Source organism: Lactuca virosa, chromosome 2 (assembly GCF_052849685.1).
Source record: "Lactuca virosa cultivar CGN04683 chromosome 2, Lactuca_virosa_CGN04683_v6, whole genome shotgun sequence".
Lineage (NCBI taxonomy): Eukaryota > Viridiplantae > Streptophyta > Magnoliopsida > Asterales > Asteraceae > Lactuca > Lactuca virosa.
In genome coordinates, this window is record NC_136427.1 from 277460157 (window position 1) to 277532245 (window position 72089).

Consider the following 72089-nt stretch of genomic DNA (forward strand, 5'->3'; position numbering starts at 1 on the left):
GTTGTGAAAGGAAAATGATTCCTTTATCGGTCCAAATTGATCCAGCTCCGGTTCAACTTAATATACCCAACTACATAAATTTTTTTCTAACTGAAACACGGTTTAAACCTGAAAAAATTCGGTTTAAAACCATTTTTGGAATTCTAAAAGTTAACTGGACACTTGCTAATATAGACAATCTCACCAAATAATACCTTCAAAATCCTACAAAGGTAGGCATGAGGAAGTTCTCATGGTTTGATCCCTTTGAAACATTTCACAACCTTTCCTATTTATAGAAGAGGAAACATTCTCTTGTTTACTCTCACCATCGATGTGGGATGAAGACATTGTAATAAAACACCCTTTCTTGTTTATAGAACATTATTTAACTTATTTATAATATTATTATAAAGAAATTGAAAAGTCATGGGAGTTTCAAATGAATGTGGTGAAAGGAAGTTAAAAAAGGGGGTTTCAAATGCATGAGATTCAAGAAAAAATGCTAGCTTTATAAGTATGTATGATTCGACTTAACTTTCCATGCACATAATGGCAACGATTAATGCTACAATGACACTTTTGAACAACAATTTGAATGGGATTTCTTATAAGTGGGAATTCATGACTTATTTGTTGAACATACAATAGATACATGCAGGATTGAGCCAAGGTACCAAGAGATGGCGAGTAGGAATATTGCAGAAGCTACTGAAGATGGGGTTATAGTAAGAATTATAGCAGGGGGAACTTGGGGATGAATATACACATGAATTTTAGGGAACACCCACCATGTTTCTTGATATTAATATATTATATTAATTCACATGAATTTTAGGAAACAATGATGTTTTCCTCATTCTGATTTCTGCAGCTTTATTTTCCTTTTTTTTAAACCTTCGGTCCATTATTTTTCTTCTTTTAAAAACTTTGATCCCTGTCCCTCACCAACTCAAATATTTTGACCCGGTCAACTTTTGTCTCTCCACCAACTCCCTCGCCCAAAGTCCTCCAATAAGATCCTCCATCGCTATTGACCGTCTTCCTTTTCCCAATTTACATGGATCACAGGGATGAAAAAACTTTTTATCATTAGGAGAAAGTAGCGTGCCATGTATGTCACTAAAAGTATGATTACCAACAATGTTTTTTTAGTATATAATTTTGTTTTGATGTCACTTATTTTGGTTTGATGTGTAAAAATGTTTTGGTTGCAAGAGGTTGCTCTTTACTTTCTGGAAGCTGTGTATTTGACAGGTGACTTTAGTTTAGTTGTGTACGTACAATATTGTTTATTAGAAGAAGTTTGTTACGTTTAAAACTTTTCATTATATTTAGATATAACAGGTTTTTGTTTTTACAGACTTTTATCATCTTTTAAGGAAGATGAGACAGAACAGATAACTATTGTGGATTGAGATGTAAGATTTTGTTGGGTGTTACTCATTTTTTTGGTTTCTAGATGTAACAAAATTACAAATAATTATCAGTTGCTAAATTTGGTGGTGGTTTCTCAACATCAGAATCTGGAGATAATAATATTAATAATGTCAATTAAAAAATATGGACAAAACTTAATGGTCTCATAAGATCACAATCACAAGTAGCTACTTCAGCAACTATTCCAGCTGATGAGCTCTACACTTTTGTATTTGCTTCTGTTGAGGAAGAGATCATTTCATTTGCAGATGCTTCTTATTTGTTTTCCATTCTTCTTGACTTTATAAGGAGGTAATTCTATTTAAATTGATTGCAATTATAGGTTGGAGATATCGATGAGGTAAAAGTATTGAAGCATGACCTCATCATGAATGATGTTCTCAAGTATGTTGTTTGCTCTCCTTTATCTCTTTCTATGTCTCTCTATTCCGATAATGGAGTTCTAAAAACCCAGTTTCAATGGTCAATTTGGTGATTGTCAGTGAATGATAGTAAATAAAGTTCACTATATCTGATTATGCGTAATTAGTATCGCTAATTTGAGGTACATCATATTTTATTTTGTCACGTTCGTGTGTTTTAGAGATTTTTTAACTACATGTTTTATTGATTGTCAACTGTATTCTTCACCTTTTTCTTAGAATAATTGAATTGGGATTTTTTATTACTATTTGATTGTTTATTTTTATATTCAATTAGGTGGTCTTGTACATACAAAAAATTCGAAGATTAATCACAATTTGCATGCATTCTTAAATAGCCAACAAATGCCAAATTATGTTTTCAAAACCTGACTATGTTCTTCTTCTATGTATAACTAATTGTTTCAGGATGAGTAATTTGGATATTGTTCTACAAGAAAAAGATGTCTGCTTTGGTAATGTCAAGGGTAAATACAGATGGAAAAATGGAACGGTTTATGAGGCTGGTTGGGAAGAAGGAAAATTGGAAGGTAATATTGGAATTTCAACTTTATTTTTAGGTCATTTTGGCATACCATGTGTTCAATGAAATGTTTATGAGTATTAGTGCTACATTAAACTTAGTCCTTTATGTGATTTCGAATCTATTTCTTTTTCATTTGGGATTTATATCTTATCATGTTGAGGTTTTGACCTCTGGTTTTTGTAGTAAATACCGATTTTGTGGAGTATTATGTAAAAGGAATTAGGTTTTAGAAAAGCGAAAGGTGGTGGTTAAAGCAAGAATTAAAAGTGGAGGAATAATGCTTATCCACGAGGTAATTTTGCTAACCAAGCATTAATACCTTTTGTATTCACTAATAATATCAAAATTTTATTGTAGGTACAACTAAAAAATATTATAGCTAATTCATGAATTTGGAAAGAGAGGAGATATGGTATCAGAAAATTGATTAGGTTGGTATTTTTGCAACCACTTAAGAGACCACATGTATATCCGTACATGAGACAAATACTTATGAATTATAGAATTTAAAGTTAAATGGTTCACAAGATGGTAGTAAAATATGTTGTTCATCAAAAATTATGCATGTTGTGTTGGGTAAATCTGTATATTGATTAACCAATTGATATTTTGGTTTGGTTTTGTAGGGTGTGACAAAAAGAACTTCAAAAAAAGAGAGAAAAAAAAAGTTCTAATACCAACTGACCCCCGCAACGTGGGGGCAACTCTTTCCTAGTTTATAATAATGTTGTGATTCTTGTATCATCAAATAAGTTGTTTTGTATTGACACGATCGAAGGGTTAATCTCCAAAATGTTAAATTGGTATGGGATCTCTATATGAGTCGTTATAACCATGCATGATAATGACTAGATTGCATGTCTTGGCATTTTTCCAAACGCCGGTATTTGCTCAAGGTTTTGTCGCCCTAGACTGGCCTAGTCTAGCTGTAGCGAACAGCTAAGGCGTGGGGGGTCACCCCGTATAGATCTATACACAAACTCTCGCTCTCCCTCCAGGAAACTCTGGTTATAACTACAGGCTACGATTGTACACTCAAAGGTGCCAACCGACAAGTCTCACTAGATTCTCAACCTTTCACGTTTGTTATGTTTTTCACCAAGTTTAATGTTTACGTGTATGTTGTATGTTTTCATATCCAAAAAGTACATATACGAGTATACGAAGTTCAATAATTATGTAAAGGTATAGTTACGATCGACTAAGCATGTGAATTTCAGTCCAAGCCCAATTAACATGTAAATGGACCACAAAGGTCCAATAACATGTAAGAGGGTAATTTGGTCCCAATAGGCATGTAAATGGACCACCAAGGCCCAACAAATATGTGACCCATAGCTCAGGCCCAAATTAACATGTAAATGGGCCGCAAGGCCCAATAAACATGTCATGAAAAATATTAGGCTCAATATACACTTGAATGGGCCCTTAAGGCCCATTGGCCATGTAACGTGAATATTAGGCCCAATAAAAATTGTTATCGATGTATTTCGTCCATTCGTTATTATTTCGTTGTTTTTTTAGCTCGAGGTTTACCAAATTGATATAAAAAGTCCTCTTTTTGTAAAAACGACGTTCTTGGCCAATAAGCCTCAAATTTTCAATTAAGGCCCAAATTTTTGTAAAAATAACACTTTAGTCCATAATTTATAAAAATTTGTAATTACGGATTTAGTCCAAAAATTCATATTTTGACATTTTGGCCCAATTTTGCAGAAAATTACATTTTCAGCCCCTTATTTGCATAAAATGACACTTTCGGCCCAATTTTTATAAAAGTTACATTTTTGGCCCAATTTAGAAATAAATGTTATTTTCACCCCTAAATTTGGTTTATTTACATTTATGACTCAAACTTTGATCAAATGACATTTTTAACCCCAAAATTCTTATTTTTCGCAAATTTGGGCCCAAAACCGTGAGGCCCAAATATTAAGCCCAATAGGCTAAAATTTACACTTTTGTCCCTTTGAAAAGTAGGGTTATCATGAAAACTCATTTTTATATAAGTATGACCTGTTTGATCCTTATAAAACCGTAAATGTCACTTTTTGCCCTTATCTTTTGTTTTCTTGACAAATATGACCCTTAACAAGATTTTTGCTTTAAATTTTCATATCTTAAACAATGAACACTTTTAACTTGATAATATGATGTATAAGGTGTCTTAGTTCATGGATTTTTACTCAATGTTGCTTAAGATGTCGAGATGTGTTAAGATCTAACACATTTTTACAAAATAAACTAAGAAATCACACAAGACATGCATAAAACACATAGATCTACACATTTTACTTGTATTCTCCCCTAAAATCATATGAAAACCGAAAACAAGGGGGTATGAACTCACCTTTGCTTTGATGTTTCGGTTTTAAATAAGAAATGAAGAGATTTTTGGTCCTAGCAAGCCTTCTTGAGTAGATTTCGAGCTTAAGAAGTTTCTAAGAGTGTGATCATGGAATAAAGCTATGTAAGAAGGAGTTCTTGATGTTAAATTGAAAAGAGATGTTTGTGTTTGATAACACTTACCAAAGATTGAAAATACTTGATGAAGATCCTTGAAACACAAGCAAAAATTTTGAGATTCTTGGAGGAAGGAGGATGATCTTTGAGAGTGTTTGGAGAGGATTTGAAAGAGTGTGTGTTGTGTTAGCTCTCGGCCGAGAGATAAAGAGAGAGAGGGAAAGAAGATGTGATGTTCACCTAGATGTATGAGATTGGTAGTTTACTTAATGGTTACTTTGCATGGAAGTCCATTATGCAAGTGTGATGTGTCTCATGCTCATTGGTTCTCTTCCTTTTCTCTTTTTTTTACAGTTGGGCCGAAATGGGGCAATTATGGAAGAGTTTGGGCCTTATCTTGGTCCTCACTCGAAATTATAAAGCCCATAGGAAGGTTTTCGGCCCATTGGGTCCTTAAGTGTATTCACGGCCCAATTTGACATAAAAGAATGGATTTATGGCTTATTAGGGTTAATTGGATTAGTTATGGCCCAATAAGGCCCATTAGGGTTAGAATGAATCATTCTAGGCCCAAATGGTCCAAAATGTTATAGATTTATGAATTGGGTCCATTTAGAATCCAAATAGGGTTTCTAAGCCCAATATAGTCAAATTGGAAGCTCATTGGTCCATTAGGCCCAATAAGGAAATCCTAGTCCACAATGGACTTAAACATGGATCTCTAGGGCTTTCAACCCTTAATTGATCATTAGAGATGTATTTAAATGGGCACTTAGTGATCTTTATTTAGAGTATATGTTTTACAATAGTTGAATGATTACACGAGAATAGAATTTCCTAGCTAAAATGCTAGTTGTGACATGTCGTTATAATATCTTTTTAACCACTCGCGGTACGGGGAATCTGGTTTAAAGAGCCGCAAAGGGTTGTTGGATTTCAGAAGTGTTATATGTCAAAATGGTCCTGTCCTCCGGTGTTTTATGTCTGGCCCCTGTTTGTAAATGAGGCCAGCCTTTGGAGGTTAAGGTGTTTAAATAGGGTGCAAAACCCTGAAAATTAGGGTTTCACTCTGTCAATCCTACTCGTCGAGTTGAAGCTCTCAACTCGTCGAGTAGACTTTACAACCCGCATCTAACTCCATTCCTACTCGACGAGTTTGGGGCCTCAAACTCTTCGAGTTTCTATACAAAAGCGAATTAATCTTTAATTAAATACATACCAGGAACTAGGTGTTACATATCATGTAAGATTCACATGTGATTATATAATGTGATATTCACATTTAATTGTATCTTTTAAGATTCAAATGTGAAATTCACAAAAAAAAATTAAAAAAATAATGAACGAAGAACACTCACACAAAATGTATGTGTGCATATAGACGTCATTCTTATGTAATTCACATGTGATTATATAATGTGATATTCACATGTAATTGTATCTTTTAAGATTCAAATGTGAAATTCATAAGAAAATTTTAAAAAATAATTAACGAAGAACACTCACACAAAATGCATTTGTGCATATAGGCGTAATTTACATGTAAATCTTAAGTGAATCACATAAGAATTACATGTGATTCACATGTAAATCACAAATGAATCACATATGAATTACATGTGATTCATATGTGAATCACATGTAATTCATATGTGATTCACTTGTGATGTACATGTGAATCACATGTAATTTATATGTAATTCAGTTGTGATTTACATGTTAATCACTACAAACTTACATTCTTGTTTCCATTTAATTACTAAAATATTATGCCAATTCACACAAACTCAAGCAAGACTAGGTTTTGACCATGGGCAACAGATGTTCACATGAACATCCATACACCAATTAAACAAACAACAAAAACAACCACAATTGTTTTTGTGGGACATGATGACTTCTTTCCATCAACTCAAGAGTATTTTCCATGTGTTATGTGTTAGAAACCGGTGTTTCTAATGAATACCTGAAGGGCTCAAATGGAATTTGTATATTTAGCAGGAACTCATAGAAGTTCATGCATGATTTATAGAAAAGTCGACATTTTTTCCACAAGAAAATGAAGTGAGAAAAAACAAATAGTTTAGGAATGAAGCTAGGGGTCCGAAAATAATGCATAGATAATAAAGCAAAATGGCATCATGGAACACTTTTATCACGTCATCATGTTGCAAAAAAAAAAATGGTTGGTATGAATTCAATGTTTGAACCATTAAAATAAACAAGTGGAATCACACCGATCCTAAAACTCGAAGTTAAGTATAAAAAAAAAAGGTAATGCATTTAATGATTGGAATAAATGAGAACATGAAAGGACTAGATTAATAGATACATCAGATAACGAATTAAGAGCAATATCATTCTTCGTGCTTGCTATATAATGCAATACCAAACATGTAAACACCAAATATCAACTAATTTAATCATTTAACAATTCGTCTCATGTTATGCATTCAATCAGAACTAGATTAGCGAAATTTAATACGAAGATATTGTTTGGAATTCCTCGTAGCCCGAACATGCAACGGTGATTGATCTATATGCCAAATTCTTAAGCTATCAAATAAAAAATAAAAGCAAAAAGTTCTATGCTCCATCAAGCTTTAGACCTCAATTAAAGTGTATACCAGCGGTGAAAACTTAAGTAATATTAAAATCTTATTTGTACCAAAAGTTTTGTTATTGCGTATGAGGCTTACGAATCATAAATTTAGTAAGAGTGAAGGGTTACCTTTACACCCCGTTTCCGAGTTCAACTTATCGAGAGAAAAGAAGGGAAGTGAGTGGACATGAGAAGAAAGTAAAAGAAATTGGTGTTCCTGAGTTTCATTAAAGGAAGGAAATGGAAGGAAGTGAAGGGAAATGGAAGGATCACTTTCCCTCCTAGCTTTCCTTCTGACTTGGAAGGATTTCGAAAGAAAGAACAAAATGATTAACTTTCATTCCATTTCTCTCAAACTCGAGAACAAAACAGAAAAAAATCTTTCCATCTTCTTTATCTTCTTTTCTCTCCTTACTTTCTTTTCTCTTCTTTTATTTTCTTTGTTTAAACTCGAGAACTAGGGGTTAGGGTTGTTCTTCAGGATCTGATAGAAGAGTTACCTTTTGAAGCTCATCTCCATCAAGAATTGCAGAAAAAGTAGTACAAAGGAGCCGAGGATATACAAGGAAGAGAGAGCAAATAAAATAGATCATGGATTCAATTTCAAATGGATAAGGAATACGATTGAGACGTTACGAGGAACATGATCTAGATCTGTTGATTCGTGGATTAAACGTTTGTGACTTGGAGATTAGAGAATGCATATACACAAAAGAAGCCATAGATCCCGGATGACGATGCTCGATTTTGGCGAACGATTACCGAGCAAGGTGAGAGAAAAGCGGGTTGGGGAGGACGACGAATGATTTTGGGGGAGTGATCTGCGGTTTGCCTCATCTTTAGGATAGAAGATTCTTCTACCGAGTTTACCCCCATGATTACTTTTAATTAACTTGATATGCCACTAAATGTACTAGTCAACTAAGCTATACAAATAATTGATCCAACGCTCCACCTTTAGTTCTCGGGTTCTCGGGAAACTTTGAGTTTTCAAAGGATCATCCCCCCGTCTCTCGCTCTCGCTATCTCTCTCTCTCTCTCTCTCTCTATATATATATATATATATATATATATATATATATATATATATATATATATATATATATGGAGAGAGAGAGAGAGAGAGAGAGAGAGAGAGAGAGAGAGAGAGAGAGAGATAGAGATAGAGAGAAGAGAGAGAGCGAGAGACAGGGGGGATGATCATTTGAAAACTCAAAGGTTCTCAAAAACCAAATAATATAAATAATGTGTTATTATATGATGTGATAACCTCACATAAAATTACAACATGATTTTTGTTAGGTGTCGATTCCAATAATATAAATAATAAAACATAATCGACTTGTACATACAAAATATTAATATGAATGATAATGATATTCGTTTCATTCGAGATACATATAGACAATCTCGTCTCAAACATATTAACATCTTCGTATCAAACATGATATTTGATCCGGAAATTTCAATATGTTTAAAAAGAGATTGTATATATGTATTTCAAAGAAAACAACCATTACTCTCGTTCATACTAGTATTTCGTGTGTACGAGACAATTAATATATATATATATATATATATATATATATATTAAAATTGTCCTACCTTAGCTACAGTGAACTTCTCTGCTTTTTGGCAGAAATAGCCCTTTGTTTATGCCCGTCTTTGATTTTTTAGCTTTATTTGTCTTTTGGGCCGTTTTTGACAATTTCTAATTACTTCCTGTCCACGTGTTTGTCTTATGTTTTCTATAAGTTTTTTCGACACATGTCTCTCACATACGTTTTCCCCTCATATCCATCACCACCTACCACCGCCTCAATTTCAACACGCGTCACCCCTCCATTCCAATCCATTCAGATGTGTTATCTTCACCGCTTTGTAATTCATTAACAAAACTTTATTCCTTATATCTCTTTCTTTCTCGATGGTGCTTCTCTGCCTCCGATCGGTGCCCACACGTGTAGGTCAATAGGTGTTTTACACATGCGTCTTGCTTTCCAGTCCATTCCGATCCACCGGTTTCCTTAATTGATTTCCCTCAAAAGCAGATAACTACGAGATGACACCCACTGATACATCACCAACACCCTCCGTCGCCAATACATCAACATCACTCACCGTTCCTCGAAGCGATTGCCGGCTCTAATCTCAACCTTCATCGGTAGGTTTAGGAAGCAACGCGTACCTGTTCTACTCCACCGACTCATTCTACCTGACAGCCACTTCACAGCCACTGCTTCCTCTCCCTCTCAGGTTAATCACCCTCCTTTTTTTCTTATCTACCAATCGACTCCAAAGAGTAACAGAAAGGGAACGATGATGACTGCGATCAACACCGCCTCACCCACTATTCACCCAGTCTGCTTCTTTTGTTGTTCCTTTCCGTCTATTAAAACCCTAATTTTCATATGGGTTTTGTGGATTGGTTTTTGGTTGATTCGCACATGACCTAACCACAAAGTCATATTTACTGATTTTTTCCCCTTCTTAGTTTGTTGTTTCAAGCATTGTTGTCTCAGAAGGTCACATGTCCGGATTAGTAAAAAAAAGGTGCGTACATCGGTCTTGCGGGATTACTGAGATGTGTGTTTTTTTTTTTGCAACTGATAATTTTGGGAGTAATTACGTATCACCTAATTTGCATTTTTGAGTTTTTGCTTTCTTTTATGATTACGGTTCTTAAATATGCATTTAAGTTGTTATTTAGCTTCAATTATCGAATTCCACAACTTCTACATGAAATCGACTATTCCTATTTCGTTTCAGGTTGTTTACCATTTCTCTTTATTTTTCAGTCTGCAAATCGATTCTTTCCCTTTTCTATTAGGGTGAATTTTGTTGTTTTAGTGCCCTGGATGCCAACAGGAATCAGTTAAGTAGGTTTTTCTCATCCTTTTTATCATTTGATTTCATTTATCGTATTTCGGTTGCAGGAAATTCTTCATTTTCAGAAGGTTCACGACTATAGGTTAGACTCCGTCAGATTTTCTCACCTGATGATTTTGTCGGGTTCGGTCTGTAATGAGAAGAACATTGTTCTGATTATCTATCATCCGGTTTGACCATAGTATTTGTCCAATATTGATTATGATATTCCTCATAAAGATATTATCTTGTGATTTCTTTTATCTATACTTAACATCAAACAAATTGATATGCATGTGTCCAATGAATTTGAATGTCTTGTGGAATGTATTTGTATTTCATAATCCAGGGAATGAACGTTACCTCAAATCATTTGAGTTAGTACAAAGGTATGTTTTATCTACTGACAGCGAATACGAACACGTATTGGGAGATGGTGTTACTACTTATTCTGTTTTTTGGGTACGTTATCTCTCTCTAAGCTTTCTCTAATGAGATTTTGAGTAGCTTATCTTCTGTAATTCACTAGAATCTCCTAATTTGGTGATTTCATCTGAATTGAGAAGGATTTTGAAGCAAGTGATGGTTTTAGAGATATGTTATCAGTAAGTGAGTATTGTGATGGTGATCTTACAGAACCTGTATTTGCAGATACTTGATGGCCATAATGGGGCTGCAGCAGCAATATATACCAAGGATAATCTTTTAAACAATGTCTTAAGTGCTATTCCAGCAGACCTTAACCGAGAAGAATGGATTCCAGCATTGGCTAGGGCTCTGGTAGCTGGGTTTATAAAAACAGATAAAGATTTCCAAGAAAAAGGTGTGCACATCTTTCTTCTTCAATTCCATCTGAATATGAACACTGTTCATATGTAGAATGTTGCTTAAATATGGTGATGAATAATTGCAGGTCAACTGTCAGGAAAAACTGTCACCTTTGTAATTATTGAAGGATTCATTGTAACTGTAGCATCAGTTGGTGATCCGCATTGTATAAGAATCAAGATAGGTAGTGTATCAGCGTTTGTGAATCCTTACTCAGAACCAGATGAAGAAGAAGTAGAGGAAAAACAAAAACCGAGGAGAAAATTATTGATGATGAAGAAAATGTTAGTTTTTTTTATTCTATTTTTATAAATTTTATTTCTATTATAAAAGCTTACTAGCATTCTATTTTTTGAAGTTTTAATGGAGTTGAGAAATAAGGACTTAATGTTTAATGGTCTAGGTGCTTGCTCTATGATGCTTTTTCCAAATATCAGACAAAACCAAAAGTCGCATTACAAGATGATGTTTATCATGAAGGACAACAGTTTGAGGTAATACATCATTTTATCTTCAACATTTACTAATGTTCACTAAGCCAAACAGAAGAAAAGGCAAAGCTAAGACATACGGTCAAATAAAATACCACTGCAACAAAATGTGACAGGATACTTTTAAAATTAAACTCATTCCCATGCACAACAAAAATAGAATTGTGAATTGATGACATGGCTACATCTAATGAGAGCACAATCTCACAGTTTGTTGAATTAGTGATACTTTTGGACCAATTCAACGTGAAAGTTCATATTGACATCTAAATTTCTAATTTTGTTAGTTGATTTTTTGTTTGTGGATTTAGGTATGGTACGTAAACTTTGATATAAAGAAATCTGCAAATAAAGGCCAAAAGAATTATGTGAAGGTTTGAAATCAGCAAGCCCTAAGATTTATACAGGTATGTTTTATTTTTGTAATTTTTATTTTTTTATTTTGGTTTTTTGTGGGCAATGGGTTTGATATTTTTGCATAAGGAATATTAAAAAAAGCAACTTTTTGCATTTTTAGGATCATATTGCCCCTACACACTTTTTATATTAATAAAATCATTTTTTTTATAGTTTTAGGACCATATTGCCCCTGCACACTATTCTAAATATTGAAGCATTTTTTTAACTTTCATTAGCGAAAAGTTCACATTATAAAAATAGCAACTTATTTGTATTATTTACAGTTGGTTTCTTCTTTGGAGTAATCACGATTGTGGGTTCTTTTTTTGTTTATGCCTATATCCTGGAATTCCAGAAGCAGAACCCATATCAACTGCTTGATAGTTTGTGAATATATAGAGGAACATGATAATATGTTAGAAAGTTTTAAATTACTTTTCTAAAATGAAAAAAATATAAGTTTTTCACAATTTTCCTGATGTATTATTTCCAACAAAAGTTGTGGTTGAAGAGGTTCAACAAGTTGGTGAAAGACAATTGTGTTTTTTTTTTATTCCCAAATCAATTTTTTCAAAGTACTGGTAGATATTCTGAAATTCAAAGTACAGTTTTGTAATATAATTGAATGGAAGTAATACAAAAATAAGTTGAAGTACATTGCTATATTTGCATTTACCTTACTCTCTCTTTCTCTATCCACAGGTGGCAGGATCAGTGAATCTTCTTTTTTTCCAAATGAAGCAAAAATAAATAAAAATAAATAAGATAGTGATGCAAATTCATACTTAGGTAGCCACGATGTTAATAAACCAAGGATCTGGAAAGTATATTCCACAAGGGTAAAAGGGTCAAGTGAGAAAAGTGGCTGATTAGTTGAAAGAGTGAGAATGTAAGAATAAATAGAGCAGGGAGATTTTGTTAATGGTCATTCTGTTATTTTGTGTGCATGATTGTGCTGGCTCCACACTCTTGTGTGTGTGTATGAGAGGGACGTTTTCCCTGGTTATGTTCTTTTTTTTTGCATTTGGTTATCAAGACATTCCTTCCTCCATTGTTATTGTCTCATTCACTGTTACATCGCTTCATCCCTAATTTGTTAATCCTTATCAGATAGTTTTATTAATTTAGTGATATGGAAGTTGGTATCTACTTAAGAAAAGTAGTTTGTTATTACAATGTTATAACAGTTGAATTTATTATTCATACCTTCTCTATTACTTTTATTAATTGGCAGTCTTTTGGTTTCTTTTTTTCATAACCTAATGTAATGAATTCTTTTGAGTATCCTACTCTAACCCCTCATGGCTTGATTAATATAATGAAATGCATGTGTAACGTGTCTATTTCTAAACACAACTTATTCCACATGCACAACACAAATAGTTCACAAACACATTCTGCCCTTGCGAAGCAAAGGATACCCATCTAGTTATATTTTATTATTTTATATTATTGGAATTTACACCAAATAAAAACCATTATATAATTTTATATGAGTTTATCATATCATATAATAACTAAATACGAAAATTAAAGAACTGAGATAACTTATCATATAGTATCATTCTAGCACGAAAAAACAATATTTCAATATTACGAACTTTAATACCTTTAGAGAATACAAGCCAACATTTCATACGGAATGGATCGGATCCGAATCCGAATTTGAGTTTGATCGTACCGAAATGAATCTTGAAATCAAGTTGGGCAAATGTCATATTAGCCCATCAAACTTTTCGTGTTTGTTTTAAAAGGTTCCCAAACTTTTTTTTTTGCACATTAAAGAAATATACTTTCATTTCTCTGTTTTAAAATACCTTTATGTTACCTTCTACCGGGTTGATAGGTAATATACATGCCACGAGGGAAAATGTCGGTGACACGTCATTTAATGAAATAGCCACATGTGTTGTACTTATATTAGTTGTTATAAAGTAAACCGTGTGCGTTATACAATCCCCTCCCCCTCATTGAAGAAACCCCTCGTCATTGAAGAAAACCCTCGTCGTCCCACCATAGTAACTGAAGATCGATGGCTATATTCCTGTCAATCAAAGTTCATTTCCAAGGTGTGTTCATCAACAAACCTTTTTGCTATTCTGATGGTGTTCATCATGTCTTCGAGAACGTCGATTTTGCTGGTATGTCATTTAATGAGTTTGTGGGTTTTCTTGAACGATTCACACAAGAGAAGTGTGAGAAAGTTTATTATTGTCAACCCGATTTACAAATCCCAGAAGGTTTAACCTTGATTTCGAATGAACGTCAATATCAAGAATTTATAGACATTGCTTATCAATGTGGAGTACAAGTTTCTGTTTACATGGACCATTTTGGTACTACAGTGCATGTAACGAAGGCAAATGAAAATGAAAATGAGGATAATTGTTCTGTCAAGTCAAACATGTCAATCGAAGGGGAAGAAGGTATTGACCTAACTGAAATTAAGAGTCCACAAGAAATCAACATGGAAGGAATAATCTATGAAGGAGTAAGTCAGGGTAATGGAAATGAGGAGGCCACAAAAGGTGATCCAAAAGATGATGAAGATGATAATGTCCCAGATGTGAAAGGAAAACCGATGTTTAATGAAGACATACCTTGGAAGAAGCAGTTGCCAATTCTAGGTATGAGGTTCACCAACCCTAAACAATTAAAATTTATGATTTGTAATTATGTTGTAGCAAATGGATATCAGTTGTACTTTGAAAAAAAACGACAGTAAAAGGTTATTGGTTAAGTGTAGTAATGGTCAATGCACATTTAGGCTTTGGGCATCATGGATGAGTGAGGAGCAGTCTTTCCAAATCAAGTCCCTTATCATTGACCACAATTGTGCAAGAAATTTTAAATTAGGGTCAATTGTTAATTACAGATGGATTGGTAGTCATTTCACCTGGGAAGTGCTTGAAAATCAGAAATTCAATGTTAGGATGTTAAAAGAGGAAGTAAAGAATAAATTTGGCAGAGGTTAGTATGGGACAATGTATGAGAGATAAGCAACATGCAATATCTCTTGTTGAAGGTACCATAGTGGAAAATTATGCAAAGTTGTGGTCCTATGGTGAAGAAATAAAAAGGTCTAATCCAGGGTCAACAATCAAGTTGTCTGTGAACTCTATGTCAGATGGGAAAACTTACTTTAGCAGGATATATATATGTTTTCATGCACTAAAGAAGGGTTGGAGAAGTGGCTGTAGAGGGATAATAAACTTAGATGGGTGTTTTCTATAAGGAATGTGTACTGGTTAGTTATTATGTGCTGTTGGTAGGGATGTTAACAATCATATATACCTAATAGCTTGGGCTGTAGTTTGTGTTGAAAATAAAGACAACTGGAAATGGTTCTTAGAAAACTTGCAAGAAGATCTGCATCTTGAAGTTGGTTTTGGTAGGACATTGATGTCAGATCAACATAAGGTATGTTTCTACTTTATAATGTCATACCTAATTTCTTTCAAATGTGATATAATTCTGAATATTATGATGATATAAATGCAGGGGATAATTGAAGCTGTGAAAGATTTATTTCCAGAGATAGAACATAGGCAATGTGCCAGGCATGTTCTTTCCAATTTCAAAAAGAAATTCCCTGGGGCTCAGTTTGAGAAACTATTTTGGAAGGCTTGCAAGGCCTCAACTGAACCTCTTTTCAATTCCGCAATGAAAGAGATTCAACTGATTAGCCTTGCTGCTTATGTGCATCTGATTGGAAGGAATCCAAAATCATGGTCAAGAGCATTTTTTCAATTTGGAAGGGGGTGTGATGCAGTTGAGAATGGGTTGTCTAAAAGCTTTAACAATGTTATATTGGAGGCTAGGAAGAAGCCAGTTATTACAATGTTGGAGGATATTAGACTATATGTGATGCAGAGGATGTGTAGTTTGAGGCAGAAAGGAAGTGGATGGGGACATCTTGATGTATGTCCAAACATAAGGCTTGCCATAAATGAATTAAAGATCCAACAAAGGTACTATATTATTCACCATAATTGAATTGAATATCCAGTCAAGGTACTTTAATTACCCTTGTTAACTTTGATTATTTGTAGGTACTGGCAAGTGCTTCCTAGTGGCCTGAATACATTTGAAACAAGAAACTTAGGAGAGTCTTATGGAGTTGATCTGGAAAAGAAAACATGTTCTTGTAGGATTTGGCAAATGAATGGGTATGGTTATGTACACTCAGTGGCAGCATAGTTATGTAAATAGAGATGTAGAGGCATTTGTTGATCCTTTATATCGTGCTTGCATATATATAAACACATACAAGTACACAATTGGAAGCATGAATGGGAGTGCAATGTGGCCCCCAATAGAGTACATACCACCTTTGCCACCATTGAAAAGGAAGATGCCAGGGAGACCTACTATTAAGAGAAAGAGGGACAGTACTGAGGTTACTGGATCACACAGAGTATCCAAGGCAGGCAAAAAGATGTTCTGTGGTGTTTGTAAGAAATCAGGCCACAATAAGTCAACCTGTGATGCAGTGTCAAAGCCCCAAAAAAGTCAGGTGAAAAAGAGGAAGGCTGAAGGTGAAGGTGAATCTAGTGCATTAAAGAAAAGGAAGGGTCAAGGGCAAAATGGGAAGGGAAAGGGTGAAGGTGATACTAGAAGTGGAATTGGTTTCAAAATGGGAGAAGGTGAATGTGAGTCAACAAGTGGTGTGACTAAGAAGAATGGTAAAAAAGTAGATACACTGAAATTAAGAAAAAAGTCAGAGAGGATACTAAAGAAAAAGTTGGCAAAAAAGGTTGCAGGCAAAAACGGTGAAGGTGATACATCAACCAAACCAATGGACTTGGATTAAAGATGTTTTTGGAGTATGTTAGTTATGGATGTATGGATGTTTGTTTTCTGTTTGTAACATGAATATTAACGTGTCTTTAAAACACCAAGTTATGATATTAATGAATGTATGGATGTTTGTTTTCTGTTTGTAACATGAATGTTAGTTTCTTTAGTTTAAAACATAACATGAATCTTTTTTTTATAATTGTACTTCCAATGCAATTCCATATAACAATGGACTTGAATTATAACAATGTACTTCCACATAAGGTTATAATGGGAACTTCACATTTGGTACATTTCATTACAAACCATAACATCATATGCAAAGCAAAACAAAGGTTAAAATAGGAACTACATTTCATTTCATTCATCCATTACAACTGAGGTTATTGTCTTAACAAAACCCCCCCAAAAATTTGGTTCTAAACACCATTACAGCCTCAATGGGCACCATTGTTCAAAACAACCAACAACACATAACCTAATACATACATATATACTAGCAGATGACGAAATTAGACAAAAAGACACAACCTTCGACAACCCTGATAACCCAAAAGAGACTAATCGCCATCGTGCTACCTACGAACTAAACTACACCCACCAAAATCCCCATCCACTGCATTCGACGCAAACACGAACCCCAATCAACGACATCACTGCAACTCCAACAACACCCATCATTGTCACTTTCCTTTTCAAGTTGCGTATCTCCTCCCTAAACTCGCCAAGCTGTTGACGCATCTCATCTCGCATTTCCTCAATCTGCAATTGGGTTTCCATGGCATGAAGTTCGTAATCAGTTGGTAAGTGTAGTTCCGAAGCTCTGAAACCACCATAGGAGAAGCTTTGTTCTGAGGCCATCTTCTTGATTTATACGTGGGAAAAAAAGCGAAGTCGATGATGTGAATGTTACGGATTAGGGTAACAAAGTGGTGGGGAAGACGGATTTAGGGGAAGACGGTTTATAAGGGGACCATTAGCAATGACTTGACAATTCTTGGGGACCAAGATTTCAACAGTAATATTCCACGGTGGTGTCCATGTCATGAAAACAGGGGATGAACCTTTTACAATCGGTAAAGGGATGTAATTAAACGGTAAAATGAAAGTATATTTCTTTAATGTGCAAAAAAAATAAGTTTGGGGACTTTTTAAAACAAACACGAAAAGTTTGATGGGCTAATATGACATTTGCCCGATCAAGTTTGGCAGGAACAATTCGTTATATATAAAGGGTAACCACCGAACTCTCTATCAACAACACAATTCCATACGCCAACGCTTATTATTGATTACTTAAAAAGAAAACCCTGTAAATTCTCTATCAAATCGCCGACGTCGATCTTTTGACCGCCGGCACTTCACGCTTTTTCTGCGGTACGATCCTCATCGCTACCATCATCGATCTCTTTCCCGATCATTTTGTTCTCGTTTTGGTTTTTCTGTTGCTTTTTGTTTTCTATCTATGTATGTTCATTTAGTCGGTTGAAATCCGATGTTCCGATGAAATCCTATTTTACCTACGAACAAGTAGATCCTCTTAAATAAACAAATAAACAAAAAAAAAATGCGTCTAACTGGTCCTGAATCGAGTTTTATTTGGGGTTTTGTGTTGTAAGTATTAATGGATTATACACACATAGGCGTATACATATGTTATTTGTGTATTTTTATGTTATGTGGAGAATACTACATATAATTTCCTCAAATACGCTTGTTAAAACTTTTGGATCTGCGTGTTATGGATACAAAATATTAAGGAAATAGAGAGGCTGGTTGATCACCATTTTTCTTTTCTCTCGTTTCTGTTTCTGAGTTCTCCTTTTCGATTTTCATCTGTGAAGGACTTTAGGCTTTTTATTTTTTTTTTAGGATTTGATTTATTATTTTATCAGTGTGAGTGCTACATTTTGGTGGACGATTACGATGAATATAAATAGATCAATCATACTTTGGTGGTTTCATTTCTTTATGGTCATAGTTGATTTGATTTTCTTGACCTTCTAAGCTTCAAGCTAACATCCAGTATAAGCATGATAAAGCTTATAAATTAAGATACACTAATTTTTGAGTTAGGCTGTTATGTCCAAACTGTGACATTGGGTGCAAATTGGGTGTGGGTTGGCTTGAGTGCAATCAGATATGCATCAGGTGCACACCCAATTGATAAGTAGACAACAACTACATGGGTGTGTCTTGGGTGCAGGTGGGATGTGGCTTGACTTGTTTTTTACAGGTTCGTCTTACTTTTTTCCGTATTAGGTTCTTGTTTCAAGGCTTTGAATTCTACAGGATTAGAAAGAAAAAGAAACACCTAAAATATAGGCATATCTTATGTAAATATTGTAAAAAAAACATAAACCATACACCCTTGAGTCTAACTAATAACTAGAGTCTTGATGTTTTGTTTTCTAGTTTGTACTATCATACATCCTTGTCTTATCTATTAGGTTTAGTTGTACATTTTTCTTGTTCAGTTTTCTCAAAGAACACAAATCATTTTGTTTATTTTCTTGTAGGATCCTGAAGTTGTCTATATATGTAGATACTTTCTTGAGCCTCACCCGATTATAGTAAATTTTAGTTGGCAAATCCATGTAACATGATATCTAGCGCATCCGGCATCCGCACCCATTCCTTTCTTCCTAGCTTATAGGTGTATATAAGTGGGCTCTCTCATAGAAACTAAAAGAAAAGGTGAGCTAAGATAGAAAGTCTTATTTTTTAAACAGAGAATAAGCTATTAATTGCTTTATGCACATTATCTTCTAACCCACACCACCAGAGTGTGCAATATTGTTTTTTTGCAGCAAGGGACTTTACCTTCCATTGTACATGTTGAAACAGACTTACCATGTAAAAAACTGAAAGTACTAAAATCTGCTCAGGTTATACAGAAGAGATGTTTATAGGAAAAGGTTTACTTTCACTTATATGAACCCCATTGTTGGAAGTTGGTTGAAGGGCGCATCATATCCTATTGCTCATCCCTATTCTAGATGAAGATTGGATCATGATAGTACAGGTTGCTATATGTTGGAGAGATGTTATGCTGTTCTGTGGTCAAAGAGAAGCTTTTCATTATTATTTAGTTTTGGTAACCGAATGTATATTCTAAAGTATAAGTATGGACAAGAAGATGGAAATTGTAATTGGGTCACATCTGTAAGATGTGAACTTTAAGCTCCCTGAAAGTTGAGTGGACTTTTATTTCCCAGATCATGGTGGATAGGAGTGTACGTACTAAAGTCAAAAAATTTAGGCTGTGTCCAATAGTGCTTAGTGTCAATGTAATTTGAACAAGTTATCACATTCCATGCCATCTAGTTGTCTGTCACATGGGAAACCTTAAAACATCATACTGAACTGTGCATAGTGATGCATGTAATTGTAGCTGCTCTGGTACCTAATCAAAGTTGGAGATCCTTATATTATCTTTATTGTGTCTGATCCACTACATTCATTTATCAGATGTTTGTTTTATTTGCTATATTTCTTATTATAAGGGGCATATTACCCCCACAAGTGTTTCAAAAGACAATCAGTATTCTGTTTGAGAAAGCATAGAGGAAAAATGAGCAGAAAGGAAAAAGAATTTGAGAAAAGATAATTAGAGATCATCTGTTCCATAATAGTTATGAGCTTATATTTATATCATTGATAAATTATGCTTCTTTTAGTATGTCTATGATGTCACTGCTGTTCTTAAGCTGCGACCACACAGTTAATATTTCCCTAGCCAATGAAAAATGGAAAAGGGATTGCAGATTTTCCTACTGAATAGCTATGAATTTAAATTCAAGTCAAATATTAAACTACCTACTAGAAGTTATGCTTGTATTATGACTTTATTTATAGACAAGTAATAACTAATAAGTATATATCATATTCACTTCAAAAGTTCACAAACACTGCCCCTCCCCTTGAAAAGATATATTTGCTTTTATGCATGCTTATCTTTGACTGCATCAGTTCCAGATTTCCATATGGAATGTATTAGGACCTTAAGAACTATATAAGCTTCTCCCCAAATCCATTGTTTTACCGATGCTAAAAATTATTTACTTTTCATGCAAAAACATTCTAACCTCCTGCTACACTTTAATCCCCTTGCATGTAGTATCCTTGTTGTTCCTTATGCATATAGGCTTGCAACTTGCTTTCATGTAGTAGGTCTATGGTCAGAGCACTATGAATCAAAACCCTCTTTGTCAAATCAGAGACACATATTTTCGTCCATGTAGGCTCTGTTTTTCTGCTCTCTTGCTGCAGTTTCTACATCTTCAGGGGCTCTGATATAGACACATGATTTCATTCATGTATGTAGCTCTTCTAATTATCACAAAACCTTGTAGTATCTGCACGCATTCCTGTGGAGCTGCATATTTCCTGGTTTAATGATTTGCTGCTACAATAGGTAGAGTTTCTTCATTGGTGGTTGTAGGTCTTTGGTTTATTCCCATATTATTAAATGATGAACTTGTTTTAGCATATCCAGAGACCAATCACGCTTCCTGCAAATTAGGGTGATCATGTTTTAATCTCTGTGCCCTTCCCAAAATAAGAATGTAGTAATACAATTCCATCAGTTGATCCATCCTCCAACTTCTCTCTCTCTCTCTCTCTCTCTCTCTCTCTCTCTCTCTTCACTAAGTTACCATTGATCTTGCGAATTTTGGACACCGCCTCCTTGTAAGTTTTGTTTGTTTTAATTAGTAGTATATTTGTATGTGGCCCTTAAAATTTTTTCAAACACTATGATCTATTGCGATTATGAGGCCCTTATGTAGTTACTTTTATCCAGGATAACCTTTTTTGTGCAGTGCAGGATTGAATTATATAGGTGAAATTGCCAGGGAGAAATTTATGAGGTACCTTTTGACCCTATCTTGTCTGAATAAGATATGTGTGGGAAAGCTGGATAGGCTATGGGATTGGGAGGTATGTCTTTTGAAGTTTTACGTGTAGTGGGCCTGGGCCTTCGATAGGTCTTTTTGGTATGGTTTAACTTCATTAAGCATATTTTAGTTTGAGCCATTTAGAAATTTGTTACTTTTAGTCGGTGAGAAATTTCCAATTTAAAACAGAAATAGGAACTCACAAGCTGGAATGCTGCTCTGTTAAATGTTGGACTTTGAAGATATATATAGCATTTGTTGTGTACATCACTTGTCTTCAAAGGTGTTGAGGTTTCTTGTTGCAATGATGTGGCCAACATGGTGCACTAAGGTAGCGTTTGGTATGCAGTAATTGAAGAGGTATTGGAATGGAGCATTATGGCGGAATGGAAAAAATCTTTGTTTGGTTGCCATAAGGAATGGAATGGAGAATGCCATTCCTTCTCCTAGAGGCTTATTTTCATTCCATGGGGGAGGAGTGTTTTTTCTTTCATTCTTTCTTGGAATGGAATGATACATATATATATATATATATATATATATATATATATATATATATATTATAAATATAAATTACTTTTATTCATATAGTTTTCAATAGTATTAATCTTTTTAAAATTTTCAAAACTTCAATTAAATATTTTTTATTTATAGTTATATTTCAAGTTTTCATTGTATCTAATTTTTTTATTTTTTATTTTTTTAGATCACATGTAATTCTTTTTAAATTACTTGTAAAGTATATGACATGTATTTTGAACCAAATAAAAATTATTTAACCATGTATTTTTTCTTTAATTAAAGTTTATTATTTTTCTTTGTTTAACAATCTTACACTACTTAGGTTTATATTTATTGATAAAAAAACATGTTTGAATGATTCATTCCATTCCATTGTACCAAACAGACCATAAGACTCCTTGTCTAAGCATCTTGCATTTTGCAAATAGGCTGTCTCTTCTACTCATACCAATGGCCTTCCTGAGACCAAAAAAATTATCCTTGTTGTCACCCCAAGTTAACAATTCAATCAATGGAGGAGCAATTCTTGTTTGTTTTCCATCTTTTCTGGGTTCATTCTCACATTTGTTGAGCTTCTAATCCATTCCAAACTGAATTTCATTATAATTTAGCAAACTACTCCCTGTAGCAGTTAACAATACCATTTAAAAGCAGTGACTTTCTGGATTTGGTTAATATAGATGCTCTTGGAAAAGGTTACACTAAATAATTGGTAGGTTGAATGTTGTAGCATGATCTTGTCAGCATAATCTGTAACTACTAACTACAGGTATGTGAGAATTTAAATGATGATAGCATTTTAAAATTGTAATCTGATAACAAATGAATTGTCTCTGTGTTTGCTGTTGCGAACGGTAGTTTTTTAAGAATTTTGCAATGGTAGTTGCTTATTCAATGCAAAGTTTTGAAACTTGAAGCTATCTATCTGTACAGGTTGGCATAAAAGGTACCTTGTAGCAAAAGGTGAAGTAAAGTTATCTGTCAAAAAAGATGAGGCATAGACACTTGTCCAACTCGTTTACAAGATTTGGAGTTGACCAACAGGATAACAACCATACGCCAGTGGAACACTCTTACTTTCCTACAGGTAATTTTTTTTTTTTTAAATTAGTATATTCAAATTGTAAGGAATATTGAGGTAATCCTCTCCTTTAGCAGGAAGGGCAGAAAACGGTCCTTTTCTTGGTCAGAATCAGATGAATCATATGTCAAGAGGTCACAGAAATTTGGAAGGAGGCAGCAGCAGAGCAAACGAATATCCTCCTCCTCCTTCATCAAACATTAGCATGGAAGTACAGCCGCCCTTTGTGCCACCTTTTCCGCATCCATCAATCACTGGCGGACACCACGCTCATTATACTAATTATAATCATCTTCCAAACACACATGATATGGAATCTGGTCCGTTGAACCACCACCACCACCCAACACCCAATGGAGTAGGAGGAGGAGGAGGGCCACTCAAAAGAAAAAGGTCAGGTAGCTTAAACAGTCTCTACACTGTAGGAAGTTCATCCAGTTCTTCTTCTGCTTCTCAGATGCCAATAGAAAAACCAACCCTAGATCAATACAGGGGCAATCTCACAATCGATGGTCAAGATTCATCTAGGAGCGTGAGACGTAGATATAGACATGATGACATGGAATCAGAACCATCTAGAAGTCATGTCCCAAACCATTTTTATCGATCGGCACCAGTACCACATCCACCACCACCACCACCACCACCACCACCACCAAACTACTCCTCCACAGCCCCCCATGTTCCTCATTATCCTGCTCCCTCCCACATACGAGGTAAAATTCAACTATTTCTTATCAAGTAATAATAACTTGTGATGGCATTATTAAAATTTTGATAAATTCTTTGATGAAAATGTAGACATGAGACATGAGATGAATCAGTTTCATGTTGGAGGAAGTTCTGGTGATCCAGTTTTCAGCAGCAGCAGACAAAATCTTCATGTTCATGCCAACAACCATTCTCGCAGAATTCACTCTTCATATAGTAGTGGTTCCAGGTACTCCCACTCCCACTATGGACATGCATCATCTTCAACAAATGGGAATGGGCTGCGGACCCAACCAGACAATTTCTCTCCTAGAAACTCAAGGCATTGGTCTCCAAATGGGTGGCGGGGTAATTACAGCCACAGGAGTGGAAGGCCGAGGATAGCAGTTGAGAGATTCCATTCCGTTGTTGATGTAACTGTAACGGAATCCCATGATAGAATTGGACATGAGGTGTGTTTCTCTAGCTTTTTTCAATTGTAACATGTTTAATTTAAAATTTAGTAATTAATGAATGTGTGTAGACCTTGATGATGGTGGATCGGGGGGCATCCTTGTATGGCAATTCCAGGAATTTCTCGGATCAGTATAGAGATTTGAGGCTAGACATCGACAACATGAGCTATGAGGTTTCATAAAAATCACTTGTATGATTAATTAATTTCTTTTTATATTCTTTTTTTAATGTATATATATTTTTTGAAGGAACTGCTTAATCTTGAGGAAAGGATAGGGAGTGTTAACACAGGTTTGTCTGAGGACAGCATGTCCAAGTGTTTAAGGGAAAAAGTTTACTATTCTTCTTCAGACCAAAACCAAAGCCATGAGGAGGTTTCTTGTCCTATCTGTCTTGTAAGCACTTGTGTATATTTCCCTTTTCACAATACATACATACAAAATGTCAAAAGTGATAATAAATAAATGTGTTTGGTTGGAATGGAACAGGAAGAGTATAAAAATGGTGATGCAATTGGAATGATGGAAAGATGTGGACATGGTTATCATGTGGATTGTATCAAGAAGTGGCTGTTGATGAAGAAGTTATGCCCCATTTGCAAAACCGAATGCTCAAATCAGTAGTCACCCACCCACCCCTTTTGCTTTGCTTTGCTTTCTCATTCTGTAAATAGATGCCATATGCATTATGCAATTATGCATTTTCTTGTACAGCATGTAATCTAATTTCCTTAGCTTAATTTTAGTTTTATTGCTGTTGTTTTTATTAGTTAGCACACCAGAAAACAAAAGCGTTTTACTGGTTTTCATATATTATTAGGGGTGTGTAATGCATGTAAGGATTTGTCTTTTGTGTTGTGTGGTGCAAGAAACATATATATTTCCTCAACATCCTGATTCTTGCTTCATGATTGCGTACATATATATAATATTTAAAAGGTCGACTTGATAAATTATAATTTACATTTCTCGTTTTGTTAATTCAAAGTTGTCAGTTATTTAGTTTAACCTGAGGCTTTGGTATTTAATTACTCCGTATTAAATTATATCAGTTTATTATACATCATGATTAAACTGTGAGGAATGTGAGAAAATAGTAGATCTTGAAATGGAGAAAGCAAGGAGCCCCACTAACTTTACCACGTGATGTTTATATACAATACACCATTATGAACTATAAAGTGTAACGAAGCTTTTGAGTTTTGAGATGAAAAACAAAGTATCTTTTTACTGTTACCGTGTCCAAGAAATAATGGTTATCAGTTTACGATTCATGTTGGAAAGATAAATGATTAATATTTTTGCTGTAAATTTGTATGGACTCCGAAGCATTAGTATTTAGTTATGTTAGGTTATAAAGTTGGGAGTTAACGTGTCCAACATTCTTAACTCTATATGAGTCATTCTCATTTTGTATAAAATAATAAAATATAGTGTCAATGTTGAAAATCGACACTTCTATTAGTTTAGAGTTTAGAGTTTAGACTTTAGTCACTTTAAACTTTAAGACGTTCAAGATAATTTAACTTAATAGTTTCTTGGAATAATTGTGTTTTTGAACTACTTTGTAATATATTTTTATATAAATCAAGAGGTTGTGTTTCTTTTATAAACTTTGTTTGGTATTTGTTCAAAAAGTGTAATTATTTGTAAATATCCTCATTGGCATCCCCCCAAGGTGCACCTACAAAGAGGTTTGGGATAGATCATGGGATTATAAATTCCATCTTTTTGAAACAAACAAATAAATTTACTGGATTTCAATTCCAAATCAGTCTAAATCTGTCATAACACCAAACAAAAGTAAACAACCTCGTCCATGTAATATAGTGGAGATTATGAATATTGTTCATAAGAAAATTTTATGGCATAGATAATCAACGGCGGAGCCAGAGTCAAAGCAAAGGGGTATCCCAAACCGATGGGTTCGGTTTCTCGGTTTTTCAAACTCGGTTTCGGGTTTAAACCCAAATCCATTCGGAAGTTTAATTGGTTGAGAATTAAGAAGCTTATATTGCTTATATAACAGATGTATAGGAGTTATGTTTAATTTATGGTCGATGTTGGACAATTTTAGAATTAAAAAAAAACAAATAGAAAAAGTGATAAACAAAATTAAGTAAACACATGAAAGCGCCAAGATTCGAAATTGGAACCTCAAAATTAAAAGTTTAGCACTTTACCACTTAGATATAAAGCTATATAAAAAGAGTTGAAAAATAAAAGAAGATAAATGTTTGAAAGAAGATTTAAACTTGCAACCTCCAATAGCATTCTCTAACACCTTAACCATCTGAACCAACTACAACTTGTGTTATTATCTCGCTAAATATATTAATGTTATGTATAGATACACTACATAAAACGAAATTTTTCTAAAAAATTTACACTACCGAAATTTTTTTCAGGGGTATCCCGGGATACCCCGCGATCTATTATAGATCCGCCCTTGTAGATAATCCATAAGGAATTTTGCATGTTTTTTTTCCTATAGCCATTTCACTTAATGACTCAACCTTTAAGTCCATATAAAATGACAATATACCATCGTCTTCTTATTGAAATCCTTAAAACTATATTATGTTTTTATAGAACTCTTGTCTTCCAAGAAATATATACGTTTTCAAGAGCAACAACAATTAGGAGACGATACACAACTTTTCCAACATGACAGTAACATAACACGAGCATTATGCATAAAGTTAATTCAATAAAGATATTCCTTTTGTTTTTTTCAACAACAAAAACATGATCATCTTTATTAATAAAGTGTTACATTGTGTTTAGTTAATCGTATATATAATACATTGTATTTTATAAAGTAAAATATTGGACTTATATAATAGAGCAAACCAAGACCAGACCGAGCCGAGTCGAATCGAACCGTGCCATCTATCTGGTACAGTCCCTAGTTTTTCAAAGAGTCTGCCCGGTTTTTGACTGAACATTGAGTCTGGCTGGTTTGAGTGAACATATCTTAAAAGAGTGTCTTGATGACTAAATAATGTTTTATAGATCAATCAATGATTCAATGCCTATCTCTAAACACAAAGATGATTTACAGTCAATCTAGCTTTTTTATAATTTCAAATAAATATTGAAACAAATGTGGTATTACACAAATACTTTACTTTTATAATCGTATTATATTATACTATCAAATTTTCAATTAAATTATCTAACATACATAATAATAATAAGTTTTAACATAATTAGTTGCTTTCCTTGAAATTGTTTTCTATCCGGACTTGAACTTTAGTATAATTAAACGAAAATAAATTGGAAAAAGAATCCAAGTTGTAAATTAATTTGATTAGTCTATTTAGCATTTGATATAAAAGTCACAAAGATAAAGAGAATGAGAGGCGAGGAGCCGAGGATATACTCGACTGAAATCCAGAAGACAATATAATAAAGTGAATCAATAATTTAACTTCCATAACTTTTTGTAATATTTAAATAATAAGTTATATCTCTAAATATTATTAAAAGAAAACCCTTAATTCATCAATGAAGAAATCAGGACCATTGATTGTATTTCAATTCTATGTTTTTCACCCTTAGATCAAATTGCTGACATCATCTTCCAAAAAAAATTTTTAAACACAATTACATTTAATTATAGAATCTTTAAATTCAACAATTATGTTATCTATTGAAGCATATCATTCTATTTATATACGAGATATCAGTTTTTCTAATTAATATTGTTCATAATTTAACTCTCTTATTTATAGCTTTTGGCTTTAAATTCAAATCCGTTTAACTCTTTTTTTTTTCTTTTTTTTCTTTTTTTTTAAAAAAAAAAACTCATTAAATAAGCATATCATATATAAAATCTAATCAGATCCCATTAAATCAACAAAATATTTTAGTGTCAAAATTAAGGTCAATATTATTCATAATTTATCTCTCAATATATCCCACATAAAATGAATCAATTTGAGATATTGGTTTGAATTTTAAAACTCATTAAATAAGCAAGTCAATTAATTTAAACGTTTGAATCGGTATAACTGGTATCTTCCTTTTTTTCCAAATAAATGGCCGAAAATCTACAAGAAGATATCTTAGGATCCCAATTTTTTTGGAAGATAATGATTTTTTTATTCAAAAACATCCTATATATACGATTACATTGAAGTTGTTATTCTTAGGATTTTGGATTGTGTCCTACGATTTACAGTGTTTTCTTCAGTGGTCTTCTTCTCCAATTCCTTTTAATAGGTTCTTTCTTTACTTTGTTCTCCTTCTTCTTCTCCAATTTCTTGCATTTACTCTGTTCTTATTACCTGTTATTACTGTATTCATGTTGAGAGGTCATAAAAAAAATTAATCAATCTACTTTAAGCATATTAGTTTCATTCATTTAGTTACAAAAACAAAATTATATTCTTTATATCGATTTTTTTAATGTGTTCACCTATGTTTGTTTACGAGTCTGTGTATAATCAACGTTATATCCTCTGTTTGCAACATTCCTGAAACTTGTGTAATCGATGTTCTTAATATGTGAGGGTTATCAAATTTAATCATGAATCAAATACTATGGTATATATCAATGAATGGAACTGTATATTTCTATACACCATATAAAAAAAATACTCTACATTGAATTTTATTTGCATGATGAATGAGGGCAAAACAACATCTATGTATACATTCTCTGTACCTGAAATACACCTACCCCTACCACTGATGCCCCCCTTCTACTGCTTGATATGTTTTATGATGAGCATCAACAAAAACTATTTATACTTACTTTATTGTCAAGTTTGCATTATGAGGTTTTTTAAAAGTATATATAACATCATTCATATTTGGATGATAAGAATTTTATTTTATTTTTATAATTTTGATTTTGATTACATACAAAAGACTTTCTACATTATGTGTTTTAGACTAAATTACATTCGGCGTCCTTGAGTTATGTCAAAAGTTATAAATTCCGTCCCTAAAACTATATTTTCACTCTGATCCTATGATTTTGAATTGTTCTTGTTTTTCCTATTTTACCCGGTCCATATTAATTACTTGGTTGGGTCACATGTGTTTAACAATCATTAGTTTTTTCACAAACAGAAACATGGTTCAAAGCAACATTACCTTCATAGACCAACTTGATGTTTCAAAAAGTCAATTTACCATGAGAGTAAGAATAATCCGTCTCATTAAACATCTTGCTTATGGATCTTCAACAAAGACTTACAAAACTAATATGATTCTTACAGGTAATAACATTTTTTTTATGAATTTTCTTACAATTTCATTCGAACCACATATAACAATATATAAACTGATTTTTTTTGTGCATTTAGGGAAGGAAGATCGAGACAGATGTTACTAATAGATAGGTTGAAAGATTTTAAAGTTTGTTTCATGAGGATGATTGTTACTACATCCAAAATCCACAACTTGGTATTAATCAAAACGAAAATAGTTTTGTTGATAATGAAAACAAAATCAATATTTATATCACAACCAAAGTTACACCATGCAGTCAGTGGACTGGATTACTTTATGGATACTCTTTTGCAAACTTCAACGCCATTTTGGATGATGTTTTTATTGATAACACACATGTTGGTTAGTTTATATGTTACAATCTAACGATTTATATAACGATATTTTGTTATTTACCATCACTCACCATAACGAAACTTTTATACTAATCTTCCATTTTTTATCTTATATAATAGATGTTATTGGAGATGTTGTGACATGTTTCCCAGTGGAACCCTTATGAACAAGAAAAATAAATTATCAAAGAGAGTCAATTTGAGCTTGGAAGATCTAGAGTATGTTTACTTTTCGAAATTTTGTGTCAAATTTTACTTTATAATGTCATTTTATATTGTATATTTATTATGTTTTTGGCTTTTGTAGAAGCAAACAAATAAATGTAACACTCTGGGATAGGTATGCACAACAGTTTGCTGACTATTTGGAAAATAAGAAACAAACCCGTATGATAGTTGTTATTCAATGCGGAAAAAATATCTTATTATAGAGGTTTGTTCATACTATGATTAACAACTTACACCTTAAAAAAATTTCAAAATATTATTATTCTTTTTACTATAAATGAATATACATTTATACCAACTTCATTATGCATCGTTTCATAACGTTTCTCCGTCACAAATTGCTTCACTACGACTAGGATCTTCATCAATGATCCTATTTTAAAGCAACAAAAATAACATCTTCTTTATTGTTAAGATTTCTTGTCAAATCCAGTCCAGAAAGCACATCCGCTAATTGTAGAATCGCTTCGTCCTCCATCATCTACTGTGCAAATGACGATTTTCCTTCATAAGTTTGATCTCCAACAAGTAGATGGGGTTTATATACTTAACTTTCATTTATGAAATATACATTATGTCAAATAGTTTTTGGATTATTTTTACCCTCATATTTCATTTTACTTTTTTTATTATATAATTTAAACTTACATCAATATTTCTCAGAAAAAAACATTGATTGTTGTCGGTACGATTAACCATGTGTGTACTCTATAGTTATTTTGTGTCACAACAATATGACAGAAAGAAGTGTTAATGACCATTAAAGATGCAAAGGTAAAATATAATTTAAGAATATTATATAAAGTGTAAATTGTAGATTTGTGATATTTATTTCTATGAAAAATATGTTGTTTGATTGCTAGGTTATATATCTGAGTTTTTTTTTTATTATTATTTTTTATTTTATTTTATTTTTTTGTAAATTGATTTTGACAAGTTTGATCTAAATTTGATAATTGAAGTAGGTAGGAAAGATATGTGCTAATGATTTTGAATTTGTATTGCCCTCCAGAAACCAACCGTAGTCTTACAGACTGTTCCCTCATATCTCAGTAGGTCTTAGCATTTCCCCAAATTCAGCTACAAGAAGTCATTGATGCACTTCTTGAATCAATCCTCTAAATTGAATTTCATTTGTTAGTTGGATGCAGTGATCAAAATGCAAGATTTGTGAAAGTTCATTATTATTTATTAGTGTTAACCTTTGGCAAATTATGAAACTAATGATATATTTTTGTTCATAACATGTTTTTTTTTGTAATAATTTCTTTGATCGAAATATATATATATATATATATATATATATATATATATATATATATATATATATATATGTGTGTGTGTGTGTGTGTGTGTGAGATAGAGTGTAGCCTGAAAAATCATATTTTAATTCTTATAAGGAAAAAATACTTTAGAAATTGACCAAATTACAATGTCTGAATTTGATGTTTATGGTTATAACAATGCACTTTAATTATAATGTTTATCGAATTTCTTTGTAGAATTTAACGTTGCTGGTACATATAACAACTTATTGTTGTTTTTGGTTTTACATGGCTAATATGAAAAGAGCCATATGAGCCTCCATAGAGGTTGGTACACCGAACAAAATCAATTCATAAAGCTACTATACAACATGTTTTAATCAATGAGTCGCATCATGTTGTGATAAAACAAAGATCATGTTGATCATTTATATTAAAAATTATTGTATTAAAAAATCAAATTGCTCTAATATAAATATTAAATATTTTTATTTAACAAGTTTGGTTCAAAAACTCTAAAATGAATCTAACATTTTTTATTAAAATTCCACCTAAGACAATGCCACCTATTAGTATGATATGTATTTAATTTATGTTCCCGCGTTTAACGCGGGTCATAATCTAGTTATTATATTATTTCTCATATATATTTTATAATCCAAAGTTTACATTTTGTTTATCGGGTTACATGGAAATCCAGTCCAAATCAGTAAATTTTTAAATTTCTATTGTTTATTGAGTACTTTCTAAAAACAAACCAAACCCTGCTATATGAATATATTATTTTGTACTTCAAATTTACTAGAAATTTAAAGTTGCAACTAAAAAAAAATCAAAATTTCTATAAATGTACACGAAATATCTTATAAATCTGATTATAGTTCTACCATAAAACAAAATGACAAAATTAGTTGGTAAACTATCGTCCACCAGAATAAAAATTCCATTTGGGTCGAACTTTATACATTCTATTAGAAGGGTAGCTATCGTCCCTCTTTGCATTCTGGAATGCACAACAACCGATACAATAAATGCCAATCAGAAGCATCACCATAACGATGTTGAGAATCGAGAGTTTGTGCCAATCCCGCCGCACATCCTCTAGCACCCCCGCCTTGCACGAGTCACATTCATAGCACAACACGCTTGGGTCGTTGTTCCATTTGTAGCAGTCGGGATCCTGTGTCATCATCGGCGCTTCATAGTTGCATGAAGTTAGTGGTTTGCAACACCCTGACTACATACATTAACATACAACAAAATTAATGTAATCATCTAAGACGTTGTTTTTTGCTTCATGAACTTAACATGTACACGTACTTAGGGGCTGTTTCTTCTTCTTTTTTTTTGTGTTATGTCATGTATGGGTAAAATGATTGAATGTGTAATGATGTATGTTAGGATAACACATAATGTATGTTTATTTTTCTAGATTGAGTAAAACCGTCAACCATTTTACTATAAGCAAAGTTGAGAGTAAAAAAGAAGAAATGAAAATAGGTAAATGGTTAGTGACGTAATATAGTGATTCATGTTTTTGTTGACTTAACTGATTAATTAAGTTATTATGTACAGATTAAGTAAAAAAGAAACAACCCGTGAATAGTTGTCCAAGTTAACCATAAAACTAATCAAATTCATTAATTCAAAAAAAAAAAAAAAAACCCTTTACTCCGTCGATTCTATATGTGTTTCCTAATTATGACTTGTTATGGAAAAAATGACTTAATATAGAGAAAGTCGAGAAAATGGGCTTTCCCATATATAAGTAACAAATTTTTGACAGTCATTTCAACCTTTGGAATTATGAACAAGAATCGACTTTTTAGCAAGGAAATGGTCTATTTTACAGGTGATTGATCATTAAAAAAGTACCTGAATCGGAGACATGTCTCGAGTCAAATAGTCAACAGGTGTCCACATAACAATCTTACTACAAGTCTTGGACCCCAAGATGCAACTTCTAATAGTCATCCAATAATCAGGATTTTCAATCCTTTTCCTCAACCAAGGTGAATAACTTTGCAAATGGTACTCCCTATAATTCCTACCGGGAACCTCCACTCCACCGCCAGGACCCGCCACCACAAACCCAAAAACCGTCATGGCCAATAAGGCGGTGATCAAGAACAACATCACCACCAAGTACACCCACAAAGCCCATACCACATGAAAACATGCACCTATGAAACCAGCTAGTGATATTAGCAAGATCACAAACCCTAACACCATAAGTGGCCTTTGAAGGAAGCTTTCACAGGTGGCGGTGCTTCTTGCCATCCATAAGCCGCCACCGATGATCGGAATGGAAACCAGGAGTGTCAGTAGGTTCAAGAAACCTATCAAGGTGTTGCTAAATCTCGACATTTTGCTTTCTTTGTTAAATGATCTCTATATCTTGTCATCTCATTATTTCTATAGCTTTTAGTGGTTTTATGGTTTTAAAAAGGTACGTGAATTCCAAATTTGTGTACATCTGGCTCCATTGCTTTTCTTTGCACCAAGGGGGTATGGAGCAACTTTAATATACAAAGTAAGAAAAATGATTAAATTGCACTTCTTAGCCATTAAGTAACACTCCATTTTCAAGTGTGAAATGACATTCATACCCCACGAGAAGGTTCTCAAACTATGGGTTCCGAATATACGTGGCGTGGACTGTGGAATGTGGATGCATCGGTTATTTGTTTGACCACTGTAGTTATGTTGGCTCACTTTTGTTAATCAATATATATACCTTTACAACCCAAAAAGTAAAATTTGATTAATTTATAGTTATTAACTTGTGTTTATATTCATAAATAGTTGAACGAAGAATAGGGTAAGGCCGTAAGGGGCAATTTGGAATAAAATACAGTGACCAGTGAATAAATTTAATGTAGAGTACATGAAAAGAAGCCAAGAAGGTAGAGTGAAGTGGGAATGCGAGTTTGAAGTCCAACACCTTAAGTAAAGCAAAGAATACGGTGAGGGGCAATTTGGAACAAAAGTAGTTCCTTTTGAATAGGCCCCATTTTTTATTATTTTAAGGGCTCCACTAGTGTTGCTTTATAAGAAAAAGAGTTAATATCACCATCAGGATAGTAAAATAACATATGGAAGCAAAATAATTTTGGCCCTTTCTCTTCTACCTACAAAACCAATATCTAATGATACAAAAATAATATTCCAAAAATACTTGATTCTGTTTCAGAGATATAATAATTTGATTGTCCTTTTCGTATAGATTGAAATAGATATTTCTTACTCTTAAGTTTTAGGGGATCTCGAAAAACTCATTTACATGTCTTCCCGCATATTGTCACATTCTGGAAAAGAGTGATGAGGGGACTATTACACATATTAAGACAGCCGAGCAGGGACGGACGCAAGATTTCATGATAGGGGTGTCACGAGAAATTTTAGTAGTGTCACGATAGTAGAAAAAAAATCACAAAATTTTGAAAATTTTTTCACTGCGTCCGAAAAAACCAAACGTTACCGATACCACTACGAGCACCATAGTAGATCCGCCCATGCAGATGAGCAAGACCAGTTTGAGTTCTTTGTCATGATTGGTTGCGTAGTAAGATTCGGTTTCATTGCGACATATAGAGTGATACTTATTTTATATTCATGTTTTTTATAACATCTCTCATTGCATATTCGTATGTTTCATAGAGTTTGGGACGTTTGATCGTCACAGATATCCACATCAAAGGGAAATACTTGTGAACTCCAAGACATCGCTAGAAAAGATGTTGAAGGACTATTTTGAATTCTAAAAGCTTGTTTTGCATTTCTTTGACACCCTAGTCATGGGCAAGAATATGATGGGGAAAATTATGATTCAGTGGATCATCATTCATAATATGATTGTGGAGGATGAACGACACACATACATTCACTAGTATGATCCACAAAAATTTCTAAATAGCATGCCTACAAAACGACAATGAAAAACCTCTATTGAATATGATGAACAACCTTTTCAATACTTTATGAATCTAATTATAGACCTATCCATTTACATGAACAATAGGGCACAATTTCATAATAGAAAAACTCATATCGTTTTAAAAAATGTTTTAATCAAGGAATATTTTTTTGGCAAAGATGGATATTGCAATTTTCATTTTTTGTGTAGGTACTTTTATATTTCATGTTGTGATCTAATTTGGTTTATCTATTTTTGTAAAATAGGTTTATTAAATGTAAAATACTTTTCTCAATTTTTATATTTAAATAAATAAATTATTAATTTGAAATGAAATAATTGTTTTTAATATTTATAATGTCTTTAAATAGAATACGAAATAACTCTAAATTAGGCCAAGGCCGGTCGTGGATGAGCTGGCCACGAACAACAGTCGTGCACACCACCCCGTTGTTTCGTGGTCAGTCGTTTTCGTGTAGCCTCGTGTTCGGAATAACGAAAGCAAACGCCCAATAAGATCGCAGCCCACTTTGACCAATTGTTTATAGCCGTTCAACGGCTAGTTTATTTAAAAAATATATATAATAAACAAAAATTTAACCAATTTATTTACCTATAAATACCACACTTTTATCCTTTTTTTTACACCATTCTTTTCTTTCTCTATACACAAACTACACACTACATCTTCATAACCAAAAACCATGGATCCCAACCAAAATACCCCTCCAAACTGTAGAAATCGCAAACCCGATAACGCTTTTGCGTTAGATACAACCCCTCGCCAATTCCCGACTATGGAATCACCTAAAGGCGGTTTTGTCAATTTGCTTCAAACCGGTTCCCCTATCCAACAAACACCACTTTTCCAACGACAATATCAACCTTTTCCGACTTTCCAACAACAACAAATGCAACAATAATACCAACAATTCCAACAACTACAACAAGCGTCACAACCACAACAACCACCACTTTCGTCGGATTTTGTTTCGGAAACGTAACCTTCACCACCACCTCAACCAAAAAAGAAAAAAAGAAAAAACCGGGCCGACCCACCACCACCCAAGAAAGAGTCCCATGGACAAAAGACGAAGAAGAAAAGTTAGCGGAGGCATGGGTGTCGGCTTCCCAAGATCCAATTGTAGGAGATAGTCAACCTTACGAAAGTTTTTGGGAGAAAGTTCGAGCCATTTTCTACGAGTTAATGGAAAGTGAAACTCGAAATGCCGATCAAATTACGTCGAAATGGCGCAATATTCGACTAAAATGCACCGAGTTTGGAGGAATCTACAACAACCTCCTAAATATACGCAAAAACGGCTCGAACGATATTGATGTTTTCAAGGCGGCCATGGGGCAATTTGAAAAAACAACTCCAACACGCAAAGTTTTTCCGTATATGAAACTGTGGCTAAAATTGAAAGATGCTCCAAACTGGAAAGAGCAAACGGAAGGAACTTCGCAATCTTCAGGTTCAAAGTGTTCGAGAAACCCCGATGGAACTTCCCAACAATCGGACAGCCGAACACACATCGACATCAATGATGATCCGCTAGATCTTGAAAACGAGCAACCTCTTCGTCGACCCGTTGGAAGAAATAAAGCAAAAAAAGCGGCTTCAACATCTTCGAGCTCTAGTGTTATGGATCTTTTTGGCGATAAATTTGATCTATATGTGCAACTTCAAGAAACGAAGGCCGAGGTGATGACTCGGATGGAGCAAAAATTGATTGAAGCACAAACATCATTTCAAGAGGCACAAGCGACGATCCAAACAAAAACTGATATAGAAATCTTGAAAATGAAAGCGGACGACCTCGAGGGCAAAGACTTGGAGCTTTTTCTCGCGATGAAAGAGTCGGTTCGAGCCCAACGTAGGCGTATGGGGTAGTTTATTTTATTTATGTTTGGAATTTTTAGTTTTTTTTAATGTTTTCTTTTATTTTTTTTATTTTAAGTAATGTAATTTTTATTTTTATTGTTATTTTTATTTTTTTTATTTCAATTAATGTAGTTTTTATTTAATGTAATTTGGTCTTTTAATTTAATGGAAAACTAGTATTAAAAAAAATGATTTTATTGTATTTTTGAATTAAATTTAAATAAAAAATGAGGTGGGGTGGTGTGTTAGTGGTAGGTAACCCTTGTTACTGGTAGAGAATGTGGTGATGATGTGGCACCCACTACATATGTGGTATATTGTAACACCCTGTTTATTTAATAGATAAATAAATAAAATTTATGAAAGAGTAGTAGCCCTAAAATTCATAATGTTCAGTGAGATGTTGGTTCTGGGAGCCAAATGTTATAAATTGGATTATCCGGAATTTATTTTGTAAAGATTTTTACAAGTCGGGGGTTAAAATGTAACTTCCGGACCAATTATGAATAGAATTCTGATGCTAGGGGCTCTTTGGCAATTTCTTTGGACTTGTGTTGAAAGGAATTTTAGAGTTAGGGGGCTGGAGTGTAAATTTTGGCCTTGCTTTAAAGGAAAATGTGAAGGGAGGGACTATTTGTGGCATTATGGAAAAATGCTTTAAGGCGTTGGGTATATAGGGAATAAACCCTAACCCTATCGACCATTTTATGCAGCCGTCACTCTCCAACCTTATACCTCCCTCCAGCCGCCACCATTCACCTCTTCGATCTCCGATGCCGCTGCTACCTCCGACCACCAATGCCGGGAACAAGAACCGGTAGCGCGAACCACCGAGCCGCCGCTGTAGTCGCTGCAGCTGCCTTGCACAGTCGTTGATGAAGCCGGAACCGACGATCTCCGCCACCCCGCTCCACCTTTCTTCTTCTTCTGCCTTCTGCCACCCGCCGCACGTACGTCTCACGATGGTTGTCGGCGTTTCTCCGATCACCGTAGCCTTACCGCGACGCTTCCGACGTCGCGTCGCTGCTGTTCTCGTGGAAGACCAACCGTCGCCGAATGTTAATCTGTTGCGGCTGGCAGCCTCCCCGGTCATTGACGCCGCCGCTGCCACTCTGTTGAAGACCAAGATTCGCCGCCTGCCACCGTGAAATGGTGGCTGAGTTCGAGGACTCGTGAAGCTGAAGTGTTTTTGGGTGTGTTTCCATTATTAGTGTGGTGTTAGTTGGTCGGAACTCTCGAGAACAGCCACCACCACCACCGTAAGATGGTGGCTACCGCCATGCGCCACCGCCAGCCACCACAAGGTGGCTATGTGTGTGTGTGATTAGTTTGTTTAGTGTGTTTATTTTGGGATTAGAGTTTGTAAAATGTAATCATAAATTGGAATAATGAAAAAGGAACCCTAACCACCACCGTGAGGTGGTGGCTGCCGCCTCCTGCCGCCACCGGCCGCCGTGTCGGGTGGCGGTGTGCCTCGTTTGTATTGTGATTCATTTTGGGATGCTTGAAACCCTAATGGGCCCAATGAAGCCCTATTGGGCCTAGCGAAACCCTAATGGGCTTAGTGAAACCCTAATGGGCCTAGTGGAATCATAATGGGCCTAATAAACCCTAATTGGTCAAAGGACCTAACTATTGGGCCTATTGGGCTAATATGGGTTGGAAACCCTGATGCCGTGAAATCCTAATTTGGGACTTATCGGGACCGCATCAGAATTATTTAATGAACTTAAAGTAGTAATTAATAAACATTTGCAATTAACCTAAGGCCATGTGGGACTTAATGGATTAAGTCTTTAATGGGTTAAGTAGGGACACTTAACCCTAATCATCACTTTATGTGAAAACCCTAATTTCACTTGGGCCTTGAGTTGGGTCTTTCCATTGGGCTTTGGTAATTGGATTATTAATGGGCCATCCAAGAATAATCTTATGGACTAGAATATGTTGATGGGCTTAGGATATGGCCCATATGAGGGTTTGGGCCCAATTTGGAAAATTGGGCCATAGATGGGCCATAGTTTGGGCCTTAATGATTATATGATATTGGGCCATTAGAATGTCAAATGTTGGACTGGAATAAATGGTTGGGCCTTGGAGTGAGACCATGTAAAGGTTTGGGCCCAATTTGGAAAATTGGGCCATATGTTGGGCTTTGAGCCATAGTAGGACTTTTGGGCCTTTGGATTGGGCTCGGGCTTGAATAAAGCTAAGTTAGGGGTAAAGTTTTATTTACCCCAAGTATGTACATATGGTTATGTGTTGGAACCCAATTATTAATTGGGTGATGTTTTGATATTGACAGTTCGGGACTCTGTCATCCAGCAGCTGGGATTGTGTCTACGGGACTTCAGCAGTGTGAAGTGAGTTACCTTCCAGTAGGAGTGGGTCTACGGCCACAATGTCGGCCCACTAGTAGGAGTTGTTTGTTAGATGATTGTCTTTGTGATAATTATCTGGTGTGTTGTTATCTGATATGCTTTATGTGCTAGGATGATATGACATATGTGTTAGTAGTGGTAGGGGTGATATAGCTCCTAATTACCGGTTGAAAGATACCGAAGGGGTAGATAGTACCCATGCATGCCTAGAAGTATGATCATGATATGTTATTATGTGATAGTGGTAGGGGTGAAATAGTCCCCGGTTACCGGTTGAAAGATACCGAAGGCAGTTACCGGTTGAAAGATACCGAAGGGGTAGACAGAACCCATGCATGATATGTTATAATGTGATAAGTATGCTTATGATATGTTATTATGTGATAGTGGTAGGGGTGAAATAGTCCCCGATTACCGGTTGAAAGATACCGAAGGGGAGGTTAGCTCCCGGTTACCGGTTGAAAGATACCGAATGGGAGGTTAGCTCCCGGTTACAGGTTGAAAGATATCGAAGGGGAGGTTAGCTCCCGGTTACCGGTTGAAAGATACCGAAGGGGAGGTTAGCTCCCGGTTACCGGTTGAAAGATACCGAATGGGAGGTTAGTTCACGGTTACCGGTTGAAAGATACCGAAGGGGAGCTCAGCTCCCAGTTATGCTAGACAGATACCGGTTGAAAGATACCGAGGGATAGGCATTATGTGGTATATGGTATGATGGGGGAACTCACTAAGCTTCGTGCTTACGGTTTTCAGTTTTGGTTTCAGGTACTTCATTTTCAAAGGAAAGGAGTCGGCTCGATCGCAGTGCATCACACTATGTTTTCCGCACATGAGATCTTTAGGATTACACTCTGATATTGTTTTATGATAACATGTTTTGATTATTTATACTTTGGTTTTGACCTGACATGACATTATGGATGTTTTCTTATACTATTGGTTTTATAATAACTTAATTAAAAATGAAAATTTTAGCCTTGAATTTTGGGATGTTACAAGTTGGTATCAGAGCCTTGGTTTGAGGGATTCGGGCACACTCTCGGGTGTGTCTGGACTCAAACTGAGGACTTGGTATGAAAATTTTCAAAAGTAAAATCATTTTATAAAAAGAAGTTTGAAAAGAATTTGAAAGAGAAAAGAACTTTGAAAAGAACAAGGTATGTGATGCGTGCAATCAGCCGAGCTCAAGTAAGTTTTCCCCAAGATACCCATACATGTTATGATATGATTATGAGAAATGCATGCTAGATTAGGGCTGAGGATCTAGGAGGTTGCCTTATATGCCTATTGTATGTGCTTGTAGACTTGCATGCTAGTACTGATCATTCAGTGATAGGATAGCCTGTTTAGGTTATGCCTGATTGTATGAGCCTTTGAATTGCATGTACAGATTCCTGATTAGAGGATAGAATGGTTTGATTAGATTATGATGGTTAGATTTTCCATTATCTGAATGTTGTTTGCTTTGTGCTTTGTGGGACTCTTTGTGATATGAGTTAGGTACTAAGTGAATATGCTAAGTCACATGGGACAAAGGCCGGATAATCTCAGAGTGATGGACTTGACCCTATTGCGCAGCTCTTGTCTGAGTCCAACCGTTCTAGGGATGGGTCTCTTACTCGAAGGATTATCTGATCTCTGTTGCATGTGGCTATATTCATAAGGTAGCTAGCTGACATTACTGGGAATCTTTCAGCAGCTGAGGACTGGGTGAGTTCGGGAACCTAGGAAAGCCTAGGATATGTTTCAGTGGGTTAGTAGTGAGGCTCAGTGAGACTTGGGTGTACTAGTTTGAGGAAGTGACTTGGAGGATTCGGGAGGATTGCTGAGGAAAGTATGGATATGTGTGGAAGGTAGTATTGGGCCCGTACTACTGAAAGCACAGGATCCATACTCGAATCGGTGAGAGTCTTGGAGAATCTGAGAAGCTTCGGGGAGAAGTTTGTGACCCGGTTTGGGGACAGAGGATGTTCCAGTGTTGCAGCTTGGCCATTGGAAAGTGAGCTAGCGAGCGTGATAGGGTGTCAGACCCTGAAGGATATGACTTCCAAGAAGTTGCAGATGCGAGATAGATTTGGAGCACCCTGGAAAGAGAGGTTCGTGCCAGGTGCGTATAGTAGAGGGTCCCGGGAAGAGACCCATGACTTCTGATCATCGGGTGAAAGGCCAGCAGGGCCGGAGTCAGTGCAACGCGTACGAGAAAGTGCACGAGGGAGTTTGTCACTCCAAGGGTTTAGGCTGCTACAGGTGTGGCAGGGTTGATCATGACAGTTGAAGGTGATCAGTATTCCTCCAGATGTTGCGGGTATGCCGTCTTATACTGCTGCTAGATGGATGTTGGGAATACGTATCGCTTTGGAATTGTGAGTGAGTTTGGATAAGTCAGACCTTGGGTCGGTTTTCCTACTAGTGTTTGGGTTATCAAGGATCATATATGCCATCCTGCATGCCGAAAGGTCCTTGATGAACCCACAGAGGGATGCATCTTGCAGAGTGGGTTCTGCGTGTACCGTTATCATCCCGGATCCTCATCCGGATCTGTGCGGGGTATTATTTAGAGGATATTCAGTCAGGGTTAGAACGATGGTTCTCCAGTAAGTCAGCGTTCAGTGGTTCTATCATGGTTCAGGTATGGTCGGCAATTGTCTATGGATGAACTTTGAAGTTCAAGGCACTATCGTTGCTAGGGAAGGACTGGTAGCATGAAGATAGTGGAGTCCGTTGCGGGTGTTAGATGCATAAGTGGTTGGTCATCGGATGTTCAAGAGAATTGCATTTCTCGCATGATTTGTGTTCGGTTAGAGTTCAATGGTGCTGCAATATTGGAAGTGGGAACGAGGATTCATCAGCCAGAGTGAAGATTAGGGCCTTCAATTGACAGTGTGGGATATAGATTGAGGTGTCAGACTGACCAGATTTCAAGAGTACTCATCAAGATTTCCGAGGATGGGCGATCTTAAGGTTTAACCGGTGACTAATCGCTAGCATTGGTAAGCACAGATTGTCATCAGTGGGATACTAGAAAGCGAGAAGGATTGGGAATCCTTCAATTCTCGCGTGCCGTGAAGATTTAGTCGAATCTAAGTGGGGGAGAGACTTTTTATAAAGTTCTCCAAATGTGAATTTTGATTGCGCGAGGTGAAATATCTTGGGCACCTTGTCAACTAGAAGGGTATTCCGGTCGATCCGGCCAAGATAGAGGTCGTGATGCAGTGGGAGATTTCGAGGTCTCCAACCGAGATTCAGAGTTTCCTGGGTCTAGCGGGTTATTATCGGAGATTTATACTGAATTTCTCCGAGATTGCGGTTCCTTTGACCCGACTGACCAAGAAGTCGGTGGCCTTTCGTTGGGGGCCTGAGCAGCAGACAGCCTTCGAGACTCTCAGACAGCAGGTTTCAGGAACCAGGGTAGAGCTCTAGTTAGGATTCAAGTTCAGTTGTGCGTTAGGTCGAGTGTGTGTTCGACTCAGTATGGAAAGTGTTGTAAGACTGCGGGTGTTGCCGTAGCATTCACTAGCGATCAGGTAGTATGGAAAGTGTTGTAAGACTGTGGGGGTAGCCGTAGCATTCACTAGCGATCAAATAGTGTGAGAAGTGTTATAAGTCTGCGGGTGTAGCCGTAGCATTCACAAGGTTAACATATAGTGCTAGAGTGATGTAAGTCTGTGGGTGTAGCCGCAACATTCACTAGGTTGGTAGATAGTATGAGCGCATTGTGAGAACGTGGAAGGAACAATAACACCCAACGGTTTGGGTGTAGCAGTGAGGATATGGAAATCCACGGATTGGGTTTCGGAATTACCCAGATGGATTAGATCTGGTTGCGACGGTGATAAGCCTGTAGGATCGCCCCTACAGTTATGAGATCAGGGAAGTAATGGACTGCGTAAGGTCATTTGGTATATTAGGCTACCATTGGTCGGGTAGCAATCACCTTTAGCCTTGGATTCGGTAACGTCAGGATTCGACGCATGGACCCGATCGGTTGGATCAGGAGGTTGTTAGAGCCACAGTGGCATGATAACTAGTGGCAACTAGTTCCAGAGAAGGATTTGTTCAGAAGTCGTGCGAGTCGACTAAGTAGGGAGCCCTTTGGCTCCGCAGCCGGGCCGGAACCCGGTATTTCAGATGATTGGTGAACGAATTGAGACCAGGGAGGTCTCGTTAGATTTTGGAAAGCAGCCATGTGGCAGCATACTACTTCAAGCAGTTCAGTATCCGAGCAGTTTCAGCGTTTGGGAAGTAATAGTAATTGTGTTTTAGGTTATATATATGAGCGGAATAGCTGGTTGACTGGCAAGTGACAAGTCACTCACAGCAGGATTATCTGAGCCTTGGCCAAGTATAAGTGATCTGTAGTGGTAATTAGGTATGTGAACCTGTTTTGAAGTGGGAACCTCGAGCTATTAGAAGTTGAGTAGTCAGTGAAGGATAAGTGGATTGGGTTCAACAATAATGATTCAGTATGAGTGGTCTGTCCGGGAATCAGTCCATCTCAAGACAGTAGATTTCGGACCGAGTAGATGTTATCTTATTGCAAGGAATTAGGTCTGTAACACCCTGTTTATTTAATAGATAAATAAATAAAATTTATGAAAGAGTAGTAGCCCTAAAATTCATAATGTTCAGTGAGATGTTGGTTCTGGGAGCCAAATGTTATAAATTGGATTATTCAGAATTTATTTTGTAAAGATTTTTAGAACTCGGGGGTTAAAATGTAACTTCCGGACCAATTATGAATAGAATTCTGATGCTAGGGGCTGTTTGGCAATTTCTTTGGACTTGTGTTGAAAGGAATTTTAGAGTTAGGGGGATGGAGTGTAAATTTTGGCCTTGCTTTGAAGGAAAATGTGAAGGGAGGGACTATTTGTGGCATTATGGAAAAATGCCTAAAGGCGTTGGGTATATAGGGAATAAACCCTAACCCTATCGACCATTTTATGCAGCCGTCACCCTCCAACCTTATACCTCCCTCCAGCCGCCACCATTCACCTCTTCGATCTCTGGTGCCGCTGCTACCTCCGACCACCAATGCTGGGAACAAGAACCGGTAGCGTGAACCACCGAGTCGCCGCTGTAGTCGTTGCTACCGTCTTGCGCAGTCGTTGATGAAGCCGGAACCGACGATCTCCGCCACCCCGGTCCACCTTTCTTCTTCTTCTGCCTTCTGCCGCCCGCCGCACGCACGTCTCACGATGGTCGTCGACGTTTCTCCGATCACCGTAGCCTTACCGCGATGCTTCCGACGTCACGCCGCTGCTGTTCTCGTGGAAGACCAACCGTCGCCGGATGTTAATCTGTTGCGGCTGGCAGCCTCCCCGGTCATTGACGCCGCCGCTGCCACTCCGTTGAAGACCAAGATTCGCCGTCGCTGCCACTCCGTTGAAGACCAAGATTCGCCGCCTGCCACCGTGAAATGGTGGCTGAGTTCGAGGACTCGTGAAGCTGAAGTGTTTTTGGGTGTGGTTCCATTATTAGTGTGGTGTTATTTGGCTGGAACTCTCGAGAACAACCACCACCACCACCATGAGGTGGTGGCTGCCGCCATGCGCCACCGCCGGCCACCACAAGGTGGTTGTGTGTGTGTGTGTGATTAGTTTGTTTAGTGTGTTTATTTTGGGATTAGAGTTTGTAAAATGTAATCATAAATTGGAATAATGAAAAAGGAACCCTAACCACCACCGTGAGGTGGTGGCTGCCGCCACCGGCCGCCGTGTCGGGTGGCGTTGTGCCTCGTTTGTATTGTGATTCATTTTGGAATGCTTGGAACCCTAATGGGCCCAATGAAGCCCTATTGGGCCTAGTGAAACCCTAATGGGCCTAGTGGAATCATAATGGGCCTAATGAACCCTAATTGGTCAAATGACCTAACTATTGGGCCTATTGGGCTAATATGGGTTGGAAACCCTAATGCCGTGAAACCCTAATGCCGTGAAACCCTAATTTGGGACTTATCGGGACCACATCAGAATTATTTAATGAACTTAAAGTAGTAATTAATAAACATTTGCAATTAACCTAAGGCCATGTGGGACTTAATGGATTAAGTCCTTAATGGGTTAAGTAGGGACACTTAACCCTAATCATCATTTTATGTGAAAATCCTAATTTCACTTGGGCCTTGAGTTGGGCCTTTCCATTGGGCTTTGGTAATTGGATTATTAATGGGTCATCCAAGAATAATCGTATGGACTAGAATATGTTGATGGGCTTAGGGTATGGCCCATATGAGGGTTTGGGCCCAATTTGGAAAATTGGGCCATAGATGGGCCATAGTTTGGGCCTTAATGATTATATGATATTGGGCCATTAGAATGTCAAATGTTGGACTGGAATAAATGGTTGGGCCTTAGAGTGAGACCATGTAAAGGTTTGGGCCCAATTTGGAAAATTGGGCCATATGTTGGGCTTTGAGCCATAGTAGGACTTTTGGGCCTTTGGATTGGGCTCGGGCTTGAATAAAGCTAAGTTAGGGGTAAAGTTTTATTTACCCCAAGTATGTACATATGGTTATGTGTTGGAACCCAATTATTAATTGGGTGATGTTTTGATATTGACAGTTCGGGACTCTGTCATCCAGCAGCTGGGATTGTGTCTACGGGACTTCAGCAGTGTGAAGTGAGTTACCTTCCAGTAGGAGTGGGTCTACGGCCACAATGTCGGCCCACTAGTAGGAGTTGTTTGTTAGATGATTGTCTTTGTGATAATTATCTGGTGTGTTGTTATCTGATATGCTTTATGTGCTAGGATGATATGACATATGTGTTAGTAGTGGTAGGGGTGATATATCTCCTAATTACCGGTTGAAAGATACCGAAGGGGTAGATAGTACCCATGCATGCCTAGCAGTATGATTATGATATGTTATTATGTGATAGTGGTAGGGGTGAAATAGTCCCCGGTTACCGGTTGAAAGATACCGAAGGCAGTTACCGGTTGAAAGATACCGAAGGGGTAGACAGAACCCATGCATGATATGTTATAATGTGATAAGTATGCTTATGATATGTTATTATGTAATAGTGGTAGGGGTGAAATAGTCCCCGATTACCGGTTGAAAGATACTGAAGGGGAGGTTAGCTCCCGATTACTGGTTGAAAGATACCGAAGAGGAGGTTAGTTCCCGGTTACCGGTTGAAAGATATCGAAGGGGAGGTTAGCTTCCGGTTACCGGTTGAAAGATACCGAAGGGGAGCTTAGCTCCCATTTATGCCAGACAAATATCGGTTGAAAGATACCGAGGGATAGGTATTATGTGGTATGTGGTATGATGGGGGAACTCACTAAGCTTCGTGCTTACGGTTTTTAGTTTTGGTTTCAGGTACTTCATTTTCAAAGGAAAGGAGTCGGCTCGATCGCAACGCATCACACTATGTTTTCCGCACATGAGATCTTTGGGATTAGACTCTGATATTGTTTTATGATAACATGTTTTGATTATTTCTACTTTGGTTTTGACCTGACATGACATTATGGATGTTTTCTTATACTCTTGGTTTTATAATAACTTAATTAAAAATGAAATTTTTGGCCTTGAATTTTGGGATGTTACATATATGGTGGGTATAACGGATGGTCTTATATCTATTTAATAAAAAAAATTGTTTGGATTGATTGCTACGTCAAAAATTGAATTTATTTAGTTTTAGTTTTGTAGATAATAACAATAATAAAATATATTTTTAAAAGACATTGGGCTTTGGTTTAATTATGAATGTCTAATATAATACTTATGTATTAGAATATTTTTATCGGTTACAACCCGATCTTATATTAAAGTAATAGATTTTTAGTTATCCACCTATACAAACAATACAAACAACCAATTTGTTGGTCCCTGTGGTATTCAAAAAACTTTGGATAGGATTCAAAAAGTTTCCAACTTGCATTGATGGTCCAAAATCAAGGTTTTTCTTTGGTTTTGGTCCTGAAAATATTGAAATGTCCATTTTACCCTTATTATATCTTTTTTCCATTTTTTTATTGAGTTTAGTATTTAAAAAATTATAAAAAATAAAAAATATCACCTTACCCCTCTCCACGACTCCACCCACTGTACCCCCTTCTCCCTCTCTCTCTCTCTCTCTCTCTCTCTCTTTCTTCTTCTTCACCTACAAATTAAAAAAAAAAAGAGCAACCCATAACCCCATCGTTCTTCCATTTGACTTTCTCTTTGTCCCTCTCTTTCTCTCTCTCATACAAAACCTGCAACTAAAGAAAAAACTCAGAACAAAAAATTTGTATGTGTATGCGCTTCGTTAGAAACCAAGATCTCCGGCGAACACCAGAACTCCGATGAGCACCGAAACTCCAAGATCGCCCCTGCAATCTTCCCCTCTCCCTTTCACATGCAAAATCTTACTTTAACCTGCATCATCTTCCATTTCTCTATCGACATCTTCCTGATTCAAAAATCATATACACTAATGAACACACATGCATAGATACACACACACACAAACACTCTACAATCAATTTGTAGGTTTGAATCTTAACTTTACAAGCCCTAGATTTGCTATATCCATGGCAGTCAGCCCTAGAATTTACAAGACCCGTGTTGAATCGATTCAAATCGATTCATCTGGTTCAGTTGGACCTTGAACCTGTGATTGAAGGGTAAGACTTCCATGTCTCTCTTATCTTCTTCTTGACCAAGAAACCCATCTAGATTAATCAGATGAAAAGATTCAGAATCTGGTCCATCCATAATGCATTCATAGACTGAATCGATTTGAACATGAGATGAATAGGTTTATCTGGGTTTAGAATCGCTGCCGGATTCAAATCAGAAAGATGGAATAACGCCAACACCCACAGTCATGGATTGAATCGATTCTGGTGAGTTATGGCATTCGAGGGCTAATCGGGACAAATTGCGAACCAAATGGGGCTGCGGCGGTGGCCTATGATGGTGCCGATGACCACCGGTTTAGAGGATCATAGTGGTGTCATTGGGTTTAGGGAGGAGTATACGAAAGGAGAGGAAGAGTCTGAGTCGTGATCTTCTTGGTCATCGGAGAGAGAGAGAGAGAGAGAGAGAGAGAGAGAGAGAGAGAGTGTGTGTGTGTGTGTGTGTGTGTGTGTGTGTGTGAAGTGGGTCCATTCTTTTCTTTTCTATTTTTAATTGATAAAAGATTAAAATAAAAATACAAAAAATACAAAAAGGAAATTAGAATGGTAAAATCGTCCTTTCAGGTTTCCCTAGGACCAAAAACACAGAAATTTTTTAATTTTAAGATTAAAACCACGGAAAGTATTCGATTTTGTACCTTCCATGCAAGTCAGAAACTTTTTGGACCCTATCCACAGATTTTCGTAAACCACAAGGACCAATTTTGCAGTTTTGTCTGTAATAAATAATTAAGAAAGTTAATTAAAAAAAACTCAACCATTCCTAGGGTGGCATGTGGCACTTGTTGGGTTGTGATCTTGAATTGTCACATGAGTTTGGGTTGCAACCTATAACTTATGTACACATTATGTTGATTTAAATTATTATTATTATTTTGCCAACTAGGATCCAAGTGGCAACCTATTGCTTTGGAGGTCACCAGTAAACATGGTCTTAAAGTACTTTTATATTACGGATCTCAATTCTCAAAGAAATTTGATAATCGTTTTTGGGTCGGAGTATATTTTCTATCAGGATATCTCTTGAGTCCTATGATCCCCACAAAGTCAAGAACCCTAGTCCGGCTCCAAAGCCTAACATGGCTGTTAAGATATTGAAGTATTTAACCACTTAACGTTTATTTTGTTTCAATATTAATGAAAATTTTAAATTGTTTAATGGGAAATTGATTATTTGATTAAAATATTTGCCGATATCATTAAATAATAAACAAGTTTCACAATTATTCCACATAAAACAGTCGTCCCAAAACAAATATCCATACATGTATGCAAGCAACCAAAAGTTTGAGTGGTTGAGTCATTGAGTGATTAAGCCTCTCAAAAGATTTCGAGGTTAGGTAAAAAACAAAACTTCTACGTACTCTGAAACCTTTGAAGTTGAGTGATCTAGGTCGAAAAAAAAAATCTGAAATTTGTTATTTAGTGACATTTACCCGAAATTGTAAACCAGATGATGGGTTTCAATAAAAAAACAATGGGTATCCACAACTTTTGATTGAAAATGAAAGTTAGGTGGCTACTGGCCACTTATAAAAAGAGTTTGAACAGCCTACGTACATCAATTATGAAACGTAACTATTATTTAATGCTATTGAATTCTCATTTAATGATATTGAATAGTCATTCAAGGGCTGCATGATTTTTTTTTCTTTACCAAATATGAAGCTAACTATATATTCTCAACAGTCAACAATCAGATAACCATAACGTAAAATCCGTATATATTATATATAAAAATTACAATTACAATTACAAAGCTCAAAATTACGTATAAGAAATCAACAATAATCAATGTTCTCTTTGGTTCGCCACATCTAACAATGATTAATTATGGAGCTTAAAAAGAAATGCTAATCAATCAGAAGCAAGAATGAAGAAGTAGGGGGGTATCTCCTTATTTTCTTTCTTTTCTCACAACCCCACGCCACATAATAACAATATTTTACTTATTAGCCAACCAGTAAATCAAACCCAGATGGAGTTTAAGCTTCTCTGCATTGGTTTATTTTCCAAAAATGACCTCACTAGTATAAAAGCTTGCCTAGGCCTATGCAATGGCACTTCATGTCCTGCACCTGTCACTGTCACAAATGTCAGCCCTTCGTATATTTGGCTCCACCCCGCAACCTAAAACCAAAAAAAAAAAAAAACATTCACATTCTTATCAACATAACCACATAATATGCAAATTTTAAATTTTAAAAAATAATAAAATCTTTTTAACTTGTTACCTTTCCATTATCATACCACGGATACCAATTAGCAATGGTTGAAAGATTCAACGCATCAAGTGAATATCTTGTTGCAGTGATGGGCACGACTGAATCCGTATCACCACTGTAAATGAAAACCACAATTTTATATTATTTTTAAGTTGATACAGATGTTATGTTATTAACTTTGGGAAAAGTACACAAGTTATTGTAGTTTTTTTACCTGAACACCCATACACGTAAACCAGCAGCTATGAGTTCCTTGTAGATGGGAAGCATTGAAAGTGGAGAATCTCCCCAATATGACCCAACAATATCACTGTAATTAACGCAATAATCATAAATTACAGGAAATAGCAACCTACTTTACTATTTTTATTAATATAAATAGCAATCTACCTGCATGTTTTCCATGGATATGAAACTTTAGTGATGTTGGCATGAAAGGCCTTTTGAACTTCAGGAAGATTGAAGTACTCATTTGAATATTTCTCAGTGCATGGATCATATGCTCCACGCATCCATGGCTGTTTCATTAATGGAGATAAATGTACTTCATTATTTAAGAGTTCAATGGGTCATTATAGGGAAAATTAGGTATAAATTAACTTACGTAACGTCCTCTACGTTTTAATGATGAAGAGTAATTGCAGGGCTTTGTATAAATGCTATACGGGTCGATGTTTCCTTGTTCTGATTCGGCAGTATTTAGAGCCCTAATGCAGGCGAATGGTGGATGCTCAGAGGACCCTCCTTCACATGTTGTTTGTAGAGACTTATAAGTTGAATCTGAAATCAAACCGTGGGTCCACCAGTACTCGAATGTACCAACGTAATCATTGTAATCGTCTGTAACAGCATTTCCGACCTACGAAGAAAGATCAGAAATTGGAAATTAGGGAAGATTGTGGTATAATCATTGGTTTTGATGATTGTGTTTAGTTTATACCATGAAACCCTTGAAGTTGATGATTGGATTCTTCACTCCTTTGTTTCTTTCGTAAATGATTTGAGACAATTGAGGAACATAATGACCTGAAATTAGATGAACGAAGGTGATTTACAACATTTTAGCAGACGGAAATGTTGTAAGAGAGGATGCGAACCTGCATAACTTTCTCCGGCGATGTAAAAATCACGGTGCTTGTATTGAGGGAATCTTTCGAACCAATTGAGAAGGAAAGCATACGAATCTTCAGCTACAAATTTACAACCAACATCAAAAGAAAGTCAAAATTGAAGAACTCGGAAAGGGGGAAACTTTTTGGAAAGATTCGATTGGATTTTTACCTGTTCTTGCATCACCAACTGTGTACAAATCTGATGTAGTGTTGGAATATGAGTAGCCAACTCCTGCTGGCGATTCGAGAAATAGCAAATTTGCCACTGACAGATTAAAGAATCGAGATCAATTACACATTTAGTAATACAATTGGTGAAATTAAGACGAAAAGGTGTTCGTGTTCATACACTTGTTCCAAGAATATGGGTTGATGAAAAGGGTCTTCCCGTCGGAATTTATATGTAAAGGACCAATCTCTTCAGCAGCACCATAAGCTACTGAAGAACAACCAGGCCCACCATTGAGCCATAACAAGAGTGGTCTTGATTTTGGATCACGATTTGTAGGTGACTCGGTCAACCAATAAAACAATGCCCTCCCAGATTGTTGATTCACAGTCACATAACCAGAGTACTGAGAAAAATCAACATTTGATGGTTGCCCAGGTAACTCATCAATCTTATCTTTCTGTTGATCCAACAAATAATCACAAGTTCCAAGAACGATAAATGAGAGATAAAGCACAAGGAGAAACGATGAATTACCCATGAATCTAATGGGATCTTGGAATAACACTGATCCCAAAACTATCTATGAGTTATGTAAAGAATAAGATGATTAGACACATATGCACCTATGGGCTATGGGTATATGATAAAAACCAAGAGAAAATAAATACCCAACAACCCAAGTGCTAAAAGGTACTAATGATACTGTTAAGCTTTTATGGTAAGTTTATGTTGAGTTTACTATACAATGGAGACAAACTCACAAACACATGAGCGAAGATAACCAAGTCAGTTGAAAATGACCCACAAAAGAATGATAACAATAAATCAAACAAGGCCACTTAGCTTGATAAAATGAAAAAGTTATTCAATGGTTGGAATTCACATATGCTAAAGAAAAAGAATAGTATGTAGAAAGATAGCGACTGGGCAGAGAGAGAGAGAGAGAGAGAGAGAGAGAGAGAGAGAGAGAGAGAGAGAGAGAGAGAGAGACGAAGACAAAGATGTTGGCATCAACACAAATTTTCTTGCTTTTATTCACAAAGAGTAGTAGAGGGCAAGTTGGGAGATAGTTGTAATTTGTAAATGGCAATCTTCCATGATTTTAACCTTGTTTTGAGGAATGACATGAGTTGGATTGATTTTATTTAATTTGGGAAAAAAATCAATTGGTGTATGCAGATTGCAGAATGCTATTGCTAGTTGTATATTGGGTACAGTTTCATTGGGGCATTTGACCGAACAGTTAATAGGCGCACATGGGTGAAGAAGCTGACAATGTTGAAAGAGCATAAAGAAAAAGATATAAAATACACGAAAAAGGTTGGCGACTTTATTATGGATCTGATTTGCAGGAAGAAAGATAAGATTAATATAAACTCTTGCTAAAATTGTAATCAAAGGAAGAAGAATGATGACATACGCCATGACCATTTACTATCTCCATACGGATTATCATCTGCTAATTATTATATTCTCCTGAAGATCTTCATATGATTTATACAGCATGGGTTCAAATGTAAAAGTAAAACAGTAAATCAAGTGTTGTTTTTGGAGAAACAACCATAGTTTGTAATTAAAGTGGAAATACAGGTGAAACTGGTAGTCACTTGAGGTCCATAAGAACCAACACCAGCATGAGATAATTTCTTCGACGGAGTCAACAAGTCGATGAAATCAAATTTTGATGACCTAATCCAATGAACTACATCAATTTGTCGATGAGTAAATGAATACACATGAGCTGTGCTTTGTAAAGTTACGAGGGTTAGATCGCTATGAATATGATTTCTTTTTTTTTAATAAGGTTTGTGAATTACTTATGATATAAGTTAAAAAATTGTATAAAAATTACCATCGACCTTTGTGTACATATATTATCAACCAATTATAGTGTTCGTACACGTGTTATCATTAACCTTCACTTTTTGTTAAAAAAAACAAAATTACATCACCAACAACGTAGCATGTCATGTGGCTGCTAATGTGAATTTTACTGTTTATTATGTACACATTATACCATTAAATTTTTTTTGGTCCAAATTTAACCAATAAACTTTTTTATACACATTTACCATTAATCTTATATAATTTATTCAAAAAAATACCATTTCAAAAAATACATATTATTACATAAAAATGGGTTCCCTATCGCCCATTGCGGCTCCCAGATATTGTAAGGTTTAGGGGAGAGAGTTCGCTTTTGATGATGATACTAAGCACTCCATTTTATAACTACATCATACATTTCTATGTGGGCATACCTTTGATTCAAACCACTAGGTTTGAACTTGAGACTTTCCTATGAAGTGCCCAAGTCTTACCCGATGAGCCACCAATGTGACAATTATTGTAACATCCCACAAATACCGAGTAAAATTTTTATTTTCAAATAAATCAAAACCATTCGTTCATTATCCCAAAAGACGATCAGAGTAAAAGTATTCTAAAAACATCAGAGTAAAATCATAAACAATCATTGCAGAATAAATCATCAGGGGATGCACTGCGATCAAGTCGGACTCTTCCTTTTGAAACTGGAAGTACTTGAAAATGTTTAAACCATAAAACCGTAAGCACAAAGCTTAATGAGTTTCCCAAAATACCACATACCATACATATCATTGGGCCTAGCCCTATGGTATATCCCAACCCAACATACAATCATGGGCCCAGTCCTGGGGTTTCTTTCAACCCGGACATACAATAATGGGCCCAACCTTAGGGTTTCTTTCAACCCAAACATACAATCATGGGTCCAATCCTGAGGTTTCTTTCAACCCAAACATACAATCATGAGCCCAGCTCTTGGGCCCCAACCCTGGGGTATATTTCAACCCAATCATACATGTAAGGGTCACAAAGACAACTAGCATCCTACATAACACAATCCATTGGGTCGGCATTAGTGCATTCGACCCACAAGTACAGTGAGAAGACTCACCTGAACTACTTAACAGAAGCCTAACAGCTACTTCAGTATCAAAACAGCCAACTCAAGCTTCCTAAAGCCAAACCGAAACCAACCCTTAGTCAAATACTCAATTCTACCCAACTTTGACCAAAAGTCAAACCAGTCAAAAAGTCAACGATATATATATATATATATATATATATATATATATATATATATATATATATATATATATATATATATATATATATATGAGTGTTCATGCGAAAATGCAAATAATTTGCGAAAACAAAGAAAACATATGAGATTGTGTCACTTCAACCCTATATTTTGGACAAAAATTCATTCAAACTTTGAACTACATGATGATAATTGATGATACATGAGAAATTGTTTCATATCAGCAGAGCGTGTTTTTTTGACATTTTTATTATGAAAACTTGAATTTAAAAGTGGTTAAGGACGTGAAAAAAACGGTTGTTAAAACCACCTTTAAATCTATATTACCATAATATCTTCTAATGTAAACTTATTATCTTTAATTTATTGCTAATAAATTTAATTTCTAAAGTACATGTGTTTGGATTTTATAAGATAAAATCTATTTTCGCATTTTCATAAAATATTTATATTTTCGAATGAGCCTATATATATATATATATATATATATATATATATATATATATATATATATATATATATATATATATATATATATATATATATATATATATCCTGGCAATAGTTAAATAGATAAAATAATAATTTATTTTTCATTGATATTATAAAATTTGATTAAAACATTAATTGGGGCCAAATGTCTTATTGGTTTATGTAAAGTCGATTAGTGTTTATAATGATAAATTAAAAGTTGACCGAATGATGTACCAAAAATGATGTATTTTGGTATTTTTATATTGAGATAAATTTGGTCAAATTTTGTTATTTATGATGATCAAAATAATTCAATTAGTTTCAAAATCGGAAGATATCTAGGATATTAGGTTCAATGAATTTTAATTCAACGGTATCACGTGTTGTCCTTATTCATTGATGTCAAGGGTTCAAGTTTCGTTTTATACATAGGTAGAATCAAATAAAAATGAAATTGTTTTGATGATATATTCAGATTTATACATTATATTATGCAATAAAATTTACAATGTAAAATCAAACTAAACACCTTAATTATTATTGGATATAGCATATCTTGATTCATATTTATCTTATGTTGCCTTATATACTTGTCTAGTTGTCCTATATAAACCCTATTTTATAATCATTTTAATTTAATGAAATATACATGAAATATACAAAAGATTTATTTGATCAATTTCAATATGGTATTAGAACTGTTCTTAATCTAAACCCTACTCGACACAAATCCTAACCAGCAGCCATGGTCGGCGATGCAGAACCAAGCAAGAAGACCGAAGGTGCACCAGATACCAAATTAGATTTGTTGCACATCAATGACACCTAGACTGACAACAATTATGCAGATTGGTCTCAAGAGATGATGAACTTTCTGTTTGCCAAAAACAATGTAGGCTTCATTGATGGTTTGATTCAGAAACCTGGTAAAGATTCTTCTGATTACATGCTATGGATGTGATGTGATGCTATGGTGAAAGGATGGCTCACAACGACAATGAAAAGGGACATTAGGGTTAGTGTGAATTATGTGAATACGGATTCAGAGATATGGTCTGATCTACTTGAAAGGTTTGGAAAAGAAAGTTCTTATCGGGCCTACGAGTTGAAACATGCACTTACTACGACTCATCAGAATGGATCTTTCGTATCAGCATATTACACTAGGCTTCGAGGCATCTGGGATGAGATGCAGGCTGCATTGCCCACGCCCTGATGCACTTGTAGCGGCTGCACCTGCGACATTGGAAAGAACCTAAGCCAACTCAAAGACAAAGAAAACCTTTATGAGTTTCTCATGGGACTTGATAATGATTTCTCAATCATCAAAACCCGAATATTGGCAACAAATATGATCCATACCCTTGGGAATGCCTATCACCTCGTTGTAGAAGACGAACGACAGAGAGCAATATCCATCGACAAGAAACCCACGACGGAGGAGACGACTTTCAAGACCAGCATGCCAGGATGACGTGAGGGAAATCCCGACCAGCGTCGTGATAAGCCAGGACCAAAAGACACCAAACCTAGTGATGTCACCAAACATTGCACCTTTTGTTGAAAGGACAGACACTCTCGAGAAGGTTGCTTAAAAAAGATAGGATACCCTAAGTGGTGACCAGGAAACCAAAAGCGACAAGAGTCGAAACCCAAAGCATCATGCATTAAAACGGATCCTAGTCCTATTCCAGGTTTGACAGTTAGCCAATATGAGACCTTCTTGAAGCATTTTGAAGAAAAGGGAGGTACGATCAAAGAAGACACCAAACCAAAGGCTTACATGACAGGTGAAGGGGACTATGATGATGATTGGGTAGTTGACTCGGGCTCTACCGAACACATCAGCCATGATGTCAACATCCTTGAAAACAAAATGAAAATTTGTTCTTATTCCCAACGGGCATGCCATGCCCTTTAAGAGAAGAGGTGGATACACGTTGTTAGGTGGAACCAAATTAAATGGGGTTCTAAACATACCAAAATTCAACTGTAATCATTTATCTGTAAGTAGAATAAGGATCTCCAATGCACACTAACCTTTTTCCCTGATTTTTGTGTCATGCAGAAACTGCACACAATGAGCTTGATTGGTGCGGGTGAGTAAAGGTAGGGACTTTACCGGATGGGAGTTTTTGAAAGAAGAGACATGACGACGACCGCTGAAACTTGGTACAAACGATTAGGTCACACATCCAGTGAAAAACTTACCAAAATACATTTTCTTAGTAAATTTTTGTTCGATAAGTCTTGTGATTCTTGTTTCAAAGCCAAGCATACTAAGCTTACTTTTTCAAATAATGAAATTAAAACTAGTGATTGTTTGGATTTATTGCATTGTGATATTTGGGGTAAATACTACACCCATTGTTTGGATTTATTGCATTGTGATATTTGGGGTAAATACTACACCCCCTCTCTTTCGGGGGCTAGTTATTTTTTAACTATTGTTGATGACTTCAGTAGAGCCATTTGGGTTTGTTCTACTAAAGGTCAAGCTTGAAGCAAGAAAACATTTTATGAACTTTCACAAATTGTCAAGAATTAGTTTGGAAAATCTATTAAAAGAATTAGGTGTCACAATGATGGGGAATTTACTTCCAACAACATGCTAGAATTTTACAACCAACAATGAATTCTTCCTGAAACGACTTGCCCACATACACCACAACAGAATGGAGTGTTGGAACGAAAACACAAGCAGCTCCTTGAAATTTCTAGTGCCTTAAGGTTTGAAGCAAACCTTCCAAAAATATTTAAAGGATAATGTGTTTTGACAGCTACATATATCATTAATCGGCTGTTATCAAAGGTGATCACGAATAAAGCACCTTATGAAGTCCTTTTTGAAAGAAAGCTTGATTATGATGTCATGAGAGTTTTTGGGTGTCTTGCTTACAATAGAAACACCGATTCTAAGGGCGACAAGTTTGATATGAAAGGGAAACCCGATATTTTCTTGGGATATCTGAAGTGTGTTAAAAACGATGTTTGAATCAATCGATCATGTTTAAACGATAACGAACACAAAAATGTAAATATAATCTGTTTGGCTAAATTTTATATCTGGAATGAGTACAAAGGTTTTTGAGTATGAATGAAATTGAGAAGTGTTCGACTGAATTCTAGACCTAAGTACTTACCCTATTTATAGGGTACATCAGATAAACAAAAATACAAGGACTCGACATTACAAATTGAAACTCTATGTGCCTTGTAAATAGCTTAGATAATGAAAGTGTTAGCTTTTTTTATTTACAGACACGTAATACAAGATATAGCTTTCAACTCTCACTACAAATATCGACCCTACAATATCCTACGGGAACTAAGGGTTATAAAATCTACGATATAAAAGACAAGAAAATGGTTGTCTCTAGAAATGTAAGATTTTGTGAAAATCTTTTCCCCTTCAACGAAGTGAATTACAAACGAGACCATGAGGATTTTCTTAATGATACACCCCATTATGAAAACGCAACTGGAAAAGACATGGATGATCACTTACTTGAAACCCACGATGATCAAGAAACACATGGTCTAGAACCCTGTCATGAAGAACCTGTTACTGAAACAAATTAACCAAGATTTCAAGATAAACCGTCTCTAGAAAATATTCGTGATCCTGTTCCTAATCAGACATGGCCGAAACGACACAGAACGCAGCCACAACACCTTCAAGATTTCGTTGTCCAACTCCCTTCATCCATAGATCCTGCACAAACCACACCAAGCCAAGGCTCCTTAACGGTACATTCTTTAGATAATTTTGTTTCTTATGATAAATTATGTACTACTCACAAAGTTTTCTTAGTGGTCATCGATTCAACCGATGATCCAAAATATTTTCATGAGGTAGTAAAAGATGAAAGAAAGAAAGAAGCAATGACGAGGGAGATTAGTGCTCTTGAAGAAAACGAAACTTGGACCCTCGAAGATTTACCAGAGGACAAGCATGATATTGACTCTAAATGGGTATACAAAGTGAAGTAAAAACAAAACGGAGAAGTTGAAAGGTACAAGGCTCGTCTCGTCGCGAAAGGTTTCATTCAAATGGAAGGTGTGGATTATCACGACACTTTCGCTCTGGTTGCCAAATTGGTCACCGTTCGTGCTCTTCTTGTAGTAGTCGTAGAGAAAGATTGGGTTATCCAACAACTAGATATGAACAACACATTTTTGCATGGAAACCTAAACGAAGAAGTATAAATGAAAATTCATCAAGGATTTACTAAAGAAGGAGTGAAAAGAGTTTGTGGATTAAGAAAATCTCTATATGGATTGAAGCAAGCTTCTCGGAATTGGTATCAAAATTTCACGAATGCCCTTCTTAAGCTTCAGTTCACTCAATCCAAAGCCGGTCACTCCCTTTTCATACGACATCAAGGAAAAACTTTTGTACTAGCTCTTATTTATGTTGATGATGTGATTGTTGTGGGAAACGATACGCGAAAAATACAAGAAATGAAGGAGGAAGTTGACAGAAGATTTAGCATAAAGGATCTTGGAAATCTCAAGTACTTTCTTGGAAATGAAGTTACTCGCACCTCATAAGGTTTGGTTATAATTCAAAGAAAATATACCTTGGACATTCTTGACGATTGTGGCTTACAAGGATGTAGACCAAGCTCTTTTCCCATTGAAAAAAATATCAAACTAAATAAAAGTGAAGGAAAACCAAACGTCGATGCTAGCAGATATCGTCGTATAGTTGGCAGGTTAGTCTGCTTGCAGGCCATGAGACCTGACATTACTTACATTGTGAATGTCTTAAGCCAGTTTGTTGCTAACCCCAGACAAACACACATTGATGTTGTTTAAAGTTCTTCGATACCTCAAAACCACACCTGGACAACGAGTTCTTTTTCCAAAAGATGAGGGGTGTGCTCTCATGGCTGATTGTGATTCCGACTGGTTAGGTTGTCCACTTACCAGAAAGTCGAGATTGGATATGTACTTCTTCTAGCGGGAACTCCTATATCCTGGAAGTCAAAGAAACAGTCAGTCGTTTCTCACTCATCAGGTGAGGCTGAGTACAGATCTATGGCATCCACGGTTAGTGAAATCTTATGGGTTTGTTGGCTCTTAAAGGAACTACATGTTGAAGTCACCGGACCAACCCTTCTCTTATGTGACAACCAAGTTGCACGCCACATAGCAAACAACCCAGTCTTCCATGACCAGACGAAGTACGTGGAGATTGATTGTTACTTTGTGTGAGAAATAGTAGATTCTAATAAAATACAACCTCATTACATTGACACTAAAATGCAAACTGTTGATCGGCTCACAAAAGGATTGGGAACACATCAATTTAAGTTAGTTTCTTCTTGGCAAGTTGGGTGCTCGAGACCTACACACTCCAACTTGAGGGGGGAGTATTGGATATAATGTATCTTTATTCATATTTATCTTCTTTTATCTTATATACTTATCTAGTTTTCCTATATAAATCCTCTTTTGTAATCGTTTTAATTTAATTGAAATATACAGAAGATTTATTTGATCAATTTCAATAATTATAGAACTAAATAGTTTTAAAAATATATTAGATAACTATCTAGTCGTTCTAAGTTCTAAGTTTTTAGTAATTATAATTGAGAATTTTATATCGTTATACACCACATTTCATGCAAGCATCATATTCCCTTTTGAATTTAGCAGTCACATACTCAAGTGTTTTAATCGGTAATGTTTTTAAAATATTTAATATCTATAAATCATTTTTGTAATAGTTTGATGACCAAAATTATTTTTTGGCCATATTCGCGCAATGATGTTCAATGGAAACCTTTATGAAGTCGAGCCCACATGTTTGTATGGCATGGTTTATGAAATATCTGTTGGAAAATTAATTTAATTAATTTCCAAAAATGGATTTTCTCCATTTTTGAGCACAAATTTTGGACTCTAAATATAATCAAAACGAGTTATTGATTATATATTCGTGTTCTCCTCCGTGATATCTACATTTCGATATATCACACGTCCAAAACGGATTAAAAATGAATGAGAAATTACTTATCAAAGTAGAGCAAGTGGAAGAGAAAATAAAAGAGTTAAGTGAGTTTAAAACTCATCCCACATTGGTGGGAGAATGAAAAGGAAATTGGTTTATAACTACAAAGACTAGCTATGTTTGTAAGACTTATTAGAATCAAGGTTCTCTCTTGCGCGCGCACGCAGGGGGGGTGCAAATGCGAGCCAAATTGGCTTCGGGCTACTGAACTTGTGTGCGGGCATGAATGCACCACTGGTCGACCAGAAAAGTTCAAGGACCTTTTTTGTATTTTTTCCTTTTGGTTAACAGTTACAAAACCGAATTAAGAGCAATTAATCATAGATTTCGGTTTTGATTTCTTGATTAATTTTCTTATTTAATTGTGACAGTTACGATTTCGTTTTAATTGCATCAGTTACATTGGATAGTATATATACAGTGCATATGTGACTGATTCTAGACACCGGATGAAATGAAATCATTCTCTTCCTCTCTTACGTTTCTGCTTCATCTTTTCTCTCCTGCTGCAACCGAGGTATCATCCGGGCCAAGTGAGGGTTTGGGCAATCTAGAAGAATTGTTTTCTACTGTTGTATCCTGGGAAACAAACACCCATATAGGGCGAATTTGTTTTAAAGAAACTGTGTTAAACACAGGCCTCAGTCAATAATTTTTTGGTTTTTGTTCTTTCGCACAGTTTTGGGTTATATTTTCCTAACAATATCTTGATTTATAAATACTAAATACTTTAAGCGGAAAATTTATATAGGGGTGACAATTGTTGACACGACAAAAATACACGATACGAAACGAAATTGGGACGAAACTGAAATTTAAATTCGTGTTCGTATCGTGTTCGTGTTAAGTGTAAAAAGCACGATGTCGTGTCGTGTCGTGTTCGTGTTTAAAATTCAACACGAAATTGACACGATTTAACATTTGTTTGTCGTGTTTTTCGTGTTATGTATGATTAAATATTAATTAAATAAACTAATTTTTTTATTATGTTATCTTTGTCGTGTCGTGTCGTGTTTTTCATTTTTTAATCGGTTTGTTTTCGTATTAGTTAAAAAAACACGACATTCTATCGTATCGTGTTCGTGTTATATAAAACATTGTCGTGTCGTGTCGTGTCAGACAAAAACAAGACACAATGGCCCGATTTGTCACCCCTAAATTTATATAAAGTTTATATATATAATATTGTGCTTTTTTATTTGTAAAGAAAAATATTTAAACAAAAATATATGTTTTTAAAAACCAACGTGCATAAAATCGAATATATATATATATATATATATATATATATATATATATATATATATATATATATATATATATATATATATATATAGAGAGAGAGAGAGAGAGAGAGAGCTAGGTTCAAATGTTTCTAGCAACTATTGTGTGCCTCTAACAACCAATCAAAATTAAGAAAAATAAATTCAATAATAAATAATAAAAAGGGTATAATAGTAATCTTGCTACATTTAATTATGGTAAATATTAAAAACATTTATTATCCCTTAAATCAGGGGAATTCTCAACCCTACAAAAACACTGAATCCTCATCACCATCAACATGCGTTAGTTTTTCACCCCACAAACATCCATTATCGTCTTCTTCATCTAATACACAATCGTCTTGCTCCCATTCTCTTCTTCTTCGTCAAATACTATCATCCAAGTCTGGTCCAGTTTACATATATAATATATAGGCTCATATTTTGAGCATGAATCGTAGAAGAGAAGAGCGTACAAATACAGGAGAAGGGATACTTAACATAATAGGGGTAACCTAATAATTAACCCATATTTTGCGACTTTCGTTCTTCAAGTAATCAAGGCGATCGTACATTGTTCAATCGACTGGGGATTCCAATTCCAATGCAACGGTAAATTTCTTTTCCTTTCCTGATCAGTTCTTACAATTTCATTAAATCAAAATCGATATCTCCTTTGTATATGCCCTTCTCAGGATTCATATATCTTATATCCCAATTTATTTGATTCACATCTCTAATTATGTAATTCTGTAAATCAATGTCAATATTTTAAAATTGATAATCCGATTATGATAATGCCTAACAAGTGTTTGTTGAAATGCCTGAAAGAGAATCTAAAAAAATCTAACAATATGGTATGCATTCTGTCAGAATTACTAGCAACACATGTTTTATGTAATATTTTTATATTCTCATGGAATGAACATATTTTTGCATTCTGATATGGAAAAGAAAGAAAACATGGTGAAATTACAGTATACTATTTTGTGATAATCTGGGAAATTCTGTCAGAATATGTTAAGGTAAACAATATACTATTTTGTTAGAATTATAGTAATATGTTTATACTTGTGTTGAAGTATTCTATTGGAATTAAAGTATATACTACTTTGTTTTTGATACTTGATTGTTCTAAATTTGTCTTTGATGAAAAGGATTAAGCTGGGGATTTTTTTTTATATCAGAATGCAAACACATGTACATTCTATGAGAATATAAATATTACATAAAACATGTGATGCTAGTAATTCTGACAGAATACATTTATACATGCTTTAGAATGTTTATGCATATAGAAGAAAAGACTATGACATAAGTGCATTATGTAATGTATTCTGTTAGAATTTATTTATATACATGCATTCTGTTAGAATGTCTTTTGAGAATGTTTGTTAACAACAAGTATATTTGTTTAACTGGTAATATCAACGAGTAATGTATCTTATTCATTCAGAATTGCATGGAGAAGGAATTCAATATTGATCATACAAGAGAAATATTTGGAATCGAGTTCAACAACAAGCATATATGCGAAAATCAAGTGGATTATATTTAAGAATGCTATTTTTTAAGAATTGTATTCATTTTTTATGATATTCTATTAGAATATGTATAACTATATTAAAATGGATAAAGATATTAGTTTGTAAGAATATGTATGAATTTGTATTTTATTTTCAGACGTGTATTAAGAATAAAATCATAGAACCAACTTGGATGTATATGAATAATATCTAGAATTCTTAAATCAAGTTAATTATCAAAAATACCTTCACTGGAAATATATTCTGTAAGAATAAAATTGAAAATATATTTACTAGTTTATGGTTGTCATTCTGTCATTCTAACATAATAAAATCGGATTTTTAAATTTGAATTAATTTAAAATATTCTGATTTTTAAAAATAAAGGAATTAATTATCCCTAAAAATCTGAAATTTTCCTTTTTTAATATAGGTTAATTGACCAAAATGCCCTTATGCTGAAATTTGTGTGATTATATGGTACATGTTACCCTATTGTAATATCATAGACCTTCAGATCATAACCTTTGATTCTATTCCATCCGGTGGTCCAGATCTGTGCATTCTGACACACAATAGTTAGTAAAAACAAAATAACCTAAGCCTATATATATATATATATATATATATATATATATATATATATATATATATATATATATAACATTACCAGTAACCAATGGCGAAAACTAAAAAATTTGTGCTTTCTCGGTATAACACTATTTCGCCCAAGTTGTTTAAGAAATGGAAAAAAAACATTATACTATAATGTAGGTTTCACTTGTATATGGAGTATTTCCCCATTCGGTTAATCATTTTGTAATTCTCATTTTGCTATTGTACTCTACCCATGATCTAGTTATTTGCTAATCATGTGCCTTTAACTTTTCATATATATAATATTTGCAGTTTCCAAAAAAAATATCGTATTTTGCCAAAGAAGCATCATACATGTTGGATTTCTTACATTTTGGGATTCTATGGACCAAAATTTGCTTTTATTATATTCACAATACCAATCTACTTTTGTAGATCATATGGATATAAAAAAAGTTTCTTATTTTAATGAATTAGAAATATCTAGTTTCCATTTCTATTTTTACATAATTTATATATTTGTTTCGTTTGTATGCCTTGGTTTTCGATATTTGTTGTTGATAAAGGTTCCACAGTGTTATGATAGTTATATGATTATTAATGTATTGTGTCGTTATTCTATATTTGTAACATCTTGATATTCAAGTATTGTTATTTATGCCCTTGATATGTAAAATTGATTGCAAATTGGTCCCTTGTAGCATTTTAGAGGAAAACGCATTTCATCACGTACGTTGGGCGTACTTCTCCTATGTTGGGCGTACATGGCCTGGAACAAAACCCTAATATTTAGTGTTTGTGCACTATTAAAACACATTTATAGCCTCAATACCCTTTCTTTCATCAGCCTCCATCCTTCATATCAACCCTTGCAAACCCCAATCCATTTGAGAGCATCTTTGAACCATTAGTGTGTGTTTTGGTGTTCTTAGAGGAAGAAGAAAGAAATGAAAGCATCTTGGGAAGCTTGAAGCACTTTGGATCAAGAAGCAAATCATCATTTTGCACCACTTGGAGGTAAAAAAACTCTGATATTGATGAAGTTTTGCTTAGATCTTGATTATCCATGGATTGTGTTCATTTTGGTCCCATAAGTTTGATGTATTTGAGTATGGGTTACTCTAATTCATTTGAGTTGCTCTTTCAGACGTTTTGGAGTGTTTAGAATCATAAAAATGTAATCTTGGTCCGTTTTGGAGTGTTTAGAATCATAAAAATGTAATCTTGGTCCTTAGTTTTCCTCCATGCATGGACTAGGATGTCTTAATGAGTTAAGAAGTTAGGGTTTTGGTATTGAGCACTTAATAGCCATAAAAGATCATCAAGTTGGAAACTTTATGAGTAAGGACATCATTTGAGGACTAGATCTGGATTTTGGACGAAAGAGCTTAAGGGATTAAGCTCTTAATATAAGGAAAGGGTGACAGGTGCGTACCTTGGGTGTACGTTATAGTACGTTGCGCGTACGTGGTCAAAGGCCTGTTTTTGGTCAATACACTAGTACGTCGTGCGTACAAGCTGAGTACATTGGGCGTACTCAGTTGAGTTGACTCGGTTGACTTTTGACTTTGACCAGGATTTGACCAAGTTTGACCTAAGGGTCTTTTGGGTATTTTGAGTTGTAGTTGATAATGATCACTATTTGATGTATAGGTGACGGGTAGAGCTGATATTTGGAGCAATGTCCTATCTAGCTATTTGTTCAGACTGTGAGGTGAGTCTCCTCAATGTATCCATGGGTCGAAGGCACCAATGTCGGCCCATTATTCTGTTATGTAGAATGCTAGTTGTTATGTGACTGTTACATATATGTTTGTATGATCAGGTTGAAATAAACCCAATGCGGGGCCCACTATTGTATGATCCTGTTGAAATAAACCCCAGGACAAGTCCCATTATGGTATGATCGGGTTGAAATAAACCCAGGGCGAAGCCCACTACCGTATGATTGGGTTGAAATAAACCACAAAGCGGGGCCCCAGGGCTGGGCCCATATTTATTTATTGGGTTGGAATACACCCCAGGGTTGGGCCCATATTTGTTTATTGGGTTGGAATATACCCCAGGGTTAGGCCCAGTTTATATGTTTGGTATGTTGTATTTTGGGGGAACTCGGTAAGCTTTATGCTTACAGTTTATGTTTATGATTTTAGGTACTTTCGGTACATAAGGGAAGAGTCCGGCGTGATGGCACAATATCCTCCCCTCATGGTTTCCGCACTTTTTGGATACTATTACTCTAATGGTTTGGATATTGTACACGGTTATTGACTTGGACCTATTTGGTGATTGAAACTATTGATTTTTAATTGAAAATTTTTATCACGGTTTTTGGGTTGTTACAAGTTGGTATCATACCCTTGGTTTGAGGAATTCGGGCACACTTTCGGGTGTGTCAGAACTCAAACTGAGTTAATGATAATCTTTTCAAAAGAAAAAGAAATTGAATTTCTAACAAGATTTTTACTAAGTAAAAGGGATGTGATGCATGCAATCAGCCGAGCTCAAGTAAGTGGTTCCCAAATTACCCATACCTATGTATTATGATCAGTATGCTTGATATGTGAATTGCATGCTCGATGAGGGATAAGGATATCTTCAGGAATCATATGATAAAATTACCTGATTTGTGTGATGCCTTATAGCCTAGGAAGATTGAATGTTATGTATTACTTGGAATTGATATCAGCTCAGTTAATTGCTAAGTGTATGCTTTCAAAGTTGTATACGATTAGACTCATATAGCCGTAGAATGATCGATTTAGCCTCATTTCATGTTCCTTGTTCGGTTGTGGACTTAGGTTAGAATCATCATTTGACAGTCTATGTGATTCCATTTTGTGTATAACTTTCATGCATAAGGAAACCAACAGTGTTGATTAAGGTTCTCGGTATTGTAAGCGGTGGGTGTTGAGGATTCCTAAGAAAGTATAGGATATGTATGTTGTATAGCATAGGATTGGTATATAGTTCTAGTGTGGTGACTTAGAGGAATCAGGACGGCTCTTGAGGAAGGTACGGATAGGTGTGAAAGGTGGTATCGGGTCCGTACTACTGGAAGTCCAGGATCTGTACTTGACACAAGTACAGACCTGGAGACTCTAAGGATATCTGTATAGTGAGAGTTCCCTCGAGTCTAATGTTGATTGTTTATATGTATGTGTTGCGGTTAGAGGATCGTGGTGGTCACTCGAGGATGAGGTTTTGGCTTAGGTTTAGGTTCTGGTTATGGCTCTAGCACATAACCAATTCATGAGAGGTTGCGCGAGTTCATTGCAGCCGAGGTTACTCGTGGTATCTTGGATGCTACTCCTGTGATGTTTGTGTAACACCCCGTTTATTTATTAGATAAATAAATTAATTAATGAACGAAGGTAGCCCTAAAATAAATAATTATATAACAAAGGATGGTCTCGAAGAACTAATTAGCATAATTTAGAAGTTGAGGTTTAAAAGTGGAAGTTCCGGACTCAGTTATAATTATTTATGAAGACACGGGGTTCCGTGGTAATTATTTGGATTTAATTTGGAAGAAAAAGAGAAGGGAAGACTAATTATGTCATAATTGAAAGATGGGGGTTAAAAAGGTAAATTTTGGATTAGTTTTGTAAAGATTTTAGAAGATGGGGGCTGTTTGGTAAAATCCGGACTTAGTTTGCAAAGGAATTCAAGGGGAAGGGTTTAAATGGTAAATATGGGGCCTATTTCGAAAATAATTATGAAGGGAGGGGCCATAAGTGTCATTATGGCAATAAGTTTCATGGAGGCTGGTATAAAACCCTTGTGAAACCCTAACCCTACGGACCATTTATGCAGCCGCCACCTTCACCTTATGCATCCCATCTCCGGCGCCACCTCCTTCTCATTCTCCCCAGCCGCCGCCGTTAAAACCCAAGTCCAGCCGCCATGCGTGAAGACTGCCGCCACCACCCTCTCCGTTCGCTATTCCGACCAGCAGGGGCCCGTTGCCGCCGTCGAACGCCACAACAGCCTCATTATCGGAGACGTCGTGTGCATCGGAGGTTTGATGGAGGAATATCGGCGACGTCGTCACAGCGTGGTTCATGAGCAGTTGGGAGCTCTCGGTTGGACCATCGCCTTCCATCTACACTTTCTTCTTCGTTCCTCGGTGGCCGACGTCGTGTACGTCGACTGAGATCGACGGTGCGCTTTGGCCTTCGTTTCTAGGTTCCGGTCGTCGCTTTCCGCGGCTGAGTTGAGGAATGTTGGTCTTTAGATCAGGTTTGCTAACATGTGTAGGTGCTAGCTCGGATGGGAAACAAAAGGACCGTCGCCACCACCGTAAGGTGGTGGCTGTCATCGCCAAACACCACTAGGTGGGTGCTAGAGGGTATTCTGCATTTTGGAGTGTGTATTTTGTGTGGCTGGAACACCAAGGAAGTCACCACCGCCACCACCGTGAGGTGGTGGCTGCCGCCTCGAGCCACCGTCGGCCGCCACTAGGGTGGATGTGTGTGTGTGTCAGAGTAGCTAGTGTGTGTGTGTGTTTATTTTTTAGGATTAAAGCCTTGTAATTGTAATTAGCGAAAAGATTAATGAAAAGAATCAAAACCACCACCGTAAGGTGGTGGTCGCCGCCGCAAGCCGCCATTGACCACCACTACCCGAGGTGGTAGTGGGTGGTGCCCCACTAGCAAAACCCTAATGGGCTTAAAGATTAGTTTTGGGCCTATTGGGCCATGTTTGGGTGAAAACCCTAATTGAGAGTATTTAGGCCTTAGACTTATTTGGACCCACCTTTGGGCCATTGGGATTGGATTGTGTATTAAGCCCAAATTATTCCATGTCATTTATCTAGTAGAGTAAAGGACTTAATGGATTAAGTCCTTAATGGGTTAAGTGAGAAACACTTAACCCTAATTGTCATTTTTTGTGAAACCCTAATTTCACTTGGGCCTTAATATTAGGCTTTGGTGATTGGGCCAATAATGGGCCATTCAAGAATGATCATATGGACTAGAATATTTAGATGGGCTTTAGGGTAAGGCCCATAAGAGGGTTTGGGCCCAATTTGGAAAATTGGGCCATAGTTTGGGCCTTGATGGTTATATGATGTTGGGCCATTAGAATTCCAATTGTTTGGGTTGGACTAAATGGTCGGGCCTTAAGGGAAGACCATGTAGAGGGTTGGGCCCAATTTGGAAAATTGGGCCATATGTTAGACTTTGACTCATAGTTGACTTTTGGGCCTTTGGTTTGGGCCTTGGGCTTGAATCAAGCTAAGATAGGGGTAAGAAGTCTTTTACCCGAAGCATAGACTTATGAGTATATGTGATGGAACCCAATTATTAATTGGGTGTTATTTTGATTGACAGATTCGGGAATCTGTCATCCAGCAGCTAGGGTTTTGTCAGCAGGACTTCAGTAGTGTGAGGTGAGTCCTCTTCCAGAAGGAACGGGTCTAAGGCACCAAGGCTGGCCCGTATATGTGTGATATGTTAGTAGGTGAGAGTGGGCGGGGACCGTATCTCATTATTATCTGAGTATAGATATCAGTCAGATTATTGGATTGCTATACTTGTTGTCTGTGTGATACTTGTATGTGTTGATAGCAATGTGAGTGTAGGCGGAGCCCGTATCTCTTAGTAGCTGAGTGTGGGCGGGGCCCGTATCTCATAGATAGCTGATATGGTACATATTTATATGCTAGTGATACTTGTTGTCTGTTTAGAGCTTGTATGTATTTTCATGACTAGTGAGTGTGGGCGGGGCTCGTATCTCCTAGTAGCTGAGTGTGGGCGGGGCCCGTATCTCATAGTAGTCGAGTGTGGGCGGGGCCTGTATCTCGAAGTATCTGAGTGTGGGCGGGGCCTGTATCTCAGAGATAGAGGAGTGTGGGCGGGGCCCGTATCTCCTAGTTAGCGGAGTGTGGGCAGGGCTCGTATCTCCATGAGTGAGGGTGGGGCCCGTATCTCTTAGTTACATGTCATATGTGTGTGGTATGTGGTAGTTTGGGGAGACTCACTAAGCTTCGTGCTTACGGTTTTCAGTTTTGGTTTCAGGTACTCAGATTTTAAAAGAGGAGATCGGGAAGATTGCAGTGCACACACCATTTGTTTAGCCTGGGATGTTTATACTCTGATTTATTTTGACATGTGACTTGATACATGACTTATGATTTGTATATTTGACTAATGGTTTAAACTAAATTTTTGGACTGTATTTTTGGGATGTTACAAGTTGGTATCAGAGCCTTGGTTTGAGGGATTCGGGCACACTTCTGGGTGTGTCTGAACTCAAACTAAGGAATTGGTATAGAAATTTTCAAAAGGAAAATCAATTTTTGTAAGAAGGATTTGAGGAAAGAAAAGTGTTTTAGAAAAAGCGAAACGAATTTTTAGAAAGAAAAGAACTTTGAAAAGAGAAAAGGTTGTGGTGCATGCAATCAGCCGAGCTCAAGTAAGTACTCCCAAATTACCCATACAAGTTCATGTTATGATATGATTATCAGCTTTATGAGAACTACATGCTAGATTAGGACTAAGGATCTAGAAAGGATGCCTTATGTGCCTATTATATGTGTATCAGCTTTATGAGAACTGCATGCTAGTTTAGGGCTAAGGATCTAGGAAGGATGCCTTATGTGCCTGTTATATGTGTACCAACTTATTGAGAACTGCATGCTAGTACAGATTAGTCAGTATGATAGCCAGAGTAGTATATGCTTGATTATGTGTACTCAATGCCCGAATGCTTCTTGCTTTGTGCTTTTAGGAGTTCTAGTTGTCTTTCACTAACTAGTAAACGAATATGTTAAGTTACATATTGCAAAGACTAAATAATTTCATAAGGTTAGGTCTTTCTCTATTTCGCAGCTCTTGTTTGAGTCCAACCGTTGTAGGGTAGGATCTCTCATTCGAAGAATTATCTAGTCTGAGTAATATGTAATAGTATTCGCGAGCTAGTTAGGGGAAGAAAGCAGGGACTTCTTATGCACCTGATGGCGGAGAGTGGGTTGGTGATTACCCTAGGGCAAGCCTAGGATGAGATTAGCATGAGATCAGCAGTAGTAGTAGAAGGGACTTGGTGGAGTCGAGGCAGTACATGAGGAAAGTACGGATAGATGTGGAAGGTAGTATGGGCCCGTACTACTGAAAGCAGAGGATCCGTACTCGAATCAAGGAAGGATGAGATAAGACCAGGGAACTTGTAGTGTGTGAGATCCCTCGAGTTTTGATGAGTATTATGATGTTAGTGATGGTGTATTACTGAATATA

General features: G+C 35.9%; 4 protein-coding genes and 1 long non-coding RNA gene across 16 annotated transcripts in view; 3 read left to right on the forward strand and 2 right to left on the reverse strand.

Moving 5' to 3' along the window:
- LOC145157020 (uncharacterized) overlaps window positions 1–844 on the forward strand; it is a 4388-nt gene extending 3544 nt beyond the window's left edge. The window contains exon 4 of the long non-coding RNA XR_013737047.1: window positions 631–844. This is a non-coding gene — a long non-coding RNA (uncharacterized LOC145157020). The remainder of the gene's footprint in view (window positions 1–630) is intronic.
- An 8435-nt stretch (window positions 845–9279) lies between these two features.
- LOC145161164 (putative protein phosphatase 2C 5) lies at window positions 9280–13083 on the forward strand. 3 transcript variants are annotated; one of them, XM_079080638.1, is made up of 9 exons: window positions 9280–9688; window positions 9927–9985; window positions 10369–10403; window positions 10650–10762; window positions 10952–11123; window positions 11214–11412; window positions 11532–11622; window positions 11931–12026; window positions 12721–13083. In XM_079080638.1, exons 2-8 carry the CDS (start codon window positions 9963–9965, stop codon window positions 11997–11999), a joined length of 702 nt encoding a protein of 233 aa, XP_078936764.1. In that variant the 5' UTR covers window positions 9280–9688; window positions 9927–9962; the 3' UTR covers window positions 12000–12026; window positions 12721–13083. The 3 variants fall into 3 exon arrangements, with proteins under 3 accessions (XP_078936764.1, XP_078936763.1, XP_078936762.1); XM_079080637.1 differs by having other exon boundaries at window positions 9280–9985; XM_079080636.1 differs by having other exon boundaries at window positions 9281–9985; window positions 10369–10762.
- Window positions 13084–18080: 4997 nt separating this feature from the next.
- LOC145161165 (uncharacterized) lies at window positions 18081–25374 on the forward strand. 10 transcript variants are annotated; one of them, XM_079080643.1, is made up of 8 exons: window positions 18081–18195; window positions 21642–22076; window positions 23172–23325; window positions 23394–24035; window positions 24121–24482; window positions 24554–24658; window positions 24735–24881; window positions 24975–25374. In XM_079080643.1, exons 3-8 carry the CDS (start codon window positions 23229–23231, stop codon window positions 25107–25109), a joined length of 1488 nt encoding a protein of 495 aa, XP_078936769.1. In that variant the 5' UTR covers window positions 18081–18195; window positions 21642–22076; window positions 23172–23228; the 3' UTR covers window positions 25110–25374. The 10 variants fall into 10 exon arrangements, with proteins under 10 accessions (XP_078936769.1, XP_078936768.1, XP_078936771.1 ...); XM_079080642.1 differs by having other exon boundaries at window positions 21647–22076; XM_079080645.1 differs by having other exon boundaries at window positions 21647–21759.
- A 6998-nt stretch (window positions 25375–32372) lies between these two features.
- Window positions 32373–34045, reverse strand: LOC145161167 (tetraspanin-6-like). The gene is made up of 2 exons (XM_079080650.1): window positions 33433–34045; window positions 32373–32794 (listed from the first exon to the last, which is right to left on the reverse strand). The coding sequence occupies exons 1-2, from the start codon at window positions 33922–33924 to the stop codon at window positions 32477–32479; spliced, it is 810 nt and encodes a 269-aa protein (XP_078936776.1). The 5' UTR covers window positions 33925–34045; the 3' UTR covers window positions 32373–32476.
- Window positions 34046–50071: 16026 nt separating this feature from the next.
- On the reverse strand, window positions 50072–53023 carry LOC145161168 (serine carboxypeptidase-like 27). Its single transcript, XM_079080651.1, has 9 exons — window positions 52057–53023; window positions 51877–51972; window positions 51693–51785; window positions 51536–51621; window positions 51200–51454; window positions 50986–51113; window positions 50810–50905; window positions 50605–50710; window positions 50072–50500 (listed from the first exon to the last, which is right to left on the reverse strand). Exons 1-9 carry the CDS (start codon window positions 52415–52417, stop codon window positions 50339–50341), a joined length of 1383 nt encoding a protein of 460 aa, XP_078936777.1. The 5' UTR covers window positions 52418–53023; the 3' UTR covers window positions 50072–50338.
- Window positions 53024–72089: the final 19066 nt, after the last annotated feature.

Coding starts and splice junctions, on each gene's coding strand:
- LOC145161164 (XM_079080636.1), top strand. CDS start 10,523: ATGATATTCCTCATAAAGATATTATCTTGTGATTTCTTTTATCTATAC. Junction 10,763..10,951: donor CTACTTATTCTGTTTTTTGG/GTACGTTATCTC, acceptor CTGTATTTGCAG/ATACTTGATGGCCATAATGG. Junction 11,623..11,930: donor ATGAAGGACAACAGTTTGAG/GTAATACATCAT, acceptor TTGTGGATTTAG/GTATGGTACGTAAACTTTGA.
- LOC145161165 (XM_079080643.1), top strand. CDS start 23,229: ATGAGGCATAGACACTTGTCCAACTCGTTTACAAGATTTGGAGTTGAC. Junction 23,326..23,393: donor ACACTCTTACTTTCCTACAG/GTAATTTTTTTT, acceptor CCTCTCCTTTAG/CAGGAAGGGCAGAAAACGGT. Junction 24,882..24,974: donor TTTCTTGTCCTATCTGTCTT/GTAAGCACTTGT, acceptor GGAATGGAACAG/GAAGAGTATAAAAATGGTGA.
- LOC145161167 (XM_079080650.1), bottom strand. CDS start 33,924: ATGTCGAGATTTAGCAACACCTTGATAGGTTTCTTGAACCTACTGACA. Junction 32,795..33,432: donor GAGACATGTCTCCGATTCAG/GTACTTTTTTAA, acceptor TAATGTATGTAG/TCAGGGTGTTGCAAACCACT.
- LOC145161168 (XM_079080651.1), bottom strand. CDS start 52,417: ATGGGTAATTCATCGTTTCTCCTTGTGCTTTATCTCTCATTTATCGTT. Junction 51,455..51,535: donor TCAACTTCAAGGGTTTCATG/GTATAAACTAAA, acceptor CTTTCTTCGTAG/GTCGGAAATGCTGTTACAGA. Junction 50,501..50,604: donor CGTGGTATGATAATGGAAAG/GTAACAAGTTAA, acceptor TTTTGGTTTTAG/GTTGCGGGGTGGAGCCAAAT.